Below are 72,089 nucleotides of genomic sequence, written 5' to 3'. Positions count from 1 at the left end.
AATGGAAAAAGGCTAAATTAGAGGTTTATGAGGCACCTATGATATTTTGGGAATGAAAATGGCCCAAAATAAATTATGGTGAAATTTCCCAAAAATAATTATTTTTTAGGGAAATAGTGAAATTTTAGGAAATATAATTATTTTAATTATGTAAGGGCCTCAATAATTCATGTAAAAATATGGATAAATTCTTTTGAAATATATGTGAATTTATAAAATTATTTCCAAGCATTATAAATGAAGGAAATAATTTATGGTGAATTTACTTCCGAAATTCTATCGGTAAGAGCTCAATTTTGAAAAAAAATGTAAAATAAATAGTTAGAGATCGTGAAAAATTCCCAAAATTTTCAGATCATGCTTTTGGATTAAATGGGGATTTATCATGGAATAAATGAATTTTAGGAGCCCCCAGATATTTTTCCTAATATAGGGCTAAAAAGGGGTAAATTGGCTGGAAGATTATAATTGGAATTGAACCAAAATAACTCCATTACTTCCCAACCTGATTTGTATATTTAGTTAGCCCATTTTGGTCAGGAGGGACGTGCTACCAAAGGCCCAAAGATCACATGTCAATTTATTGGCATATTTTTTACTATTGGATTAAAGTTACTTGGTGGGCAAGTAATAATCTTGTGACCCATATTTTTTCTGCTTTTTGGACAAAAATTAGAGGGCATTTTGGGCATAAAAATAGCTGACCAAGGCAGCTTTCAGTAGCTTATGGAGGTCTATAAGTACCCCCTCTATTCCTTCATATTTCGGTCAAGTTAGGGAAACCTTGGGGAAGTGCTGTCAAAATTCCTACCCACCTCAAATCACCTTCAAACCACTTCAAGCAAATGCCAAGCTATCAAGTTTCCACCAAGGATTAATCAAGGTATATATAAGCTTGATTATTATACAATTGGAAGGTTAAAATCATGTCTAATCCTAAGGGGAAACTATGTTGAAATTTCAGCCAACATAAGAGAATGTTAGGGAAGGATAGAAAGTTTAATTATGAACTTGGATTGGTATGTTTGGATGTTGTTTGGAATGATTTATGGAAGAAAATCAAGCTAGAATTCATGATACTCAATTCGGCCAAGTCTTGTTCTTAGGGTTAGGAATTGTTTCAATGTGTTTTGATGATTCCAATGAGTTCAAAAGATGTTTTTGTGTATGAATATACTAAAGGGAAGTGTTTGAAATCATTGGAATCAAAAATAAAATTTTTGAAAAATATAGACCCCTATTCGGCCAAGCTTAAATGAAAGGGAAGACATGTGATTTTGTAAAATCTAATTAGATATTTAGATTCTACATGAAAAATCATGCAGGAATGACCTAAGAGATTGATTGAAACAAAGGAGAAATGATTAGGTCAAAAATCCAAGAAAAAAGGGATTTAATGTTCAAGTATTATGTAATGTGTTTGAATGATTGATAAATGATTGGCATTGATGTTGGTTTGCTAGGTATTTTGCCAAATCATAAAGGAGATACCCTAAACTTGAAGGGGACAAGTCACTAAGTACACAAGAGGTAGCATTGAATTATGATTAAAGTGCGTTCTTGCTTACATTTATGTGTATATGTGTATGTGCTATGAATGCCATGATGTAACTAAGCTATGCTACTGAATTATGATTGCAATGTTTATGTTGAGGTTGCCTTGGCATTATGTTATGTGAATGCATATGAATCTGCTTACTTTCCATGGCATTTTACTATCCATGAACAATAAAGTTATGTGCACAAAAGCTTGTCACATTATGTTTGCATGATTGCATAATAATTATGATTCTTTACTACTAGGATTTTTTTGAAATCTCATTCCCCTTATGTGTAAAATAACCCTAGGAGGAGGATCAAGCAAGGGTAAGAGTAAGGAAGTGGTGATTGAAGGCGTGTAAATGCTTGGTGACATTGCTAATGGATATTATGTTATGTTATGTAATGTTTTGGATGTTTTGTATTTGTTGGATAATAGCTCCCTTATGGAGTTGAATATGTATGTACACGTATGAAAATGTCTAAGCATCATAGAATGTATATGCAAGCATGTTATGGGTCCCAAAAGGTTAAGAATGAGAAAAGATAAAAGAAAAGGCAAAGTTGGACCTAATTAAGGGATAAAATTTTCCTAAAAACAGCCAAACTTGGGACACATAAAATAATAAGCATTTCTTTGAGTCTAGGCCTAAGATTTGACAGACTTATATATATATATATATTATATTTTTAGCGCTAAATCAAGTGGTAGAATGTTAAAATTGGAGTTTTGTGCGAAGAGTTAAACCCTTCCAAAGTTGAGCTAAAATACTAGAAATTCAAAAATTGACCATATGAACAGTACACTTTGTCGAATTTTCTAGTACTGTTTTGAATGGAAATGGGTCCAATGAGTATTTTCCTCCTAAAGCACTCATGACAACCTTCGTGTAAAAATTAGAACCACCCCGTTTCAATTTTTTTAGAATTAGTTATGAATTTTTAAAGTTGGCCTAAAATTTCTATGAATAGTGTACGGACAGTACGAAAATGAATAGTTTTGATCTTGAGTTTTCTCACTCTACAGCTTCAAAAATACCATGTAATGGTTCCAACTAACGTACAATAAGATTTAAAAGGAAGGTGTGACAAATAACTGTCGAGTAAATGTTACTAGAGACCATTAATTTGCCCACAATACTTGACGGTTTTTTATTAAAACTATTAAGTATTGTCTCAAATATTTGACGGTTATTAATCATCAAATATTACCTACACAAATGTTTGACGCCTTCATATTTAACGGTTTATAATTGTCAAGTATGGCCAAAAATAACCATCAAGTATTTAAAATTTTGTCGTACTGATGTGTTATGATGTTGTTATTGCTAACTCAATTGCAAGCATTTCATCAAGACAGTATTTTTTCCAAATTTGCCAAGTATTGATGTTAGAAAAAATCAATTTGTTAATCTCAGTAGGAAAATTGTTCAAATACATTGCGATGTTATTATTTCTAGCTCAATTGTAGGCATTTCATTAAGATGATAATTTTTTCCCAATTTGTTAAGTCTGGATGTTAGGGGGGGAAAACTTGTTAAATTCAAAAGTTTTTAAAATACGTTGCGATGTTATTATTTCCAACTCAATTGTAGGCATTTCACGGAGATGGTAGCTTTTCCCAACTTGCTAGGTCTTGATGTGGGCAAAAAAAACAACTTGTTAATCTCAATTTGAAAGATGTTAAAATAAGTTGCAATATTGTTCTTTCTAGCTCAATTGGAGGCATTTCATGAAGACGGGGTTTTTCACAATTTACTAAGTCTTGATGTTAGAGAAAAGTAACTTGTTAATCTCAATTCAAAAGTTATTAAAATGTGTTGTAATGTTATTATTTTCACTCAATTATAGGAAATATGCATTTTCTGACATTTAGAGATTTTTGTCATTTTCCCACATTTTCATAATGGCAATTCGGGCTTTTTCTTCTTTTATATCATTTGTCGTTGTTAGGTGCCTCACTTGAAATTTAGTATCTTCAACGTACTTTTTGGTCATTTTCTCTTATTTTTAAACTAAATATGGTTATTTCACTCCAATCATGTTTAATTTCATTAACCTCAGTTGCCCTTAATCTTGGTTAAATCAACATTAATTACCATACCCCTGTTAATCTCCTTTTACCCTAGTTGATTTTTTTTATTACCATAATAAATTTTGGAGCCATATTTATTTTTCATATTTAATTATGATAATTTCTCTTCCTCTTTCTTCCTTGTGAACGGCATATGACAAGGATTTGCCGCGAATGCACCCAAAATCGTATTCTAGACTAAGCTTATAGCATAGGGACAACTTAGATCGTATTCCTCTGAGGGGATTAATGATTGATTATGCTTAATAGCCGATTTAGACAATAAGACTCAAGTTAAGCAAAGACTATTCATTTTATATTTCCCAAACCACTAAATATTTGTTTATGAGTTTTCTTCATAATGAGCATGAGTGAATAAAATTTAGTTAAAAAGTGATTATGACATTCCTTGGTAGATGAATTCACTAGCCTTCCTTGTCCCTATTAATTCGATTCTCCTCTTTAATAGGTGATTAAGTGCTTAGATGACCATCTAAGCATAAGCTATCATATCCCCAAACATTATCAAATACATGGGCTATGCTCCATTCATTAATAAAATTAAAGGATGCCTAATATGCATAAAATAAGTGTACCGTCCTACTGTACTCATTCAAGTCAGCCGTCCAATCTAGTTGCTAACAGAAGGAGATGAGCATAAACTCACACATCAACACACTGTAACTTGCATATCAAAATGCATATGAATCAAGCATAATTAGGAAAACTCACACACATCAGCACACAGTAACTGGCATATCAAAATGCATATGAATCAAGCGTAATTAGGACGTAGCAATCACAAATCTGAAGCAAATCACTATCTCTATGTAATCTAAAGTGAATACAATACAATCAAATGCATAGAATAGGCAAAACCCATCAGCAGCCAAAATCCATTACAGTCGAATGTAAGGAAGTGAATAAGAGAAATAGAACTCCCTTAAAGCCCATAGGACTAGGACTAATGTCTCCATCACCGAGGAACAATGAGCTCAACCAGGCATGGAGAAAATAGAGATCGATCCACGAATTCAATCATGTTCCTCATCCATAACGTCACAGAGAGGAAGAGACTAGGAAGGGAGGAGGTGGAAATGATTTCTGGGGTATGAGAGGCTGAATGAGAGAGATCAAGAAAGAGAGTGCCGCAAAGAGTGAAGAAATCTGGAGATGAAGTGATCAAAGAATGAACCCCAAGTCTGATTTGCAATTAAGGGCAAAATGGTCTTTGACTCACCTTTCCTCTCCAAAATGGAAACCGCTTTCCTTTAATGAAAGGAAAGGAAATATGATTCCATGAAAATTCAACTCCCTTGAAATGGATTTCCCAAAAGCCTAATTAAGTGAAACAAAATAGGATCAACTATTCCCAATTGGGAATTATTTAGAAGCTAAGATACAATGGTGATTGGCACATATAGTACGGCCAATTGCTAGCTCGTAGATTTTTCATAACACTATTGTGCTAAAATGGGATGTATTTGGAATAGGTGTTCGGGATATTGTATATATGATAAGTGAAATGAAAATTGATCAAGTAATCTCTTTCTCTTTCTTTATCCAAGAACAATAAATTCTAATCGCAAAATGAGAAACTCACAAATTAACACATAAAACTCTCAAAATACATTTATTACCAATCATGCGCATTTATCCCAAATTGTGCCCAATTAAACAATTAAAAGTGTCGAAAGTCTAAACTCAAACAAAAGATTTTGACCCAAAAAAAGAAACTCAAACAAAACAAATATAAAAACATATAGGGATTTGTCAGTATCATTTTGGGGCTTATTGGGCCTAGTATTATGCTCTCAATTTAATTGGGCTTTAAGTATTAACATTCTTGGTGAAACTATATGAATTTTCATGCTTGATTAAACTTCGACCCAATAAATTTTAAATATTTTTCTAACGGTACCTTTTACTTTAATGTCTGTTTTGGCCTTTAGGCTTAAATACTAGGGAAAAAGACAGAAAAATACCCTTAAATATGTGAAAACCCAGATAAGTGTATGTGAAAAACAAAATACCATATCAGACCTGGGGTACTGATCTGGCATTTGCAAATGTTGTCCAAAGACATAATTGGCCCCGATAATGCAAAAAAAGAAAGACAACACAGAACGAAGCTTGTGACCAGAGGAGCTTCTGGGAAGGCAAAGGAGGGAATGAAAATCAGTGGAAGCTGTTGAAGAAAGGCCAGGTAAGTTTAATTTTAAAGTCATTAATACTGTCTGAAGTTCAGCTTCTTCTTCCTCCTCTCCTGATGGTTGTTATTTCAGCGGGCTGTGTATATGGGTGAGTGGGTTTTAGGTAGGTTAAGAGGTGAAGGTGTTGGGTTATTATTTTTTGGTGTTGCAAAGAACTTCATTCACAGGTTTTGGTCTTTCATTTTGTGGGTCTGCATCGATAGAAAGTGTTAAGCAAATTACTTCGTTGGTGTCCGATATAGGGTTCGATTGTCTACTGTTTGAGTATGGCAAAAGGCATTAGCGTGGGTGGCAAGCATGAGCATGAATAGTGAGGAGACGATGAAGTATGTAGTTAACATATAAGGCAAAGTTGTGAAAATCTAATGTGTTGTTGGTAAGAGAGGAAGTGGGGTTCTGTTACAGACAGTGACGAAAGTGAATAATGTATATTGTTTATTGTGTTTTTGCAGATTTGAGCATGGCAGAAGGCATTAGCTTGGGTGGCCCAACCTCTTTAAAGGAACTTTTGTGTTATTTTCATGTTGGAGGGACATTTGTAGTTAACGAGGAAGGTAGAGTTCAATATAAAGGGGGTAATGTGAGGCTAAGGAGCATAAAAGAAGCTATTACAGTTGAAGATTTAAGAGGGAAGATATCATTATGGTTTGGAATTGATGGTAATAATTGTGAGATGAAATATAGAGTAAGTTTTGATGAGAAGACACTAATAGATTTAGTTGATGAAGGTGAGATTGGGAACTTTTTTCAGTATAATGAGAGGCATGGCCATCTATACGTAGCATGTAAAGAGAAAGAAAGTGGTGCTGATATAATAGAAGATCTGGAAATGTAAGTGATATTTAATAGGCTATAGAAGTTGTCATTTGTTATATTATTATTGTTAATTTTGTTACTGAAGTTGTCACTGTGCATGCAGAGTTGACAGATTGTTGGGCCTGTCACAAGAAAGGTCTGGCTCATTCAGCAGTATGGAAATTGAGTATGAACCAGTGGGGCATGAAGATATGGGTGGGGCCTTAATGTATGAAGTTAGAGGCGGTTCTAGCAATATAACATGTGGAGTACAGTATGCACTAACACCATATCCTGAGATGAATTGTTCAAAATGGAGGGAATTGATTTCAAGACAGCTGTAAAATTTTGCACATGCAGAAGAGTTTAAAAAGGCAATACACAAATATAGCATAGAACATAATTTTGAGTTCAAGTATGTGAAGAATAGTAAGGACAAGATGTCGGTGAGATGCAAGGTTGAAGGTTGCCCATGGAAGATATGTGCAAATGCAGTGGGGAAGAAGACTCCTTTCCTATGCGTGACAACATTTGTAAATGAACATGTGCATAGTGTGCAAGACAATCTCCAAGTCAGCCATGGTGGAAGAGCTAGTTTGACATCAGCAATTATAATTGATGAGGTAAGGAATCACATAGACAAACGGCCTACTGAAATAATGACAATATTGAAAAGAGACTGTGGGGTGAATCTAACATACAAGCAAGCATATAGAGCTAAGGAAAAAGTAATGGAGGAAATACAAGGCAGACCTGAGCAATCTTATATGCTAATACCTTGGATTTGTCAAAGACTAAAAGAAAGTGATGAAAAAACTGTTGCTGAATAGGTTGCTACTGGGAATAACATATTTGAGCGAGTTTTCATAGCTTATAGGTGTTGTATAGAGGGTTTCTTAACTGGTGGTAGGCACATACTGTATATAGATGGAACTCACCTAAGTGGACTGTATAAGGGAACATTGCTGTCAGCATCGGCTTATGATGCGAAAAATGAATTATTACCATTTGCAATTGCCATTGTGAAGGGGGAAATATATGAGGATTGGTCATGGTTTCTGCATATGATTAAAAATATCATTGGCTCTAACCAGTTAACAATAGTTTCAGACCGTCACAATTCAATCATAGCAGCTGTCCGAACAATATTTGGAAGTGAGAGGCATGCATATTGCTATAGGCATGTGAAGGAGAACTTCAGTGCAGAACTAGTTAAAGCAAACAGAGGCAAGAGGAAGACAAGTAAGTCCATGAAGGAAGATGGGTTGCAATTGCTTGATAATATCGCATATGCAAGGCTTGATGGTGAGTTCGATAAGGCAATGGACCACATGCATCGTTTCTCTCCACAGTTATTCTAGTGGCTTAATACTCATGGAGATGTGGAAAAATAGGCATTGAGTAAGTTTCCATATCGATGATGGGACAATATAACTACAAACCTTGCCAAATCATTTAACGCTTGGTTGGTAAAGGAGAGGAGGCACAACGTTGCACAGCTTATCCATGAGCACCGTGAAAAGGTAGCCAAAAAAATGCATGCAACTAGTATGACAATGGGTAGATGGAGAAATGGAATAGGACCAAATATTGATGAACAAGTAAAGAAAAATGTTGCCCTTGCTAAACCTATGTTGCCTAAACCATATGGTGGGGGCAGGGTTGTTGTCCACACATCCCATGGAGCCTTGCGTGTTGATCTCGGTGTATATACATGTAGTTGAGCAGCTTGGCAAATGTTGGGGATCCCGTGTCCACATGCTTGTATAGCCATAAAGTCCATGCACGAAAATGTCTATGACTTTGTTGAAAATTGCTACAAGATCACATCCCAAGAAAAGATTTACTCTCGCTGCATGATACCAGTGGTCACCACCGACAGGCCTGACCCAAATACCATTTTGACAGAAAATATTTTAGAGCAAATTTTTCAATTCCCACCTCAGACTAGTCGACCTGCTGGAAGGTCGAGAGCTAACAGATGCGAATCACAATTCCAGAATAAGAAGATATACCACTGTGCAAATTGTGGTGAAGCTGGTCATACGCAAAGGAACTGCAAAACCCAAACCTAGAATGAAAGTGGCTGTAAATGTTAGAACAGGAGACATTTTTAGCTATTTTGACCCCTTTGTAATTTTTTGGGCAAAGGGTTTAATGTAAATGATGCACAACATACAGAGGGTGTAAGTAATATGTACTGCATGCATGGGTTGCAAGCTTTTTTGGGTGACAAGCAAACATTAAGTGCAAGTATGACCTTAATGTTGACTTGTCATTTAATACAGAAAATATCGTTACTATCAGTGGAAATCTGGTTTGTTGTCAATGGTTAGAGTAGCGTTGTTAATAACTATCATTTTGTTGTCAATGTCAATATTAAATAGTGAATGATATTGTGTAACCAATCTTCTGAACTCCTTCACATTATTGCCCTGTAATGAATGAAGATGTTTTATTATCTTGACCTTTATGCCATTTTCACTGAACTTGGTTACGTCTAATATCAATGACTGGTTCTCTGGAACTCAACTATACAGCTTAGGTTTAGTCATCATATACAAATGTGTTGTGATTCTATATAATTGTGTTGTCAACATGCTTCCAATGTTGCTTGGTTCCCTGATCAGTGGCCGGTTCCCTTCATTCCCCTGAACGGAAGTTCCAGTGTTTGTGTCATCAATTCCTATGACGACATTGTCATTACGGTTTAAAGTATTGTGCACGTGCATGCCGCGAGAATAACATCCTCGTGTCCGGATCAGTTTCCCCTGTCTGCAACATCCAGTTTCCATGTTGTTAATTAATTTGATCATGTTGTCATTATATATAGAAGTGTTGTCATCTTGTATAACTATGGAAAACATCTGATTTGCCCGACTTCCCTATCTGTTGCCCCTGAATGCGACTTGCAACTTTACGTGTCATTAACTGCTATGATAGTGTTGTCACTATATTTAAAATTATTGTCACTTCAGCTACCTGGGTTTCTCCATTACTCTCCTGATTCAAACTTCACTTTCGGTGTTAACTCAAATGATGGTGTCATCACTTCATATGCAAGTGATGTTTAATTTTATGATGGTGTTGTCATTATATATGAAAATGTTGTCAACGTGCAAAATAAGGAGGACATCTGATTACCCCATTTTCCTACATAGGGTATTCCTAGAAGCAAACTTTCTACTTTCCGTGTTGTCATTATATATGAAAGTGTTGTCATTATCTTTGTAAGTGTTGTAAATGCCCAACTCCTATTTTTATGCAAGTCTTTAGCCCAGATTTCTGTTTTGATTGGCTGAAACACAAATTACTAGTTCACGTGTAGTCAAAATATATGAAGGAGTTGTTGTTCTTAATGAAAGTGATGTCAATGTCCCTATCAAGGGTCTACATTTCAAAGCAACTAGAACCTGTAATGAAGTTACCTAATAGCATGGTGTCAATAAATACGGAAATAGTGTTAAACCATTTATAATAGTTGTCAACGTAGTTCATACATTGTCAGAACTTGAATTTCTTACAACATAAGTGGTGTTTCCAAAGCACACACACACACCAGACATAAGATCACCACTTGGCAAACGGTTTGTTTCTGTATAAAACAAGTGGTTCATATGTAATATAAAGCCTAACACCAACCGCAACCAACCATGTATACTACTTGGATAAATGCTGCTGCTTTGTGGTCTTCTTTTCTTCTTGAAGCAGTTTCAAAGCTTCAATCCTCTTATCGTTTCTCTCATGGTTAACCAGCCACCACAATAGGTCACATCTAAATATAGTGACTTGTTCATCTGTGTAATCCAAAGCCACATCCGGGGACCATTTGCTTAACCATATCAAAACATGTACACCGCAGTCTCTCCTAGGCAGGAAAAGTCATTCATAAATTGTTAGTCAACTGAAAACAATTTATGTTCAATAATGATTGGTCAGAGTCAATAGCACTCACAAGTTGGTTTGTTGTGGAATGGGGGGCATTATTATATCTGCCTTTGGCTTCTTCCCATTGAGCTCTGGTTTGACCAATTCAATTATATCATAAAAGCGATCCCTCTAAACATAAACACATGACCATAGTTAATATAAGTAACAAGTTAATATAATAAGAACATCACTATTAAGGTTCTCTTATTCAGTTCTTACGCATGCATTGTTAGTGGCTCCTTTAGGATCCTCTAGAAATCCCTTTCCCTTGCCTTTCTTCTGCTTAGTAACATCGACCTTTATCAAATCAAGCACATAAAAATTCAATGTCTTCGGCTGGAGGACATAATAGAACCAGTGGTCAGCCACAAGAGCAGGCCCAAAAATCAGATCACAATCTCCTATGTTGTACCCAACATGCTCGGGTAATATTTGCTTTTTGTGCTCAGAAGCCCTTCAACTAACAGGACGTGACACCATTTTCAGCTGCAATTTAAGCTTGTGTTAGAAACAGACAAATAACACCAAGGCAATGAAATAAGTTATTCATCTAACCATGAAGTAGGCATCAAACAAGTGTCTTTTCACATTTCCTTCCTCTTTCATATCAGTCATCAAGGTCTTACATACAAGTGATATCAGCTGCGTGTTTATTTTCTAGATCCCACCTAGTGAAAGTAGTTCTTCCCGAGTGAGTACTTCATCATGCATATCAACTATTGGCCTGAAAAAGTAACAAAAAATAATTCAGTCTTGAATATGATTTTGTTGTCAACTCATATAGCTGACGAGTGAAAACATAATGAAAAGTTGTCATTTTATAATAACTTACTGGTCATCCTGATCCCATGGAGGCATCTTGGATATGATTTTAAAAAATTTATCTTATCCTCCAAAGTCCTCTTTCTCTTTTGCGTTTCCTTCATCTAGATCCATGGAGATCTAATTGCTGGTTTAATCACCCTCTTTGATCTTCAGAGTTGTTGTCCCTCCTCCACTCCTTCCCCACGCATATCACAGATTGCTTGTCCTTCATTGGTAGCCTCATCATCATCACCTTCTCCTTCTCCTTCTTCTTCACCGGTAGATTTATCCTTGTCACCTTCTCCTCTTCTTTCTTCTTCACTGGCAGATTTATCATCCTCAACTTCTTCTACTCCATCTTCTTCACTGCTACATTTATCATTGTCTCCCTCTTCTCCTCCTTCTTCTTCTTGTACAGATTTACTCTCTTCTCCTCCTTGTATGGGAGACTCATCATTATTCCCACTTGCATTGTCCTCAAAATTTTCATCAATGTGAAAACTGTCATCAACTCTTCCAACTCCTTCTTCTTCCACGTCAATTGGCTTCTTACTTCCCTCTTGGACGCCTTTTTTATGTGCCTCTTTTGTCAGCTGAACCTTCAGCAACTCTTCCGTAATTACAGTGAGTAGTCTTTTATTGCTCTCATCAATAATAGTCACCAATCACCCATAAAGATTGTTCAGCTCCTGCAACAAATACCATCAAATTCAACATAATCTACATACTAAACAACTAAAAACACTAGACAGAGTAACACATACCGGGTCTAGATAAGGAACTCCTACTCTATCCTCTTGCCCCACTTTCACATCTCTTTGTGTCCCTCCAAATAACAACCTTACATTGCTCTCCCTCTTTGTCTTAACAACTTCTTTAACTCTCTCTTCATTCCAGTACTCAATAGCATTTACAGCATCATGCACATCATTTTTTTCAGCCTGAAGTGCTCGCAAAAATATATATGCAACATGAAATAAATAAAATTATACAAATATTAATTAAATCAAACATTGACAAATTACATTACATTACATACCATACCAACAGCAAGTACACACAGCCGCTCACATTAGAGCTCCCACCACTTTTGAATGCTTTAACATAAGCCTTCAACTCTTTCACTAAGTCCTTCATAATATATGTAGCCCAATCATAATGCTCAAACCCATTCATAGTGCAAGCCATCAGCTTCAATAACCGGTCACTTACTTTATCCCTTGAATTTGGACATAGAAAGGTTCCAAGGATGTACAACATAAACAAAAACTCAAATTTATCATCATGCTCTCCATATTTAATGTCATTTAATATCTTGGTAAATGACACTTTATAGAACCCCCTCTTCAATTTTTGATATGTTGGACTATTTTCATCTACTTTGGCCTTCACTACTTCCCCAGTGTCAGGTACACCAAGCAATATTTTAACATCTTCTTGCTTGAATTCCTTTGAAATACCCCTAATTCTGAATTCATGTGTTGCTGGATCATATGAACGAAGAAAAGCCACTAGTAAGTCATGTGGGAGTCTCTCACATGCTATATGTAGCAACTTTGAGAACCCTATCTTCTCTACTCTCTCCCTCAAACTTGCATTATCATTTACAAAGTCCGCCAATGACCTGAATTGGGGCAGAGAGCACCGGGTTTGGAATGGAATTTTGTTCTTCCTTGTTTTCTTCCTCTTAGGCCTTGATTCCCTAGCCTTGTCATTGTACCTCTTTTTTTCCTCCTCACACAGCTCTTTCCATGCCTTTGACACTTGTTAGAATCAATCTCACCCAAGAGGGGGGTGAATTGGGTGAGTTATAAAAATTTTAAAATTAAAACGAGACAGTATTGAAAACAGAGAGTCAGAGTCAGGAGAGATTTCACCACAGAGGGAAGACACAAGATTTATACTGGTTCAGTCTTAACCACTTGACCTACGTCCAGTCCTCAGAACACCTCTGAGTATTTCACTATCTTCCAAGATCGACAGGGCTCTTGGTGCCTCGGTACAGTAATTGAATCGCTCAATCACTCCCCCTTACTCCTGTAAGGATACAAGCCCTCTCAAGAGTCCACACTCTTGAGTATCACTCAATAGTAATTAATGAAGAGTAGTTATCGACTCTCTTACAGAGTGAATTTAATGATGAACACTGACGCTCAGTAGTATTAAGGAAAACAGAGTATTGAATGCTAGGCTTAATAATCACAGGTGGTAGTTCCGCTATTCAATCCTTTCATTAATGCTTCTTCGCGCCTTTTATAGTTGAGATCGTTAAGTAGCCGTTAGACGGAAGAGCTTCTAGCCGTTGTGACTCCGTTTGCGTGTTTCGCCGGTTTCAACGGTTCCGCCATTAATGCGTCTGAGCTTCTGACACTGTAGGTTGTAGTTTACGTAATCCCATTGAAGAGCCGTTGCAGTCTTTCTTAGTGATCTGCATATTTTAAACTTTGAACAAGTAAGAGTCTTGCGGTGTATGCTTTAGTCATGAACTAAGAAGAAGAATGAATCGATTATACAAGGATTCTAGATGAGATGATTTATCTGTAAAAAGATCAGAAAGAGATCCTGGACATGCTTAATCAAAGTGGTGATCGATTACTTGTTGATCGATCAGGTTATCGATAAACAGAGTGAAAGCTTTTTGAATCAGTTCAACAATTTTATCGATCAAGTGTTGGATCATTGATTTTAAGAGTTATCATAGTAAACGGAAATCATTCCATGATCGAACAAGTGATCGAACACTTGTTGATCGAACAGATTATTGATAATTCAAATGTTATTGAAATGAAACTTTAGTCATTGATGATCGAACAACTTATCGATAAATGGATGATAGATAAGGTTATCGATAAACCATGAGTAAGAATATATTCAGTGAAAAACACAGACTATCTGGAATGATTGAACAGGTGATCGATCAATGAATATTCGAGCAAGTGATCAATAAAGTGAAGAAAGAAATTTAATCCTGTAAGGTAAAGAAACTGATTATCGATCACGTTTTGTGAAAACATGAGTTTCAGGAAATCGGATGATAGATCATATTATCGAAAAGTCAATGATCGATTAGGTGATCGAAAAAATGGTTCAACATAAGTTAATGCGAATATAGCAATCCTTAGACTCTTTATCGATCATGTTATGTGAAAAGATATTATGCAAACAAGTTAAATTATCGATAATGTTATCGATAATTTGGTTGCAGAAAAACTAAATATGAGCAGATAAAAACATTGATTATCGATCATGTGATCGATAATTTTCTGATCGATAAGGTTATCGATCCAGCAGTTAAGATGACTACCTGCATTCAGAGAGTTAGAGCATAATGTTCGATCATGTGATCGATAAACAAATGATCGAAAATATGATCGATAAATGATAACAGAATTAATGTGCAGAACGAGTAGAGTGTGTTACCTCTTATCGAAGTCGTTATTGATAACTGATTTATCGATCATGTGATCGATAAATGCACTTCAGATTTGGTTCTCTTTATCTGTTACTTGTTTGTTTATCTGATGTTATCGATCAAGTGATCGATAATTAACTGTAACCTTATGTAATTTCCATGTTAGCGATAATCGATCATTTTATCGATCAACAACTTATCGGATAGCTCTTCGATCAAAATACCTACTATAAAACTGATTTATACCTGAACAGTTATTTGAAAACTTAGCGATAAATGATTGATCGATCAGATGATCGATCAACATACTTAACCCAATTAATCTAACTTTGTTATCATCAAAACTATAATCCTAACATTCTCCCCCTTTTTGATGATGACAAAACATAAGTGATAAATCAACACAAACAGATTCACAGCCATATAATAAGTGAGAATGCAAATAAATATCAGAGAAAAAGAAAAAAAATGTTATCGATAAAACCATTATCCAGGTACACAAAAGTGACAGAAAAAAGAGACAATTAATATCATAAAGCCATAAAAAAAATATCATAAAAACCATAAAACAACTACGAAACATTATCAGTTTTCTTCTCCCCCTTTTTGTCAGCATCAGATGAGGGGGAAGAGGTATGAACCGAAGGAATGGTCAGGGGAATAGGAAGAGGAGGAAGGTGAGGAAGTGGAGAAAAAGATGGAAAATGAAAGGAGGGAACAGGTTGGGGTACTGTGATAAGAGCAAGAGTGGTACGGACTGGAACAGAGGTAGATGGGACAGAAGGAGAAGTGGTGGAAATAGGAGAAGTGGGTAAGGGAGAGGAAGGAGGTGCAGGCTCAGGGTGAGGTGGAGAGGGTGGATGAAAGAGGAGATCCTCATAGCTGAAGCTTGTGCTAGGGGCAGTGAACTGGTGGCAGAGAGAAGTAACCAATCCTTTGAGCTCTCGAAGTTCCTTGTCCACTGAATCAAATCTCTCTATAACTTCTTTTTCCAAAACCACCATAGCTTGTTGGTGAAGATCCAGAATCTTAGAAATGCCATCAAACTTTCAATCAGAGATTTCCCCATAGTCTCTGGCAGTGGAGTATATTCTGGTCTCAAATGCGTGAAGCTCAGCCTGAAACATTTCCCTGAGGGATCTCTCCATAAAAGATGGACCAGGGGCATGAGATGGAGCGATAGTGGATTCAGCTTCATCCTGGGTTCGAGATGTACTAGCAGCAAGTTGCTTTCCCTTATCCTTTTGAGATACCTTCTGTGATGGTGTAAAGGGAACAGAGATCCTCATCTTGTGAAGCTGAGTGAGGCCAAAACCAGGAACCTTGGTCTTGAGTTCCCCAGGCTCAAATGGAGCAATGTTATGTGCCTGAAGGAGGTAGGTGGCCAGCTGAGGATAGGGAATTAGGGTTGATTTGGACTTGTTAAGAACAAAGTCCTTCATCTCAGAATAGATAAGATCCCCAATATTGATCTTCTCGCCACTAATAATCCGGGCTAGAAGAAGATAATCATCCTGAGTGAGATGTGAGAAACTGCCGGATTTGTTTACCATGCTCCTAGAATAGATGTAATGGATGATCCTATAGAAATCACACATCTGCTTAGGAGGAAAATTCAGCTCACCGGGGTAATCACTACTCTGCATTAAAATTCTGTAAGCCTTTACTTCATTCATGTCGCCACCTCTCACAAAATCTTGAGTCCCTAGTAGCTCATTTATTTTGGCACTTGTGAGTTTAAAGGATCTGCCTCTCAGTGTAACCTTCAGGCAATTTTCTATAAGATTGTCTTTATCATCATACTCTTCTACTGATTCCATGTTATAGTAGAATCTTTTAACTACCTCAGGATAGTATTCACCTCCAATAGCTAACCAATTTGAATAATGCTGTAAGGGTTCACTTCAATCGAGATTAATGTGTGTATTTTTCTTCAGACCCTCTATGTCCACAGATACCACAGGACAAAATTTTCTATTGCCAAACTCAGCTTTATACTTGGTTAGATTAATATCACTGTCCAGATTACCAGTCAGTAGCTCTGAGAATTCAGTAGAAATACCTTCAGGAGGAATTTGCCGTGCAATTCCTTCACTGGCCCTTTGCTTTTTCTTCCTCGGTTGCTTGGGAATAGAAATATTCAGTGCGGTCTCCACAGCTTTCTTAACTGATACTTCATCATCTGACTCGGTTTCATTTTCTTCACTAACAATCGGTAATTTTGATTTGGACCGAGGGGATTTTCTCGGAGGGATCGCTGGCTCTTCAGCCTGACTCTCACAGATTTTCAGAACCCCCTTCTTTTTCGATGGTTCTTCCCGTACCTTCGGTCGATATCTTTTCCGAGTGCCAGAAGGAGTGGTGTCGCTTGCTTGAGATTGTTTCTCCGGCCCTTCTTCCCTTTCCACACTTGGCTATTTTACTCGAGCCATTTCAAAAGTACTGAGCGATTTCTGACTGATTAATCGGCTGAAAAGGCGATTTTGAGCTTGGTGAAGGTTAGAAATGTAGCAGAGATGGATTCGAGTGGAAGAGAGGTTGAAAGATTTAATGGAATAGTGATTCCTGACCGTTGCGTGAAACAGGGGACCGGTATTTTTCAAGTTAGGGTTCGAAAACTGACAATGGGGTTTCAAAACAGTACCGTTATAGTCTTCAGAATTATCGATCAAGTTATCGATCAACTCTTGATCGATCACGTGTTCGATAATTATGAAGAACACGCTTGAACATAGAACAGAATTATCGATTACATTATCGATCATGCATTTATCGGACATATTATCGATAAAGTCAGTAAAAGAGATGCGTACCTGGTCTAGTTTATCGATCATCTATTCGATAATTAAGCTTATCGGTTAGCTTATCGATTAATGCTTACCAATTTTGAAGGAGGGGTCTCGAAACCTTGAAGCTCCTGATCGATGTTCTGAACGATAAGGCGTTTATCGATCACATTATCGATAATTGTTGTGTTGGAGCGGTTCCCTTTCTTTACAAAGTGGATTTATCGATCAGGTGATCGATAAATTACCTTCTTCTTGCCTTCAGGATTATCGATCATTTGATCGATAATCTTATACTCTGTTTACCTCTGTTTTCCTTCATCAAAACAGAGCTTCCTGCAAAACAAATTTCTACATACTTCGATGCTTAAGTTAGTTATTTTATCATCAAAACAATAAATTTAAACAATTAATCTTGAGATAACGTGAGATTTCTTACAGTTCATTGGGATTTACCATTCCCAATTCTCTTCTGAAGAAGTTAAACTTCTGTTGATCTAGAGGTTTCGTGAAGATGTCGGCTATCTGATATTCAGTGGGGATGAACTCAACCTTTACATCTTTCTTTTGAACATGGTCCTGAATGAAGTGATGTCTGACATCGATGTGTTTCGTCCGGGCATGATGAACTGGATTCTTGGATAGACTTATCGTGCTCGTATTATCACATAAGATTGGAATCTCACGTAAGTTGATTCCCAAATCCTGTATTTGTTGCTTTAACCATAAGATCTGAGCACAACAGCAGGCAGTGGCTACATATTCTGATTCCGTTGAGGAGATTGCCACAGTGTTTTGCTTTTTACTTGACCATGAGACAAGACATCCTCCGAAGAATTGACATTGTCCACTGGTGCTTTTTCTGTCCATTTTATATCCACCGTGATCTGTGTCTGAGTATCCCATTAGATATTCGGTTCCTCTTTTTGGATACCAGATTCCTAAATTTTGAGTTCCTACAAGATATCTGAGTATCCTCTTGACAGCTTCTTCATGTGACTCTTTTGGAGCTGACTGATATCTTGCACACATTCCCACACTGAATTGAATATCTGGTCTACTTGCAGTGAGGTATAGTAAAGAGCCGATCATTCCTCTATATCTTGTTAGATTTATGTTTTTGCCGTCTTCGTCCACATCAAGCGAACAGGTTGAGCTCATAGGAGTCTTTACACTTTTGGCATTCTCCATTCCAAATTTCTTCAGTAACTCCTTCACGTATTTTGTCTGGGATATAAATATACCGTTTTTTTTGTTTGATTTGTAATCCCAGAAAGAAATTTAGTTCTCCCATCATGGACATCTCGAATTCTCCCTGCATAAGCTTAGCAAATTCTTGACAGAGATCTTCGTTAGTAGCACCGAAAATAATATCATCTACATATATTTGAACAATCAAAAGATCTTTCTTACTTCTTTTAATGAAAAGTGTGGCATCCACTTTACCTCTTTCAAAACCTTTTTCTATCAGGAAGTTGCTAAGTCATTCATACCAAGCTCTAGGAGCTTGCTTCAAACCGTACAAAGCCTTTTTAAGTTTGTAAACATGATTAGGAAAATTTGAATTTTCAAAACCGGGAGGTTGTTCGATAAACACTTCTTCTGATATGTAACCATTCAGAAATGCACTTTTAACATCCATTTGAAATAGTTTGAAATCTTTGATGCAAGCAAATGCCAAAAGAACTCGTATGGCTTCTAATCTGGCTACAAGAGCATACGTTTCTTCATAATCGATTCCCTCTTCTTGATTATAGCCTTTGGCTACCAATCTGGCTTTGTTCCTGACGATCTGTGCGGATTCATCGAGCTTGTTTTTGAATACCCATTTGGTGCCAATGACCGGATGGTCATCTGGTCTGGGTACCAATTCCCAAACTTGATTTCTCTCAAATTGGTTAAGCTCTTCCTGCATTGCAACTATCCAGAATTCATCTGATAGTGCTTCGTCAATACTGGAGGGTTCAATGTGAGATATGAATGCCGAAAAAAGAACTTCATTGACTACTTGTCTCCGGGTTTTGACCCCTTCATTGACTTTACCAATGACTTGTTCCAGTGGATGATCTCGGTTATATCTCCATGCCTTTGGCTGTTCTAGATTTTCTCGTAAAGAGGGATCGTTTAAATCATCCCTGTTTTCTGAAACGGTTTCTGAAAATAATTTGTTTGAATTTTTGTTCAAATCCATTTTTTGAAAATTTTGAATGATCTCAGCATCATCATCTACAGGTTTCGAAATTGCTTCAGTTTCAGCAAACACTACATGAATTGATTCTTCTATTATAAAAGTTCGTTTATTGAAAATTCTGTATGCTTTACTACGATTAGAGTAGCCAAGAAACAAACCCTCATCAGCTTTAGGATCGAATTTACCCAAGTTTTCTTTGTTGTTGTTGTGGATATAGCATCTGCTCCCAAAGATCCTTAGATGTGTCAGATTGGGTTTTCTCCCCTTGTACAATTCATATGGCATCTTTCCGAGCAGTGTTCTGATGTAGGCTCTATTAGATATATAGCAAGCTGTGCTCATTGCTTCTGCCCAGAATACTTGTGAGATCCCTTTCTCATTTAGCATTGCTCTAGCCATTTCCGTGAGTACTCTATTCTTTCGTTCAACTATTCCGTTCTGTTGAGGAGTCCTTGGTGCAGAGAAGTTGTGGTCAATTCCATGCTCCTCACAATAGTCTGCAAATTCGTTGTTTTCAAATTCTCCTCCGTGATCAGACCTGATTGACACAATAGATATACCTTTCTCATTTTGAACCTTTTTGGCAAAAACAATGAATGCATTAAATGTTTCATCTTTAGAGGAAAGAAACAGAGTCCAGGTAAATCTCGAATAGTCATCAACTATTACAAGAGTATACAGATTTCCACCAAAGCTTTTTACTCTTGATGGGCCGACCAAGTCCATGTGAATCATTTGGAGTGGTCTTTCAGTTGAAACTGTCTTCTTTGATTTAAACGAAGACTTTGTTTGTTTACCTTTTTGACATGCATCACAGATAACATTACGTTCATACTGAATTTTTGGTAAACCAACAACTAAATCCCTTTTTATTAATTTTGAAAGTTGATTCATGTTAACATGTGCAAGTCGTTTGTGCCAAATCCAACTTTCCTCCTTTTTACTAATAAAACAGTTTTCAGAGGTTTTAGAATCAATTTGAAGTGTATAACAGTTACCGTCCCTGGAGCTCTCAGCTTTGTATTCAATTCTTCTTTCTTCAAGGGTAGGTCATCTTTGCTTATGATTAAGCATTCTTCAGAGTCAAAGATCACCCAGTTGTTTTTGTCCGCACTTTGACTGACACTGAGGAGATTATGACATAGACCTTTGACATAGTACACGTCTTCGACCTTCATGCCTATGCTACTTCCGATTTCTCCAATTCCAGCAATTTTTCCCGATTGGTTTCCTCCGAAGCTTACTTTTCCTCCTTCTTTTGGTTTGAGTGATGTAAACTTCTCAGTGTCACCCGTCATGTGTCTGGAGCATCCGCTGTCTATATACCATTTATTTGTTCTGGATGCCTTGAGACATACCTGCAAAATCACAATCATGTTTTAGGTACCCATACCTTCTTGGGTCCTTTTTGGTTAGTATGAGTTATCTTTGGCACATAAGTACCTTTGGGCACCCATTTTAATGTTCCGTAGGCTCCTTTCTTCTTATAGTAACAAGAAGAAGTTGAATGGCCTTTACGGTTGCAGTGAGAGCAAAGTGCAAATGGATTTGAAGAATGCACAGAATTTCTAAAATATGTAAGATATGATCTACCACTACTCTTTTTCTTTCCTTTTGACTTATCCTGAGTTGGATCGTATCCTATACCAGTTTTGTCCATAGAACACCGTTGAGCTCCTAGGATCACTTTAAGCATTTCGCTACCTTTAGTGAATTTTTCTAAGGTTCTGGTAAGATCTTTAATCTTCCTTTCGTTCATTTCACAATCTTTGCAAGTTGAAATCGAATCTACATTGACTTCAACCTTCGATTGTTGTTCTTCTAAAAACTTTATCCTTTTCTTAGAACTTACTAACTCCTTTGCAATTCTTACCAATTCTAAATGTAATGCATTGTATTCGGACTGTAATTCATCATAAGATGGTTCAGAAATTATTACCTCGTCTGTCTCTGATTCCTCATTTTCTTGGGCCACTAGACAGATGTTAGCGGTTTCTTCATCATCACTTTCTTCTTCTTCATCCGAAGAACTGTCTCCCCAGATTGATGTGACGAAGGCTTTCTTCTTTCTAAATCTTTCTTTCTTCTTTTCTTTGTCCTTCGTTCTGGAAAGTTGGGGACATTCCGCCTTGATATGTCCTGGCTTCTTACATTCGAAGCAAATGATTGGATCCTTTGATTCGTTCGGATATGATGAAATTCTGCGTTTCGGCTGGAACTTCTTTCCAGTTCTGTTCTTGTAGAATTTCTTGAACCTTCTGACTATAAGGCCCATTTCATCATCCTCAAGATCATCTTCGCTCTCTTGAGTTTTAAGAGCGATGCTTTTCGGTTCTTCTCATTCATCTCCTTTTTGTATTTTTGCTTGCTCTCATATTCAGCAAGGCTCCCGAACAGCGCTGCAACAGAACCAATGGATTCTCCTTTGGTTTCTTCAATAGCTGTTACTTTCGGTTCCCATTCTTTTGTGAGACCGCTCAGTATTTTCCTCACTTGATCTTCTTGACTATATTTCTTCCCAAGTGCAGTGAGGTGGTTTATGAGATGTGAGAATCTGACTTCTATGTCTCGGATACTCTCTCCTTCCTTCATTCTGAATAATTCGAATTCGGTGGTGAGAGTGTTGATTCTGCTCTGTTTTACACCGGTGGTTCCTTCGTGAGCTATCTCCAGAGCCTCCCACATTTCCTTTGCAGTTTCCAGACTTGAGACTCTGAAATATTCCCTCTGGCTAAGTGCACACGTGAGTATGTTGATAGCTTTGTCATTTAGGGTCACCAGCTTCTTGTCTTCCTCATCGAACTCCCTGGGACTCTTGCGTACTTGCTGGCCATCTATTGTTTTCATTGGGACATAGTTGTCGTGTTCTATTACGTCCCACAAACCATACTCTGTGGCCTTGATGAAGATTTTCATCCTCATTTTCCAGAAGGTATAATTTTCTCCACTGAAGCCTGGCGGTTTAGATGTTGAACATCCTTCCAGTAGCACGCTATCTCCGAATCCTGCCATTAGATCTCTCTTCGGACTGTTAAATCCTTAGTGAAGAGACCTGCTCTGATACCAAATGTTAGAATCAATCTCACCCAAGAGGGGGGTGAATTGGGTGAGTTATAAAAATTTTAAAATTAAAACGAGACAGTATTGAAAACAGAGAGTCAGAGTCAGGAGAGATTTCACCACAGAGGGAAGACACAAGATTTATACTGGTTCGGTCTTAACCACTTGACCTACGTCCAGTCCTCAGAACACCTCTGAGTATTTCACTATCTTCCAAGATCGACAGGGCTCTTGGTGCCTCGGTACAGTAATTGAATCGCTCAATCACTCCCCCTTACTCCCGTAAGGATACAAGCCCTCTCAAGAGTCCACACTCTTGAGTATCACTCAATAGTAATTAATGAAGAGTAGTTATCGACTCTCTTACAGAGTGAATTTAATGATGAACACTGACGCTCAGTAGTATTGAGGAAAACAGAGTATTGAATGCTAGGCTTAATAATCACAGGTGGTAGTTCCGCTATTCAATCCTTTCATTAATGCTTCTTCGCGCCTTTTATAGTTGAGATCGTTAAGTAGCTGTTAGACGGAAGAGCTTCTAGCCGTTGTGACTCCGTTTGCGTGTTTGCCGGTTTCAACGGTTCCGCCATTAATGCGTCTGAGCTTCTGACACTGTAGGTTGCAGTTTACGTAATCCCGTTGAAGAGCCGTTGCAGTCTTTCTTAGTGATCTGCATATTTTAAACTTTGAACAAGTAAGAGTCTTGCGGTGTATGCTTTAGTCATGAACTAAGAAGAAGAATGAATCGATTATACAAGGATTCTAGATGAGATGATTTATCTGTAAAAAGATCAGAAAGAGATCCTGGACATGCTTAATCGAAGTGGTGATCGATTACTTGTTGATCGATCAGGTTATCGATAAACAGAGTGAAAGCTTTTTGAATCAGTTCAACAATTTATCGATCAAGTGTTGGATCATTGATTTTAAGAGTTATCATAGTAAACGGAAATCGTTCCATGATCGAACAAGTGATCGAACACTTGTTGATCGAACAGATTATTGATAATTCAAATGTTATTGAAATGAAACTTTAGTCATTGATGATCAAACAACTTATCGATAAATGGATGATGGATAAGGTTATCGATAAACCATGAGTAAGAATATATTCAGTGAAAAACACAGACTATCTGGAATGATCGAACAGGTGATCGATCAATGAATATTCGAGCAAGTGATCGATAAAGTGAAGAAAGAAATTTAATCCTGTAAGGTAAAGAAACTGATTATCGATCACGTTTTGTGAAAACATGAGTTTCAGGAAATCGGATGATCGATCATATTATCGAAAAGTCAATGATCGATTAGGTGATCGAAAAAATGGTTCAACATAAGTTAATGCGAATATAGCAATCCTTAGACTCTTTATCGATCATGTTATGTGAAAAGATATTATGCAAACAAGTTAAATTATCGATAATGTTATCGATAATTTGGTTGCAGAAAAACTAAATATGAGCAGATAAAAACATTGATTATCGATCATGTGATCGATAATTTTCTGATCGATAAGGTTATCGATCCAGCAGTTAAGATGACTACCTGCATTCAGAGAGTTAGAGCATAATGTTCGATCATGTGATCGATAAACAAATGATCGAAAATATGATCGATAAATGATAACAGAATTAATGTGCAGAACGAGTAGAGTGTGTTACCTCTTATCGAAGTCGTTATTGATAACTGATTTATCGATCATGTGATCGATAAATGCACTTCAGATTTGGTTCTCTTTATCTGTTACTTGTTTGTTTATCTGATGTTATCGATCAAGTGATCGATAATTAACTGTAACCTTATGTAATTTCCATGTTAGCGATAATCGATCATTTTATCGATCAACAACTTATCGGATAGCTCTTCGATCAAAATACCTACTATAAAACTGATTTATACCTGAACAGTTATCTGAAAACTTAGCAATAAATGATTGATCGATCAGATGATCGATCAACATACTTAACCCAATTAATCTAACTTTGTTATCATCAAAACTATAATCCTAACAACACTTCCTTATTCTATTCCTTAAAACGCTTTGACCTCTTTCCCCCTAATTTTTCATAAAACTCCTTCCTAAACAACATGAATCCATTCTATACTGATTTCGATGAATCTCCTTCCAAGACCATCTTCACTCTTTTACATATAAACAGTCACTGATGCTCAACCGTTGTCATTCACTATACAGTCGTTGTCAATCACAATAGAAACATTCAAAATATCATCTTCAATAGTCACTAGTACTCAAATATTGTCACTCACTATGCAATAGTTGTCAATTGCTACAACTATGTAGTAACTTCCACTTACAGATGCTGTCACCCTCACACACAAATTAGCCAAAAATGATCATGCAAAAAGTAATCACCAAAATATAATGTTTCCTCACCTCATTCAGTACAGTGAGGCTTAATCTTTAATTAACAATAAAATCATTCAAAAATTCATTTAAAACAGTCACTTCTACTCATATGTTGTCATTCACTACGCATTCGTTGTCACTCGCAATAAACCATTCAAAAATTCATCTTAAGCTGTCACTACTAGTCAAATGTTGTCACTCACTATGCATTCGTTGTCACTCGCAATAAATACATTCAAAAATTCATCATCAGGAGACACTACTACTCAAATGTTATCATTCACTATGAATTTGTTGTCAATCACAGTAACAACATTCAAAAAATCATCTTCAGCGGTCACTCGTACTCAAATGTTGTCATTCACTACGCATTCATTGTCACTCGCAATAAAAACATTCATAAATTCATCTTTACCACTCAGTAGTACTCAAATTTTGTCATTCACTATGAAATCGTTGTCAATTCCTACACCTATGTAACAAATTCCACTAACAGGTGTTGTCACCATCAAACACCAATTACCCAAAAATGATCATGCAAAAACTATTGACAAAATAAATCGGTGCCTAGCCTCATTCGGTACACTGAGGCTTAATCTTTAATTAACAATAACATCATTCAAAAAATCATCTTAAGCAGTCACTCACGCTAAAATGTTGTCATTCACTATTTATTCGTTGTCAATCGCTATACCTATGTAATAAATTCTACTAACAAATGTTCTCACCATCAAACACCAATTACCCAAAATGATCATGCAAAAATTATTAGCAAAATAAATCGTTCCCTCTCCTCATTCAGTATTGTCAGGCTTAATCTTTCTTTCATTAACAAACAAATCATTCAAAAATCATTTGAAATCAACTTACCTTTGCATGATTGACCCATTACTTCAACCTAATAACCTTATTACTCTCCAAAATCTCTAATCTCTAATGTAATTGATTCCCCAACGACAACCACCGTGCAAATAAAATAAATAATCAACTTACCAGACCCCAGTAATGGTGACGATCTTCCCCTCACACCGACAGTGCTCCTCCGATAGCGACTGCTCCACTCACAACTACGATGTTCCCCTGAAGGCGATGCCGCTTCCTCTCACCCTCACAACGGCCGACGGCAGTTCCTCACAGGCACGATGTTTTTTCCCCTCACGACAACTGGCGATTGTGGCTCAAAGATAGGGGTACGGGAAGTTTCACAACGGCACAGTGCAAATAACCTCTCCCGCGTTCCGTCTTTTTTTTTCAAATTTTCCTCAGGGGCAATTATGTCTTTAGACAACATTTGCAAATGCCATATCAGTACCCCAGGTCTGATATGGTATTTTGCTTTTCACATGTACTTATCTGGGGTTTCACATATTTAAGGGTATTTTTCTGTATTTTTCCCTAAATACTACTTAGGAATCTCTTTCTATTTTTCTTGAATTTTTGGATAAATATCTCGTAGTTATTCTTAATGACTCAAAAGTTTCATAAATTACACTTTTGGCACTAACATATCTTGCGATTCGTGCAGTCCTCTTCAATAGTCTTAAAATATTTTATAATCCATTTCAAACTTAAAATACTCTCTAGCTTATTTTTTATTTTTGGGTACTCTTCTACTATTTCTTTGTATTTATTTAAACTTGGTACTCTTAACCTTCAATAATTACAACGTGAATCTTTCTCCGGTAATTTCCTTGTATTTATTTTTTCCCCTTATATTTAAATCCCAATTCTCTTTCATCTCACAACATCTCTAAAAATATTTATACCTTAGCCCTCTAAAGATTTTTAATTTGTGAAGTTAGAAATCTTCTATCTTTTCATGGTGTTCTTGGAATTTCTACTAAACTGAATTGACCAGTCCGACCTTTTTTTTTTTAACTATGTATAAGTATCTTTTTATTAGAGAAAATTCTATTCGAAGCACTATCGAGTACTAAATGTGGGTACTTCTCTCAACAGAAATTTGAACTTTAATTCACTATCTTGTGAGGTATTAGCTATTTTCACTAGATCTAAACCTGTTAGTTTCGATTTAGTTTTGCATACGTTGTTGATATATCAAACTTGTATTAGTGTTATGGTTTAATGTTTGGGCCTTGTGTTTCTATTTGGTTGTTTGGTTTTTCTTTTGGGTCAATATTCTGTTTTCTTTTTTCTTAATTATGCTTTGCTGCTCTTTGGGCTTTTTGGGTTCTATGGCGTAGGTTCTAAGTTGATGAAGCTCCTCACTTATTTCCTTTTTTTTCCTCAAATCTTTTACTGAACAAAATTGGCTTTTTGTAGAATAACCAGCATTGACTTTCCCGTGAGATGCGCGGATAGGGTTTACTTTATTATGAAATCTTTATCGCTCCACAATGTAAGCATAGCAATATTACAATTCATAAACAAATAATAACATTGTGATGATTTACTTAAGTGAAATCAATAGTTTCTTTTTAGTATAGCAATTATAACAAATCAATTCAATACTATTTATATGGATGTGCAACCTACTTTTGGAACGAACCATTTAATGTTACATATCAATATGAAATAAAATGACATGAAATATTTGATTGAAAACTTAGCAAACCCAAGTTGAATATCAATATCAGTTTTTTTTTCTTTCCAGCGCAGTTTTATCTATAGTTGGAAAAAAGTTGTCTTATTTGCAAACACAACTAAAACCTTATTAACTGCTAAAACTATAAAATCCTATCATTCACTTTAGTTTTATAGCAAAATGTAAACCATAGGACATCCCCCAATCCAAAATACAAAAGCAAATTAGTAAAGAGAAGAAAATGAAATTGTTACCATTTCTATGCTTTGGTACAGTTGGAAGAAAAAAAGTGCCCGCAATTATCTGATCAACATCATGGTTAATGCACTAAAAACAATTCAAGCATCCGAAGAAAGCAAGCGTCTACAACTGAAACCATTAAACCTTTTGCTTGTTATGCTTTGTAACTTCTTCGCCATTTTTAGCATTCCACATAATCTACTCACTACATTGTGCCTTCATCTAAGTGATGATGGCAATACAAAGCATGCCAATTGTTAGTAGGATATTATTGATGCATGTAGCTTTGATCTTTCTATGTATTTGTTGGACAAAAGAAAAACATGGGGTAAGTCACAATGTTCATCTTTTTCTGTACCACGTGTCATTTGTGTGAAATATTTAATGAATTCGACTCTATAGCTTGTTTTTTAATGTATATCAATTTCAACGTTTATAAAATTTATCATGTCTATAATAAATTTTATCAAATTTTGATGGAAATTTTTTTATCAAAAATTAAATTATAAGGCACGAATACTCCATATTTCTGCAAATCATTCTGTATTTATTATCTGTGGTAAAAGTGGAACAATTTATATCCACTTCTCACAGAAACTTACAATATTGCTAACTATTAATGAAAGAAATCATTCAAAGTAAATTGCAACGATGAGGAACATTATTAACAAAATTATAATGCAATTGTTGATTACAATTTCCCTGAAGGTTGATGATGGGGTTTAGGATTCTGTTTTGTTGTATTGTCTTTCTTTATTGAATACAGTTCTATTCAAAAAAATAATAATAATCCAAATCCTGTAGCACAAAATAAAATACGCATTATAAGCAAGGAATACAATGTATAAAGCAGGATGGCCAATAGAAGGAAAAATAATCTTACAACAATATATGGAGTAGATACTTATTCTAAGTTCACCCTAAAAAATTCTAGTGGGTATCAAGTGAAAGATTATTAAGTGGGTCTCTTTCAAGTGCTAATGCATTGTTACATTGGGAGGCACAACACAATTTTGAGCACCAAATTCACAGATATGATACATAATTGATAAGTCAAAGAAATCCCAACAACCCTGTTTCTATTTGTCAAAACCAAATAACCGCATATTCCTTTGTCTGAAGATACAGAACCTGCAATATAGCCAAAGAAAAAAGGTGACAAACAAATAGCTCATAAAATGTGGGAGGGGGGGTTGACCAATAACCTTGCAACGTGAAGATGAATGCATCTCAAAGCAAAACACTTAACACATGAGGGAGGGGCAAGACAGTCAGGGATAAAGGAAAAAGAATCAAATATAATATATGAAATAAAAGAGCGTCGGCTTAAAATGTATCAACACGTTCTATCAAACTGTAATATTAAATGGGACCAAAAGGTAAGGAATGGACTTCTCATATATGCAGCAAGAAAAAGTGGCAGATAGAAAGCAATGCCTTCTTTGGGTGCATGACTTTATCAAGTTGACTTTCTCCGTTGAAGTCATTAAATCATCAACCGCAAATATTAGATTCAGAGATGACCATAAGCACTATTCAATAAGAAAGTCTTGGGGACAAAAAAAGACCAAATACTGATCCTCTAATGAGCCACATGGAACCGAGTCCATTTTCAAAACGTAAGGCCCAATCTTTCAGTCATATGTGGATCTGCAATTACTACCAAGGGAATAGGAAGATAATTTGTCATTTACCTGAGATATATTTATATGTCAAATGCATTAATGCGGCATTGATACTGTAAGGCACTTGACAGATGATGATAGGCAGTGATGAATAACTTGAAAATCTATCTCTTCCTGCAACCCTCCTCTCAAAAGAGAAAGAGGAAAGGAAGAAAAATAAAGTCAACATATACAATCTTCCAACATAATGCAGCTGACTTTTAAGCCAACAGTTCAGTTTTTTCCCTACTTAAAAAAGAAACGCAAAAGGAGATAATGTCACTAAGAGAATTAACATGTTTGCAGTAGAAAGGGATCAGAATGAAGTGGCATATCTATTCTGGATTACCAAAGTCATCAGCCAAGCTACCATCTGGGTTAGATATCTTATTCTCATAATATATGGGAAAGAAAAAATTTCGTGTTTTCCTGAAGTGAGGACAAGTAGTTGGTTACCAGAACGGTAAGGCAAGAAAACCAGGAAAGATAAGTACAAAGAAGTTGATACCAAGATAAGAGAAAAGATAATGACCCGACATATCCTACATCAATTGTGTCTTCAATTCTCCATCTCTTTTTGGCCTTACTTCGGCACAGGGGACTTGGAAATGGTAGTTATTTTGAACCAATTTCTTCTAATGTTAATTGATTAGGTGCCCTGCATTCCTGTGATCGAATTCTGCAAGCTCTTTACTGTATTTTAATGCTTGGGGAAAAAAACAAAAGAAAAACCCTCAATTTACAATCATAGAAAAATATATAAAATATCAGGAACAAAATTTTAAAATGAGTATGCCATCATTCTTCAGTTGATGCAATGACGTTCAAGTTAGAAAGCGGCAATGGTCCGTAAAGAAGCAAGCTACCCATTGATGATGTGCTGCAGGGAAGCCGGCATTAGCCCAGGGCAGAATTCCAGAAACATAGTAATACTTGAGCGGAATGCCACAAGAGGATATTGAATTTCAAAACAATGTAAAACTAAAGAAAGTGACACTGCCCATACGACAAGAAAACATTATAGACAAACACCAGTATTTTAAATTTTCCTATGTTAAAATCCTTTAGTTATTTCATAAGATATCGTGGTTAAACAAACACCCATACGAAAAGAAAAAACAGCACTATCCACACACAAATTTTTCATAAGCATTTTAACAAACATCTACCTGGTAGACTTAGGAGGCAGCCTCTGAGGAGAGGAGGAAAGGAAATAAGAAAAATCATGAGAGGGAGAGATTGTGAAAATGAATATAGGGGGGAAATGAGAATGGAAACCCAAGTCAGATTTTTGAAAAATTTAAGACCATTAAAATAGGGATTTACATTAGGTGCTCATCAATTTTGATGAGCACCCAATCCTCATCAGATCTAGACCGTCCAGATCTGATTTGGACGGCCCAGATTTATTTTTATTTTTTAAAAATAATTATTTTAATAGATATAGGATAAAAAATAAAGATAATCTCTCAACTATTATTCTTTAAAAATATAATTTTTTATATTTTAAAATAATTATTTAATAGTATTAAATCTGGATCGTCCAGATTAGACCTGGACGGTCCAGATTGCTCATCAGGTGATGAGCATCGGGTGCTCATCAGGGGACCCAAGGAGAAGAAATCAAAGGGAGGAAAATGCACACATATGCCGCTAAAAAGAAGAACAAAACCCACAGTACAAAAGTGATGTACAGAATTGAGGAAGAAGATCTCAACGATTATGGCACAGAAGAGTTAATCCCAATACCCACTAATGCTACATCGAAGAACAAAGAGGGTGGGAGGAGTTATGATGGACTCCTCCAAAATCCACACGACGTTGATCCAAATAGGGAGAGAGGAGCGAATCCAACAACCATAGCAACAGACGGAGCTTGCATGCACACCGACGACGACAAGGGGAAGAGCAATGACTTGGCTGAGGAGGAAATGAAGCTGCCAGAAAATTTAGGGAGCGGCTTTCCTCCTTTGCTTTTACCATCCACTCACCGTCCGCTGCCTAGAACAACGTTGTTTGGTGAAAAAGGGGGATCTGAATCAAATTAATTGGACGATAGCGTTTAATATGAAATCATGTTTCCTTCTTCTATTCAGCAGCACGTCCTGTTCTAGTTTCCCCCATTCCATTCTTCTTGTTCCACTAGCACGAGAAAGTTGAAGGTACTAGAGTGAAGAAGTTTCTTAGAAGACTTGAAGAATTTCAATAAGAGAGATATATGGGTTCTGAATATTAAAGACTGGTAAGGAAATAAGTTTCTTCTTTTTTCTCATCTGTTTAAATTTTTCCATAAAATAAATCAATTTTTTGAGTCAATCCAAAAAAGAATCAGTTTTGAGAATGTAGGAGAAGCAAAATATGGCAATGGAAACCACCATTTTCATCTCTTTCTTACTTGTTCTTTTCACGTGTGTGTGAGTATTTGAATTAAAAAGTCAAAAAAAAAAAAACCACCTGAATTAGCGACATACTGTGCAAACGTGGGTGTATATATTTTAATGAAAGATAGATTAAAATAATTGAATTCAATGGAGTTTTAGGATTGTATATGCTCTGTTTTAGTTAATAGATTTGTTTTTGTGGGTATATATATGTATATATTTTGCCTCATTTAATATATTTATTTGTTTGCGTATACAATTTGTAACTATTTTATTAATTAACATTATATACTTTTTAATTTTGCAAGAGGCTTAAACCATGGCAATAAATTTGATTCCTACACTTAATCTTGAACTTGATGATATAGAAGCATCCTGGAAATTTTGGAGAGCATATGGTAAAAAAAATTGGTTTTGGTGTTTGAAAGCAGAGGTTTAACTAGAGTAAAAAAAGATAAGTCAACATATTTATCTTATTTATATGTTTGTAACAAAGAAAGGGTGAAAACACCAGCTAAATGAGAAGTGCAAATTAGGAAGCCTAGAGATGAGACAAGAACAAGTTGTGAAGCTAGAATGGAAGTTAAGCTAGTAAATGAAAAATATAGAATAAGTGAAATTTTTCTATATCATAATCATCTTCTTCAACCTCTTGAGGCTATTCACCTACTTGCATCGTATCGAGGATTAACACCAGCTCAATTTTATGAATTAGAAAATACTGAAAAAGTTGGGATTAATCAAAAATCAACATTCAATTTGCAAAGTCAAATTGCAGGAGGTTGAGACAATTTGGTATATACAAGAGGTGATGTGAAAAATTATCTTAACTCAAGAAGGCATCTTGCCATGTAATATAGTGATACTAGATATATATTTTGTTATTTTGAATAACAATTAGCAGAAAATCTATCTTTTTTTCATGCTCACCAAATAGATTTAGAGGAGAAAGTGACAAATGTATTTTGGGCTGATGCATGCATGTTGGTTGACTATGCTTGCTTTGGAGAAGTCATTTCACTTGATACAACTTATTGCACAAATAATAACCATAGACCTCTTGCAATTTTCTCTAGATTCAATCATTACAAAAGAGGGGTGATTTTTGGAGTGGCATTGTTATATGATGAGACTATTGAGACTTTCAAATGGCTCTTTGAGACTTTTTTTTCTTGCAAACAAGAATGTAAGGCACCGTTTTTATTGACCAAGATGTTGTTATAGCACGAGCACTACAAGAAGTTATACCAGATGTAAAACATGCCTTGTGTACATGGCATATTTTAAAGAATGCAATGAAGCACCTTCCAAAATTCAATAGTCAAGGTTTTCAACCATTGCATGTATCAGTGTTGGGATGAAACAAAGTTTAAAGAAGTTTGGCAGGCATTACTATCAAAACAAGATATGGCAAAAAATTCATGGTTGATGTCCATGTATGAAATAAAAGAAAAATGGGTAGCATGTTTCTTGAAGAACTCAAAGACATTTGGTATGAGAAGCACACAAATTAGTGAAAGTGTTTATGCATCTGTCAAGAAGTGCACCAATGTTACCTTGGATATCAATCAATTCCTACAACTATTTGAACAATTTTTGGAGGATAAATGCTATAATGAATTGAAAGTGATTGTGATGCATGTGACAAGTTGGCAAGATTGATATTGCAAAGTTCCTATATGCTTCCTCAACTTTCTAATGTCTATACTTGACCTATTTTTGATTTGTTTCAATATGAGTGCGATCTACATGATGCTACATGCATAAAAGAGAGGAAAGAAATGAAGATGAGGAGGATAGTGCCATTGTATTTGATTATGTTATCACCATAGATAATAAGAAAGGGGAGTATAATTTGACATTTGATCCTTTAATGGAGACAGTCACTTGTGGTTGCAAAAAGTTTGAAAGAGTGGGCATATTATGTTTTCATGCATTAAGAATATTAAATGAATGTGATTTCAAATTACTCCCCCAAAAATATACTGAAAAGAGGTGGATAAAAGAAGTATGATGTGATGTAGTGTATGATATTAAGGGGAAGCAGATTGAAGTTGATCCCAAAGTAGAAAGATCAAACCAATATAGACTATTATGCCCCTTGCTTGTTAAATTAGCAAGTGATGCATCAAAAAGTCAAGAAGCATTATCTCTCGTCTATGAAGTTGTGTCAGAACTTAGTAAGAAAGTAACCAAGCTTCATATAAAATACTTGTCAGATGAGGATGGTGTGGGAAATCATGATAGTGGTACTGGTGGTAGCAAAGTTGTTGGGCTTAAAAAGAGATATGATAGAAAAATAAGTGGACGAACAAAGAGCAATATTGAAATTGGTCCAAAAAGACAAAAAACTAGAAGCTCTACAAGCCTCACTGTCACTTAAAACTTCAAAGGTATATTTATGATTTATTTAATTTTTGATCAATTTAATTTTTTATTGATTATGTTATTAGATGCTTATTTCTTTCCAAATCTATTAATGGGGCAACAAAATGAATTTGAAAATTCCACTTCATCAATTCAAGTACAACATGATCCTTCACAATCAATGAGAATGCTAAGCCAAGCTTCACAAATGTTAGACCACTCATAACTGAGTCAAATGACTTTTACTAATTTATTGATGGTATGTCATTTAATATTTAACAACACAATCCACTGGTCTATTTATAAACAACTATACATAGTGAGGCATTCTTCTTATTTGTTGATTGTAGGCACCGCTTGAATGCAACATCTTATCTCTTGAAGCATTGAATTTTAGCCAAATATATAACACAGGTAACCATAAAAGATCATGATGATAGAAGAAAACAATTTAGTCACTTTTATTGAAATTTGAATGTTTTTACATAGCATTGTCTTATTTCAAGACAATTTGCAAATACAAAATTACACTTTATTGCTAATACAGGTTCAATGATTGATGATGATCCTCCTATATGAAATATCCATTTCAGCTTATTTTGTTCAGTTCTTTTGTACAGTTTACAACATCTTACAGGCTGCTTTCTTTTTTGGTCAAGCTAACTCATCATTTTGTTCTTATGTAGTGCCCTCTATTTTGATCAATCAAGTTTATCATTTTATTTATTTGAGCTAGCTCTGTTTTTTGGTGAAGTTTGCCCATTATTCTTATAACCTGTTATGCAGCATCAAATTTTGTTGTGCTAAAACATTTCCTTCCTTGTTGCAATTCAAACATCTTGATGTACATCCATGCAGCAAATTAGGTATTGGTTTTGAGTGAATGATGTGAACACAACCTGAAATAATGGAATGCGAAACATATTATTTTATCAGTACATGAGCTTGCTTAAGATTTATCAACATGACCAAATTTCTTCCTTTATGATAATTGTGTATTGTAAGCATTACAATATTAAGCATGCCATGACCTTGATTTTGCATTATTTAAATGCAACTATAGTTGCCCTATCCAATGATAATTTTTTAGGTAAAAAATAATTGTTTATTGTTCTCATTATCATAATAGAACAAGGGGATGTAAAAAGATTCAATACATATTAAACATTGAACTGAGACATTATAATAAAGCTAATTAATTGAGCTCTTTCTACTTTAAGTCCATTAAAATTGTAAAGTGTTCAATTTATATTGTGCTAAATAGTGGTCTATTATACCCTCCCACAATTAGATGCAAGCAGGCAACAGAACAGGCCATATGGATAAAGAGAAGCAAAACAAATATAAGCCTTTAATCATTTACAAACAGTAATCACTAAATTCCTCACATGTCTACCTTTGCTTCCTTTGATATAGTTTCTTTTCATGTGAGCACTACACAAATTATAGTCAATCTCATATTCCAACTTATTCAACTACGGAGAAAAAAATCCCCATGAGATTACTATCCAACATGAACACTCCTCTTTGGTTGTTGAATTGTTCCCATTACATTTATCATCCTTGCATAAAACTTGAACCTATTATCGTCCTCACAATAATATAGCTTGAAAAATAACGAGATGCAACACCCAATTTTGTATGAGAGATGAGTTGCTCATTTAAAATCAATATATATAACATTAGAAATCAGCAGGCTTAGTCTAAAAATTGCATAATTTTATATGCAAATTTTCCAAAAGATACTAGGCTTATTATTTTACGTTCAAGCACTACCAATTAACTCTACATACATTCTCCACAATCATCAAGAAGAATTTCAAACATCCCCCTGCAAAAGACTACAAAATATATGTACTTAGTTATATATATTTAATATATGAAACAAAGTAATGAAATCTAATTGAAGCTCTTGAATGGGCAAGAGAGCAAGATACCTAATTTAGAGTTTCTCCACTTTTGCTTATTAGTGAGATCTAGTCGAAGGATCGATGACTTAAAAATGGGTTGAGCTATTAAGGAACTTTGGGGATTCTTAAATTGAATCAAAAAACCTAATTCAAGCTCTTGAATTGGTGAGAGGGGAAGATGTGCAGTTAAGTCGTTCGCTTTGCTCTCATCCACATGCCAATTTAGGTTGTAGGGGTTGTGTTGTTGAAGAAGGGGCGGTGTTGTTGAAGAACGAACAAGTTTCATGGGCGTGTTGCTGAATAGAAGAAGGAAACATGATTTCATATTAAATGTTGTCATCCAATTAATTTGATTTAGATCTTGCTTTCTCACCAAACGACGTCGTTCCAGGTAATGGACAGTAAGTGGATGGTAAAAGCAAAGGAGGAAAGCTATTCCTGAAAATTTACTCTTCCCCTCTGTTTTTGTGTTTAGCAGAGAGAAGAAAATGTTAGAGAAAGAGTATATAGAATTTGAATTTTGAATTTGAATAGAAAAAAGATTAAAATTAATAGGTTCACTTTTAGGTTATGGAAGTGGATTTGCCCTCTCTCCTATTTTTGTGAGAGGATTTTAACACGGAACCCAACATGCTAATCTCAAATCATAAATTAAAATATTACTGTTCACATAAATAGTAACATAGCATACACATATTTAAGTTATATAGATAGTAGTGTTACCAACAAGAGTTGGTCTAATTGGTAAAGAGTCGACTCATAACCCACACGGTTATGAGTTCGAATCCTTGTTGCTATTATAAGAACCTTATTAATGGGAGATTTATAAATACTTCTGTAAGTGCTCTTTGAGTCTAAAGGCATGCCCTAATAATGATGGGTAAGATGAAGTGAAAATCTACATTATTGGTGTGCTTGATGGAAAACTTTACAGGTCAACATCAATATCAAGGAGGATCCCAAGTACCAAACAAACTCGCATTTGTTTAACATTTGAACCACACAAAAATTAATTCAATTTTGAATATTCTTTCAAACAATATAACTCAGTCTTGATGACGTATGTATGACTCGTTTCTAATGCTCTTGTTAACTCCCACTCTCCAGCCTAGTTTATTATACCATTTCAATTGAGAAATTGTCACAAATATTTCATAAATTTATGAATAACAAAATGTTTTTTAAAAAAATTAGATGGCACTACAAAAAAGTGGAATTTTTTTGTATAAAAGTCATCGCTGAAAGTTTTCAATGGCAACTTGTCGCCGCTGAAAAGTCATTGCCGTAGCGACTGTGGTTGAAAACTTTCAACGGTGATAACAAAGATTGCCACTGAAAGACACTTTCAGCAGCGACCTTATTGTCGCTGCCAAAAGTGACTTTTAGCAGTGGCTTTTTTGTTGCTGCTGAAAGTAATGCTTAAGAAAAATTGGCTTTAATGATGCCATATCATCACTGCCAATGACTGGCCACCTCCACCTCATCGCTACCGGTTGCCACGTCATCACCTACCGAATGCCACGTCATTGTCAGGCACCTCCATGTCGTTGCCATATCACCACTCTCATGCCATGTCAGCCCTCCTTGCCATGTTATCGCCCAAATATTTTCCCCTTAAATGTGTCTTATTCAAGATTCGAACTCATGACCACCTCCTTTCGTGTCCAATCTTCTTGCCGCTGAGCTGGATTGTTTTTTTTTATTATTATAAAACAAAATATATATTATTAGATTATATTTTCAGTAGTGACGTTATAAAGTCGCCGCTGAAAGTTGGACATTCAGCGGGGACACTAAAAAGTTTCCGCTGAATACTTTCAGCGGCAACAAAAAAAGTCGCCATAGAAAGTGGACTTTCAGCGGCAACCTTTTAGTGTTGCTGCTGAAAGTCTTTTTTCGTCACCACTGAAAGTCTTACTTTTAGCGATGACTTTTTATTGTCGCCATTAAAAGTCATCACTTAAAGTCTTTTTTTTTTTTTTTTGATAGTATGGGTTAAGTTTCGGGGGCTCACCTAAGCCAAAACATAACTCCAAACTGAGAGAGCAATTATAAAAATATTTGCAAATCACCTATTATTAAGGTTTTCACATCAACTGCAGAATTCAAAATTACGATCTCATAGGTTAGACAACAAATTTATTGTTTAGTTATTTGCTTTTTACGTTAAATCTCAATTTGATATTTTCATTTTATTAAGTTTCTTTTCTATTCATTATATGCTTTTATAATATTTCTTCTCTTTTTTAGATACTAGTATTAACTTGTTTAACTCAAAACACTTTGTATTAAAATTAACTTTTTATGATAACCTAATAACCTTATTATTCCTACCAAACAAATAAATAATAATATTGTTATGTTTTTAACTCCCAAAATCGTTAGTTATTTCTGTTGTTATTATTGTCATTTGATCTAGTATTGTCCAAAAACACTCTTTCAACTTATCCAATAGTATGCAATACTACAAATATGAGTTTTTCAAAATATAAAAAAATAAGTTAAAAGAAACAAGAAATATTATAAATTTTGACAAAATTTTTATGAATAAAATAAGGAAAAAATTTTAGGCCAGATTGCTTAATTTATATATATATAAAAAATTTATGTGAACATTTTATTAATTAAATATTATTTGTTTAACTTGTTTATATATACATGTGTGTGTTTGTTATCTCAGTATCCTTCATTAAGCCAATAAATATTTTTCAACTAAGACATATTTGTTATATTATATCTTTCTCTAAGAGATATACCAATAAAATTAAAATCGAAATAAACTGTGGATTCTTAAAATTAAAACATATGATTCTGCACTTCTACAACATTATTCATAAAAAAAAGGGCAATAATATTATATAAATTCTCAGGGGCCATGTTGATTATTAAACGAAAATGTTGGTTGAAAACACTAATTCTTTATACTCCTTGCGACTACTGTGCCAATATTTTTAAAGACCATGGTTTGCTGTTGTACTTGTCCCCATTAAAAAAAAAAAACAGAGCCCAGGAAGCATCCTATTTGAGGATTTTTAGCGAGAACGTGGACCAGGACTTTTGTCTGACTCAACACGCTCTCACTAACTTTTTAGAACATGTGGAACCCTTCAAATGGAATTAGTCTATGGTCGTCACTACTATTCTAACAAACCGCGTTTTCTTTCCTTGGCTTTTTCATATGAATCTCTTGGCATTTGCTCTTCACCCAAATACCAGTTTCTTCTTCTTCTTCATCATGGTGAAAGTGTTATCAGGTGGTCATTTCAATGGCTTCGATTCTTAACCCCAGTTTCTGCCGCCGCCTGTTATTAATTCTCTTGTACTTCGTTTCTTCTTTTCTCGCCATCAATTCACTTTCAAGTAGTGTTTCCATTTCTGGAAATTCCAGCCACACATTAATCTGTGCCTTGCAGAGTACCAATCGGCTCCAAGGACAAAAATCATTCCTCAACTGTACCAGTTTTCCCACTGGCATTAAAATTCAAGTGAACCCCAACATTTCCTTCTCTGAGATTGCAGGAGGGAATGGGTTTGTCTGTGCATTGAGGCCTCAGATGGGTTCTTCTTCTTCTTCTTCTTCTGTCATGTTTTGCTGGAGATTCTCTACCAATGAGACAAATGTTGCCCCCAAGCGCATTTACCATGGACCTATGATTCAAAATTTGGAAGCAGGAAACTCCCAAATCTGTGGCCTTTCAAGCTCCAACAATGGCCTTAACTGCTGGCAATGGCCTGGGTTCAACACACGTAATGTGAAAGGCTTCTCGAGTATATCTGTGGGAGAGAATTTCGTCTGTGGGTTATCGGAAACATCTGGGAATATTAATTGCCGGGGAAATAAGAGCATAATTGGAGATGAACCCAAAGGGAATTACTCTGTGATTGCTGCAGGGACGAGATATGCCTGTGCTATCTCGTCCAATAATGGAAGTTTGCACTGTTGGGGTGACGTACCAAAAGCCGCAATGACGCCTCAAGGGAGATTCATCTCTTTGGCTTTGGGAGATAATCGGAGTTGCGCTTTGAGGGCTGTGAACAGAACAGTTGATTGTTGGGGGACGGATGGTTTCAGCACGCCAGAGAGCTTCAGAAACACATCTTTTGAAGCAATCACAGCTAAAGGAAGTGTTTTCTGTGGTGTTATGTCTAATGATTATTCTTTGCATTGTTGGGGAAATGATAATTTGGGCATGAACGGGACTGCTCATAAGGTGTTTGATGAAGTCCTACCTGGTCCTTGTAGAACTGACTGTTCATGTGGACCATTGCCAGGTTCTGCACAGTTTTGTGATCTTGGTCGATCTATTTGCAGTTTTTGTGACAACCAACTACTGGAATCCCAGCCGCCGCTGCCGCCGAGTGCTTCTTCACAGTCAAGACAAAGTAATTGGAGCAGCAAAATGGTGGCATTTCTAGTGGTTGGCTGTGTTGGCTCCGTTTCTTTGATGCTAGTGTTGGCATTCTTTGTCTACAGGTATTGCAAAGGCCGAGGATGCAGGCGTGTGCACGACTCTGGCCGGTTGGATGAGCCAGAAGATCAACCAGCAATCCAACCAACTTTAGAGAAGAGATTGAGCCACATGATTAGCATGGGAAATGGAGGCCATTTGGAGGAATTTTCCTGGCAAATACTATTAGAAGCAACCAACAATTTCTCAGAAGATCAAAAAATAGGAACGGGCAGTTTTGGTTCAGTCTACCATGCCACACTCAAAGATGGTAAAGAAGTGGCCATCAAAAGAGCTGAGATCTCACCCACCTCCCCGTCAGACAAAATCATAGGAGGCTCCAGGCGTCAAGAAGACAAAGACGATGCTTTTGTCAACGAACTCGAATCTTTATCAAGACTTAACCATAAGAACCTGGTGAGATTACTAGGTTTCTTCGAGGACAACAATGAGAGAATCCTAGTCTACGATTTTATGACTAATGGCAGCCTAACCGACCATCTTCACAAACTCCACACTTCAACTTCAAATCCAAATTCTCCTCTCATGTCATGGTCAGGACGCATCAAAGTAGCTCTAGACGCAGCCAGAGGAATAGAATACCTACACAAATATGCAATTCCACCAATCATTCATCGTGATATCAAATCAGCAAACATACTATTAGACTCCAAATGGACAGCCAAAGTATCAGATTTTGGACTCTCCCTAATGGGCCCAGAAGACGAAGAGTCACACCTTTCTCTTCTAGCCGCAGGCACAGTAGGGTACATGGATCCAGAGTACTACAGGCTGCAACACTTAACCACAAAGAGCGATGTGTACAGTTTTGGTGTGGTTTTGCTAGAATTGCTTTGTGGGTATAAAGCTATACACAGGAACGAGAATGGCACGCCTAGGAATGTGGTGGATTTTGTGGTGCCGTATATTGAGCAGGATGAGATTCATAGGGTTTTGGATCGGAGGTTGCCTCCACCAACACCGTATGAGATCGAGGCAGTGGCGTTTGTGGGATATTTGGCTGCGGATTGTGTGAGATTTGAAGGACGGGAAAGGCCCACAATGACAGACGTTGTAAATAAGTTGGAAATAGCGTTGGATGCCTGTTTAGCTCAACCAAAACCAACAATTTCTCGCTTTAACTCTGGTTCTGATTCAGATTAGTTGAATTGAATTTTTTTCCCCCTCTTTCACCATTTTGTCTTTTCCTTCCCATTCATTTTTTCTTTTTTCTTTTTTTATGTACAGAAGGCAAATTATTAACAGTAACACGGAGTCACCGACACAACTTTTTTTAATTTTGCTTCATTTTGTACTGAATATGAAGATTTTGCTTTGCCTTTTGCGTTTGATTTAAATAAGAAGGGAAAGAGGATTAAGGAGCTAGTTTGTATAGTCCAAAATATATGAAAAAATATATTTTTTTTATTAATTGGAAAACAAGTTTACAGATTTTTATTAAATTTACAAACATATTTTTTAATAAGAAAAATGGATACTGTCACCGGATAAAAAGTCAAGTGGTTCACATTCCGCACAAGGTACGCAAAAAAAAAAAAAAAAAAGGGGACAAAAACAACAACAAAAAAAGCGAAAAGGTCAGAGGAAATATTTTAGGGAAAATTGCAATTAGGTCCCACTCAAGGGAATTAAATGCAAAAAGGTCCCTTGAAATCATGAAATTATTCTGAAGTCTCAAGGGACCCTTTTGCAATAAATTTTATTTGTTTAATTACCAAATTACCCTTCTTTTTTTTTTAAACTTTGTATTGACAACTGAAAGAGCAGTGGTTGACAACTCAGGGTGCAAGGATTGACAGCTATCGCGGCTGGTTTGACAACTTATGGTGTGATATGCTGAGAAAGTGTGTTGTCAAACCAGCCGCGATAGCTGTCAATCCTTGCACCCTGAGTTGTCAACCACTGTTCTTTCAGTTGTCAATACAAAGTTTTTTTAAAAAAAAAAGAAGGGTAATTTGGTAATTAAACAAATAAAATTCATTGTAAAAAGGTCCCTTGGGACTTTAAAATAATTTTATGATTTCAATGGACCTTTTTGCATTTAATTCCCTTGAGTGGGACCTAATTGCCATTTTCCCAATATTTTAGCGTTGTAACTATTGATCTAAGTTCTCTAAGATAATAAAGTACTGTGAGATATTTTAGTATTATTATAAATTATTTAGGTATTTAATTAGGAATTAATAAAATATCCTGAGTGTGGTCTGTGGTCAGAAAAAGGGCCCAAGCCTAGTAGGGTTTTTATTTTTAGTCAGGATTATATTTCTCTGATGGTGAGAATTTAATTATTAGGTTTTGATGGCTGAAAGAAAAAAACAGAGCGATACATTCAGAAACAGTTAACCCTATCTTCTCCTTGAGGTTCCTTGACTGGTGACGGCTGAACCCGGTTACCATCACTGTGCCTATCTGTTAGTCAAAAGAGACCTGAATCAATTTCCTTCTGACTCTTATCTATCTTGCAGCTCTCAGATTAATTAAGCAATAACTATGGTGAGAGGTAACTATAATCTTAAAGTCCTCCGCTGTATGTTTTATAAGAGGATTCATTTTGTATTATTTGGATTGAATATATTTTATATATGTTATTTTGAATCTGTCTTACATATGGTATCAAAGCCAGGTTAGGTTCTACTATGCCTACTTTGTTCAATTTAATGTGGTTTGTTTTTATCTGGGATGATCTGACTCCATATGGAATAAAAGAATTTATCATATTTTTTATCGATTCCATATGGGATGATTAGAGATACTTATCTGCACCATCATTTATCTTCATACTGTATTGGTTCTTGCTTTTGATACATGCATATTTTGGATTAGAATAATGAGAGGAGAATTTTATTTAAGCTCTCCGATGACTATCTCTTCCCGTTTGTTGTTTTCAAAAACACATCTTTTGAAACTTGAACAGGCCAAACCGAACACTGATTTTCTTGCCTGAAAGCATAAATTTTGATTCAATTTTGGTTCTTTTACCTATTGTTACTATTTGAATGTATGTTTGGTGTTGTTTTTAAGCATTACGTGGTCGAAAACGTCGATTTTTGCTTCAAAATTCGAATTTTTATTTGCATTTAGGATCCCTGTTTCATCTGAAATATGTTTGAATGGTTGCCATATTATTTTCTGGGCATTATTGTGTGAAAATCGTGCCCAAAAAGTCAGAAAATAGCCCCTTTGCTGTTGGAAATAGACCAGAGCAGCCGAAAAAAATGGTAGTTTCTGGCAGTTGTGAAGGACCGTCGAACCAAGTCGTGGCGTGAGGCGGGTCGGGTAGGTCAACCCGCCTCGCTAGGAAGAAGGCTGAAACGGTGCGTTTTGGCTTGTGCCAAAACGACGTCGTTTCATCCACACAGGATGAGTCTCTGTTGCTGGTTCGAAACGGCGTCGTTTCGGCCTAGACTGAAATGCACCGTTTCACTTATTCAGGTAATGGGCCGAACGACTTTGGTCCAAGATTTGGGCTTTTTTTTTTAAAAAAGATGGTTTTGTTTGATTCTGTGTTTTGGGCTAAAAAGTTCTGGGCTTTTGGTTCATTTTTTTCCTGCTCTTTCCTCAGTCTGGGCCTCTTCTGTAACATCCTGAGTTTTATCGGGTTTTAATAGCCTCTTTTTGATTGATTTTGAGGATAGATTAGTGAATTAATGTTGATCTTAGTGTTTGGATTGGATTTGAGGCATGTTGGAGGAATAGGTGAACAAACCCCTCTCAGGGTATGTTCGCCGCGGCGAAGTTTTATTTCGCCCCGGCCAACCGGGAGTTCCGAGGGTGTTTGTCTTTTAGGAAGGTTTGGCCACGGCGAAGTCATGGGGACGCTGCAGCGAAGCTGTTCAGGTGAGCGAGGTTTCCCTCTCGGGAAGGCCTCGCCGCGGCGAATGTTTTCTGGGTGAGCGAGAGTTTCCTCTCGGGAAGCTTTTGCCGTGGTGAAGATTGGAGTTCATCGTGGCGAAGTCAAGTTTTCAAGCGAGTAATCCCTCTCGGGATTAGTTCGCCACGTCGAAGTTCTGGGTTCGCCGCGGCGAAAGGTGTCGAATCTATATAGTCGCTGGAGGGGTCAGATGTGCGAAAATTAGAAAATCTGAAGGAGGAGAGAGAAGCTCTGCTAGGGTTTCGGTTTTGTGGCTTGGGAAAGACATTTCTAATGATCCATTACCTCAAGTAAGTGATTTTAACTTCTAATCTACTTTCTTTCTTGGAATTTCTGAGGATTCATGGTGAAACCCTAGAGTTTTCTAGGTTGATATGAAATTGAGGTTTTTGACTGATTGTTTTGAGTTTAATTGATTGCTTTGGGTTAGTCTAAGTATTTAATCGGTGTAGTTCTCTTGGATTTGAAGAACTTTGAGTTTTTGAAATTAGGGTTATGGAAATAGGAGGTTTGTGATTGAGGATGATAATGTGGAGGTTGATTTTGAGTTTTGTGAATTGGGTTATGTTAAGGAGGGTTAAATTGGATGTTTAATCGGTTTAGAATGTTGTTAGGACTTCAATTGTTCAAATGGGATGTTTGGGTGTTGAATTCCTATAGTGGGTCCTTGAGGTTTGAATCCTAAATTGATACTCGGAGAGGAATTAAGGTTTTAATGGATTTTTTATAACTTTGGAGTGTGCTTTGATGGTTATACCCTCGTTAGTTGGGTAGAGTTTTAGTTGGAGTTAGGAATTTTGTGTCCCCAAGTGTTGTTTTGGCCACATTATTAGTTGAAAGCTAATACATGGTGGTTGTGTGTTTGTGTGCTTGTGTAGACCGGTTGTGAGCCTTGTTGGTGCATGGGGCCGTCTTATTGGTTTGTTATTCCTTGCTCAGGTGAGAGGTAACCACTTTCCAATCCTTTGTACATGCTTTTGTTGTATTGTGGGTGAATTTATGTTTTGTGCTCCGGATAACAAATGTGTTCAAAGTGTATGTCGTATATTGAAAAAGAAAACCGTCTTGTGGGCTTTAAATTGATATTGATTGAATTTGTAACTTGTGAAAGATAGGCCACTGAAAGAAGTTAATTGTGAAAGGATTATTTACTCTTTGATTATGGTTTGAACATGATGTATGAATTGGGAATTGGTGAGAGTTTTGATTGTTACTACCACGTGGTAAGGCCTCCATTAATGCATGATGGTTGGCTCTTTACGTCCCCCAAAGTGAGGGATAGGCCTTTTGGCTCCCTACGTTCCCCCGGAATGAGGGACAGGCCTTTTATAGCTCCTTACGTCCCCCATAGCGAGAGATAGGCCGGCTTCGGCTCTTGAAAATCTCCCAAAGTAAGGAATATAGTTGATGGGATTGCATCATTGCGCTTGCATTACTTGTTGTGGCTATCATTTATAATATTACTTGTGAACTGCCCCACTTGACACCTCACGAGCACCTATTTAGTAGTACCTTGAATTGGAAAGGTTGGTTACTGGGACTTTGTCTCACCCCATGGTTTACAATGTTTTCAGGTGAGGGTTCTAGGCGTGTGCCTTCGGGAAGAGACGCAAAGGCTTGAGCTTGGTTAGCTTTAGGCTTCTAGCTTTTGTTTATGTATGGCTAGTAGTATATTGCCACGTTTGGAGCCCGTTTGAAATATTTCAATTGTTGGTCTTATTGTAACTTGGAGGAATTGTTATCTCCTTATTTTGGTTGGCCGGAGGCCATTCCTAGTGTCTTATAAAACTTTGATTTATTTCATTGGAAACGTCTTAAATGAGCTGATGTAGATGTCTTTTGTTACCCGGGCCGGAGACTCCGAGGCCTAGTGGATGTGAATGAATGATTTTAGTTGCATGCAACGGAGTTTGGGTTTGACCTGAGTTTGAATGTTAATTTCTAAAGTTATGAAATTTCTTTCTACTATGGTAGTTCATTTTAACAGCTTTCCTTTTCTACCATAGTAGTAATTTTATGACGAGTTTATAATGTTTTGAGGTTAAGAGTTTTACAAATTGGTACTCAGAGCCAGTTCGTTTCTTTGAAATTGTTTCTTTTCCTAGTGGCAATATACATACTTCATACATACCTTCCCTGTTTGTTTTGTGTTTCCTTTCTTTTCTTTACTAATGAGGGTTTCCATCCTTAGTTGGGGAGAGGAAGGATGGTACAGACACGTCAGACAGATCCAGTTGGTAATGGACCGCCTCAAGAGAATGAGGCCTTTCTGAGACAAATGAGGGAGATGATGACGGCGGTGGTAGGTGAAAGGTTGAGAAAGTTTGAAGAAGACTTCACGAGGAAGCATCAAGAGTCGGTCAATCAAGAGGACCGAGAGAACGAGATGACTATGGAGGCACAAGGAGAAGGAGAAAGGGGGTTTAGAGGTGGTGTTCAAGCTAGAGACTTACCTCAGAGGGAGGAGTATCGAGCAGTTAGCTAGGGAGGAGATACTTCAGAGGGAGTGATTTACCCTCCGCTACTGAATGACATCACTAAGGTGTGGAGAGAGGTGCATCGTCATGATCCTCCACAGTTCAAGGGAAGCTTGGAACCGTCAGATGCAGAGAAGTGGATTGAGCGGATAGAGACAATCTTTACTGCCATTCCTTGTCTTTCCCCGCTCAAGGTACAAGTGACGGTCACTTATCTTGTGGAGCAAGCAAGGCATTGGTGAGATAGTGCAAGACCTTCTGATATATCTCAGCTGGATTGGGATACCTTCAAGCGAATGTTCTATGATCATTTCTTTTCGAAGGAGTTGTGAATGGAAAAGCAATTCCTGTTCTACTCCTTGAAGCAGGGAGAGATGCATGAGGATCAGTTTATCACGAGGTTTATTGATCTGGCAAAGTATGTGCCCAGACAGACAGAAGATCATTCGTTCTGGCTAGCTCAATAGTTGATGAACCGTGCAAGGCCAGAGTTGAAACAGCAATTGGCCCTGTTAGAGGTCAATACCTTTGAGGAGATGTGTGTGAAGCTGCGGGTCACGGCTAGAAGGACAAGAGAGGTGGTGGAGGCAAGGAGGGCTGAGAACCAAGCTAGAGCAACCCGTTATCCTGGTCCTATAAGAGGAATGGGGAAAAGAAATCAATACAGCTCTGGGAGCTCGAGTAGCTCAAGGAGAAACAGGAATCAAGGGCATAATCAGAGGTCGAATGCTCAGAGGGGCTTTATGCAAAGGCACCAGAATCCAAACAATCAAACTGGCGAGGGACAGGGCTCCCGTCGAGATTCGTCAGTGACCACCCTGAGTGTTACTGGACCGTGCCCCAGATGCGGGGGAGGCATGCGGGGCAATGCTGGGAGTGCTTTCGATGCCACCGGTGGGGACATATTGCCAGAAACTGTCCAGAGAGTCAGCCGACACCTCAAGCTGGTCGTTCTACTGTTCCGGGATGTGTCTATGCGATGACAAATGAGGAGGCTTCTGCATCTCCAAACTTGATTCGAGGTAACATTCTACTTGAGGGGCATGTTATTTCTGCTTTATTTGACTCGGGTGCTATGCACTCCTTTATTTCTGTGGACTGTGCTCAGAAGTTGAGCTTGCCTGTGGTTGAGCTACCTTATGATTTAAGAGTGTCTACTCCTTCTGGAGTCACTGTCGTAACTGGAAGAGCGTGTCTAGAGCTTGCACTTCAGTTTGAGAATTGAGATTCTACAATAGATTTGTTTTGTCTACCTCTGAAAGGTATCGACGTGATTATTGGCATGAATTGGTTGATGGCCAGTGGAGCAATTCTTGATTGTAAAAGGAGGTTGGTGACGATTCTGGTAGGTGCCTTATGTGCTAAAATGTTAGGTGGTCCAGTTTTGTTGTCAGCTGCTCAAGTAGAGAAGGCGGTGAGAAAGGGGTGCCAAGCCTTCATTGTCTTCTTCTCAATTAGTGAGGATGAGGCAAGCAGAATTGAACAGATAGCTGTGGTGAGGGACTATCCAGAAGTGTTGGCAGACGAGGTTACAGGACTACCTCCAGAGCGGGAAGTGGATTTCTCCATAGAATTAGTTTCGGGAACCACCCCAATCTCAAAGGCTCCCTATAGAATGTCTCCTTCAGAATTGGTCGAGTTGAAAAAGCAGCTAGAAGAATTGTTAGAAAAGGGACTTATCCGACCAAGTGTGTCACCGTGGGGATTGCCGGTTTTGTTTGTGAGGAAGAAAGATGGTAGCTTGAGGATGTGTATCGACTATCAACAATTAAACAAGGTCACAATCAAGAACAAGTACCCGTTGCCTAGAATTGATGACTTATTGGACCAATTAGTCGGAGCATCAGTTTTCTCTAAGATTGATCTGAGGTCAAGATACTATCAGTTGAGGGTACACTACTACAAATTGGAGAATACTTGACGCTAAATATTTGACGGTTATCATAAAAACCGTCAAATATAATCCCCCCGAAAGAAAACTTGACGGTTTCTTTAGAAACCATCAATTTTAGTAGAAAAATATTTGACAGTTTCTTTACTTGACGGTTATAAAATAACCGTCAAGTATATTAAAGGTAAACTTGACGGTTTTAAATCAAAACCGTCAAGTTTAGTAATACTTGACGGTTTTGATTTAAAACCGTCAAATATTATTTGAAAATACTTGACGGTTATTAATAGAAACCGTCAAGTATTATGCTTAAAAACCCATCCCTTTCCCCTGTTCAGTCTCTTCAGTTCAAAATTTCTAGCGCCCCCTCCGCTTCGGACTCTCCAAGCCGCCGTACCCACCTCTGTTTCGGTCATTCCCTTTTGGTTTTTTTGCCCGTCCTTGCTCGTCCTCCATCATCGTCCCTCTCGGTGTCCTCCATTATCGGTGCGGCATCCTCCTGCTTTGTCATTGTGCGTGCATTGTCCCGATTGCGCCCCCTTCCACTTCGGACTCTCCAAGCTGCCATACCCACCTCTGTTTCGGCCGTTCCCTTTTGCTCTTTTTGCCCGTCCTTGCTCGTCTCCATCATCGTCCCTCTCGGTGTCCTCCATTATCGTTGCGGCATCCTCCTGCTTTGTCGTTGTCGTGCATTCTCCAGATTGTCATTTCGGCTCCAGGTTGGTAATGCTTCACTCGCGCCCCTTATTTCCTTTAGTTCTTCCTTTGAGAAATGATTGTAGTGGAAAGGGAATGATAGGATAATGCTAGGACCGTTCACCATGCACACACGGAAAATGGGTTTGCTATTTGGCCGAATGGGTTTTCTTTTCTGTTCTTGATTCTAAATGGGTGTTTCGCATTTTGATCAGTTTGGGTTTAGGGTGTTTTAGTTTTTTGTTTTCGCGATAAAGTCTGGGGAATGCAATGCTAATGTTTCAATTTTTGTTTTTGTAATTGAAATTGACTATGTGCTGGTTTGGTTTTCTGCCGTAAAGCCTGGGGAATTCTAAGTTATAAGCCGTTATGCTGTCGATTTTTTTTCAAATGGAATAGCACATTAGTAGTAGTAGAATATTTTTCAAACTGAAATGAAAGTAAATTTTTGTTGAATTACTAGTTGTTAACAACTACTAGTTGTTAGCAAGTAGAATTAAAGAGGGATAAATGTGATCAATAGTGACTCATGTGTTGACTTTCTATTTTTGTTTAATTCTCATAATATCTTTGAGTCACTGATCACATTTTCCTCTAAATGATTCATCTTAGTCGGGGACCATGGGCAAAGAATGGATGTCCGCCAATCGTCTATCAAAAGAATATTGGGATGGGGTGGAAGATTTTATTAAGTTTGCGATTGAGCACGCCGATGATCGCAACAGGATTATTTGCCCCTGTCTTAAATGTTGCCTTTTGAAGTGGGTTTCGCTATCCGATTGTGAGAGCCACTTAATTATCAATGGAATTGATCAAAGTTACAAGTGTTGGACAAAGCACGGAGAGACAAGAGATGTGAGTAATAGTAGTCGAGGGCATAGTGAAAGCTGTGGATCATCTAATCTTGACATGAGTACATGTGAAGCTGATCGTCTTGAGGAGATGACAGATGCGATTGAACGGGAACTTGACGATTGTCCTGAAATGTTTGATAGATTGAAGTGTGATGCTGAGACACCTCTATATGAAGGTTGTACTGATTTCACAAAATTGTCTGCAGTGTTGAAACTGTATAATTTGAAAGCAAGAAATGGGTGGAGCGACACAGGCTTCACAGAACTGCTGTTGCTTGTTAAACAAATGCTATCGAAAGAAAATGAGCTTCCAAGTAAAACGTATGATGCAAAGCAAGTGTTGCGCTCTGTCGGCCTCAGCTATGAGAAGATACATGCTTGCCCCAATGATTGCATTTTGTTTAGGAAGGAGTATAAGTCACTAACTGAGTGTCCTAAGTGTAATGCATCACGCTACCAAGAGAATGGGAAGAGCCCGAAGAAGGCATTATGGTATTTTCCCATAGTGCCAAGATTCAGATGCTTGTATAGTAATGTAGAAGATGCGAAAAATTTAAGGTGGCATGCAGATGAAAGGGTTAAAGATGGCATGCTTCGCCATCCTGCTGATTCTCCAGAATGGAAGAAGTTTGATATTGAGTATCCTGAATTCGGGGAAGAAGATAGAAATCTACGCCTTGCATTAGCCACCGACGGGATGAACCCTTATGGGATGCAAAGCAGCACCCATAGCACATGGCCAGTGATTTTGTTTATATATAACCTTCCTCCATGGCTATGCATGAAACGCAAGTATTCAATGATGTCTATGATAATATCTGGGCCAAAGCAACCGGGAAATGACATAGATATATATCTAGCTCCATTAATTGAAGACTTGAAAGTATTGTGGGAGAATAGAGTTGATGTATATGATGCATATAAGGAAGAAAAATTCAAGTTGAGAGCTATGTTATTTGGCACAATTAACGACTTTCCTGCGTATGGTAATCTCTCAGGGTATAGCATTAAAGGACAACTTGGTTGTCCCATTTGTGAAGAGAGCACAGATTCCATAAGGTTGAAGCATGGAATGAAAAATTCATACATGGGACATCGTAGATGGTTGCATCGTGATCATCCTTACCGGCGATTCAAAAAATATTTTAATGGGAATTCAGAAGAAGGTAAGGCACCAACAACGTTGATTGGGGAGGATGTATTTCAAAAGGTGAAAGATATAGATTGTGAATTTGGAAAACCTTTGCGAAGCATGTTGGACAAGTGGGTGGAAGAAGAGGTCTATTTTCTTTATACTGCCGTATTGGATAACCCTGAATGTGAGACATTTTCTTGATGCTATGCATATTGAGAAAAACGTATGTGAAAGTCTGTTTGGCACATTACTCCATATTCCCGGGAAGACTAAAGATGGCATAAATGCCAGGCTAGACATGGTTGAAATGGGGATAAGGGAGGAATTGGCACCAGAGGATAAGGGAACTCGTACATTTCTTCGTCCGGCAGCTCACACCCTTTCTAGAAAAGAGAAAAGTAGTTTTTGTGAGTTTCTTGCTTCAGTAAAAGTGCCGGAAGGTTACTCTTCTAACATTAGTAACCTTGTGTCAATGAAGGATATGAAGTTAAAAGGTTTAAAATCTCATGACTGTCATGTCTTAATGGAAAACTTTATTCCAGTGGCAATACGGGCTATTTTACCTGATAAGGTACGAGTTACGATCACAAAGTTATGTTTCTTCTTTAAGTCTCTTTGCAGCAAAGTGATTAATCCTAGTAAATTGCCAAGATTGCAAACCCGAATCATAGTTACGTTATGTGAACTTGAAATGTATTTTCCTCTGGATTTTTTTGACATCATGGTCCATGTAACCATCCACTTAGTTAGAGAGGTCCAATTGTGTGGCCCAGTGTATTTAAGATAGATGTACCCAGTTGAGCGTTACATGAAAATATTGAAAGGGTATGTGAAAAATCGAAGTCGGCCAGAAGGTTGTATTGTAGAACGATATATTTGTGAAGAGGCTACTGAATTTTGTACCCATTACTTAAAAAATGCAAGTGATATTGGGGTTCCAATGTCTCGTCATGAGGGAAGGACAGATGGAGAAGGGATTATGGGAAAGAAAGTCGTAACTATTTCAAACCAACAGTGGGAGCAGGCACATCTATATGTATTGCACAACTCCGAAGAGATTGAGGACTATGTGCATGAGCATATTGATGAGCTAAAGAGGGATAATCCCAATAAACTTGAAAGTTGGTACACCAAAACACACAATAAACAATTTACAGCATGGTTGAGAGAGCATGTGCATGGCAAGTATAATAATGATCCTAATTCTGTTTCGAAGAAATTAAAGTTGTTGGCAGATGGACCGAGCAAACATGTGATTTCTTTCACAAGCTACCTTATGAATGGGTTCACTTTCTATACTAAACAACAAGATGATCGGAGTAAACAGCAAAATAGTGGCGTAACTCTTGTAGCTAGTACCATGCATATATTGAGTGCCAAAGATAAAAATCCTATCTATGCACGTATGTCATACTTTGGAGTGATTGAGGATATTTGGGAGTTGGATTACATTGAATTCAGAGTTCCGGTATTTGGTTGCAAATGGGTGGATAATAATAATGCATTGAGGATTGATGACTTAGGGTTTATACAATTGAATTTGAATAAAGAAGGATACAAGGAAGAGCCATTCATTTTGGCTTCTCAGGCTACGCAAGTGTTTTATGTCCCTGACCCGGCTGCCAAAGGATGGTCTATTGTTTTGTTGACTAATAAAATGGATATTGAAGAGACAGGGTATGAAGACAATGCAATTGAAGATGATCCATTTCAAGGGGCCTCACTTGATTCTCATTTAAATGAAGATCAATCCATGTATGTCAGGCATGATCACAACGACGGAATATGGATTTCAAAGAGGGGGAAAGTGTTTCGTAAGAAGATCAAAACAATTCAAACCAAGAAGAACATGCAAAAACATAAGAGTAGAAAAAGAAAAAGATCTTCTTAAACATGCATGTAAATTCTCTCATTATTTTCTTTGATTCTTTTATTTGTTTTAATTTTGTTCAAATAAATTTCGTCATTAATGACTTTATTTTCATTTAATGGATTCTGATTCATTTTGTTTACTTCAATTTCATTGCAGATGGCAGACGATAGCGGATCTAGCACTGATAACCCATCTCAGCCGAGAGATGCCTCTGAGCAGGAGAGATAGTTGCAAGAGGAGGCAGCACGCATACAGAGGGGCCTTTGTGTCATGCAAGAGGTCGTGAAAGCTCAAACAGAAGGAAAGAAATTTGCCGTACAGTGGAATAAGAAAGGACAAGCTGTACGGTCAAATAAATTTATCAGCTATATTGGGGCAGTGGCACGAAGCACCGTGCCCATTACAGCGCAGCATTGGAGGAGGGTTGATCGTTCAGTGCGAGACACTATTTGGACAGATGTATCGGTAATATATTATAACTCAAATTTCGTTTTCTTACAAGCTGCGTGACACTAATGTGTTGTTTTATATGTTTTGCAGTCTGCATTTGATATAGATGAGAGCAGGAAGAGGTTTGTGGAGGGGAAGGCTGGGAGGGCACTACGCTCTTTCCGATATTTTGTCACACACAAGTACTTGAAGGATCCTTCCACAGCCGACGAGTCCCAGGTTCCTAGCTTGATACGGGACTTGGTCAAACCAGAGGATTGGGCTGCTTTTGTGACGTCACGTCGTGATAGGCAATTTCAAGTAATAATCCTCGCTCTTTTTGATATTAAATAGTCCATTTTGTTTAATCTATATATTGTTTGATTGTGAATCTACTTTGTTTTTACAGGAATTAAGTTCCCAAAATAAGGAAAGAGTAAAGAAGAATGAGTATTCCTACCAAAAGGGCCGCTTGGGTTATGCGGGCCTTGAGCAAGAGGTGACTCAGCAGGAGGGATCAGATGTCACTGTATCACGTCAGATGCTGTGGGCACTGGCCAGGCAAAATAAAGATGGCCAAATTGATAATCCTCGCGTTAAGGAGGTCGTGGATAGGATGGTGAGTATTATTCTAAATTAAATAATCTTCACGTTATTGTCAAATATCTTTAAGTATGAATAACTATATCAATGTTTGTTGCACAGGAGAGTTTGTCCCAGGAAGTTTCGCAGGGGGCATATTCTGCAAATGACCAGGATATATTGAGGAGGGCATTGGGGACTCCTGACCATCCTGGTCTTCTTAGGGGTGTCGGTTATGGAGTCACCAAGAGAGATTACTTTGGGTACCGACAAAAGCCCTCTTCATCGTGCACGCCTTCCTCTGCTGAGTTCATGGAGCTGAAGGAAGAAACACGCTGGTTAAAGGAGCAGGTTAAAGTGCAAGCGCTCCTAATCGAGCAGTTGATCAAGAATCAAGCACCACAGCCGGCTCCGAATCTCAGCCCAAGTGGCAAAGACAGCTGCACATTCCCCTTGCTACCTGAGGTATAATACTTGTGTTTATATAATTACATTCAATAATTTATATATCTAGCTAACTTGTCTCTATGTTAAACAAATCAGGGTGAAGCGGACGTTCAGTGTATGGCGGATAGCCCTAAACATCACACTGTTGCAACGGGCCGCATGTTCAATTTACCGGGGGAGAGTATAATTCATAATGTTCCTCTCCCTGCTGATCATGTGAGGGTGCAGTTGAACACTGCTATTGATGCGAATTATGCCCTCCCGATTCCCACCCCAGATGCAGAGACAGTGGCTCAAGCAGTGGGTAGCTTTGTCGCTTGGCCTGGCCGTCTTCTTACATTAGGACATCCTTCAAAGGTATATATGTATAGGTCTACAAATTCAGCTGATTTAAAATAAACTCTATTTTAATTACTAACAGTCTGTTTGTCAGTCTAAGGGGAAGAAGAGCCTATTGGGTGATCACTCATTATCATCACCACAGAAGCAGCCCTCTGAGCCCGTTCAAGTGGTATCATCAAGATTCCGAATATGTCTTGAGGAATATGCAATTGGGGCCAGATTAGAACATGGCGAGGATTTCATGATTCCCCTAGAGTTTGAGCCAGAGGTATACGGTCGACCCTCGTCAGATTATGTCACAAATGAAGTATTGAAAGAGATTCTGACGCATGGAATGGCCAGCACAAATGCCTGTAACTTTTATATCAGGTATTTGTTAAAACCTTAACTAAATACTTAAGTACTTGAACATTTATTCTATTGATATCTTCGTTTGTTGATTTAGATATCTTTTCAAGAACTTCATAGCCCCTGGTGGCCTTGATGACAAGTTCAAGATTATCAGCCCCCACACTTTTGCTGGCCACGGACCTAATATGAAGAAAGACTTATCCAGAGACTTGTTAGATATCTTCATTTCTAGGGCAACACCGGGGGCTCAGACTTTGTTTTTGGCGCCTTATTGTCAAGGGTAAACTTTCCTAAATTCTTTCATTTTCAAAATAATTTGTAATAGTTCTAATTGTCTTTCTTATACTTAGGGGACACTGGATGCTGATTGTGGTCAATCCCACAAAGCCGGGGATTTGGTATCTTGATTCTCTTCATGGGGATCCAACCAATCGACCATTTATGGTTTCATTGTTCAACAAGTAATATTTATCTCTATTATTTAAATTTAATTTAATTTCTTACTTCAATCAAATTTTTGACAATCATTAATATTCAATTTTATTGTCTTCTCAGGGCTTTGTGGCTATACCGCACAAATCAGGCCTTACCCTGCCCCCCGGTAAAAAACGGCCAATTTGACGATACCTTCCCGTGGAAGAAAGTGAAGGTATTCACTACCATGATTTACTATTCTACTAAATATGGTTTATTTATATGATTGACTAATATTATTTCCTTTTCCATTCTTTACAGTGCCCACGTCAGCCCAACAAGAGCTCCCATTGTGGATATTGCGTGATGAAATTTATGAAGGAGATAATTCTGCACAATGCTGACTCAATTCCCACGCAGGTAATATGCATTTGTTAAGGTTCAATTTATATATTTAAGAATTATTGTACTTACTGTAGCTTTACATTTCTATCTAACTTAAGTCATAATTTGTGGTTGCATACAGTACTTTGCTGACACATATTGCACAGTGTATTCATCTGCTTAGATGGAAGAAATCATTGAGGAGTTGGCGATGGCCTTATTCTGTCAGTGGGCACAACATAGATAGGGAAGTGTACATTAAGATAGTGTATGTACGTACAGCTAGCTTTGGTTTCAATATAATTTTGGTTTTGGTTTATTTTTGGCTGTTGGTTAGTTTTAGGCATTGCACAACTTTGGCAATTGGCTAATTTTGGAATTGGTTCACCTTTTTGTACTTGCCAGAATTTTAATAAATCACAGTTGGTTTTCATTGGTTCATGTATATATATGATAATGTAAATTATTTTCGGTTCATTAACATATATGTATATGGCTGAATTAGTTTGAATGCTGGCCTGCATGATTCTGTTGAATGAGCGTTTGTTATCGGTTTCAAAATTGCAGGGGGTTGCTGGCAAAGGAGAACAAATTTTAAAAATAAAAACAAATAATACTTGACGGTTATTAGTTAAAACCGTCAAGTATTATAACATACTTGACGGTTACTTTTAAAACCGTCAAGTATTAAATAATACTTGACGGTTTTTCAAAAATAACCGTCAAGTATGTTTATAATACTTGACGGTCACTCTATGGAACCGTCAAGTATTACAGAATACTTGACGGTTTTTGGAACCGTCAAGTATAATCAAAATAATTGGCGGTTTTTCTCTAGTAACCGTCAAGTATGATTTAAATATTTGACGGTTAATAACCGTCAAATATTTGCTGTGGAAATATATGACGCCAGTATAGTTGACGGTTTTTAACCGTCAAATATGATCCAAAATAACCGTCGAGTATTTTTCATTTTGTAGTAGTGGTACGAGTAGAGGACATTTCAAAAACGGCCTTTCGAACTCGTTATGGACACTATGAGTTTTTGGTGATGCCTTTTGGACTAACAAATGCTCCAACGGTCTTTATGAACTATATGAATCGGATCTTCCAACCTTATTTGGACAGATTTGTGGTAGTGTTCATCGATGACATTCTAATTTATTCTAGAAGTGAGGAAGAACATCGAGAGCATCTTCACATCGCACTAAGGATTTTGAGGGATCACCAGTTGTATGCTAAGCTGTCAAAGTGTGAGTTTTGGCTAAAAGAAGTGAAGTTCTTGGGTCATGTGGTGTCAGCTCAGGGAGTAGCAGTGGATCCCAACAAGGTGGACGTAGTACTTAAGTGGGAAGTCCCTAGATCGGTAACTGAGGTGCGGAGTTTTGTGGGATTAGCTGGCTACTATCGGAGATTCATCCAAGGCTTTTCTCAGATTGCAATGCCATTGATTAAGTTAACCAAGAAGGATCAACTGTTTGTTTGGACGGAGAAATGTGAATCAGCGTTCTAAGAGCTGAAGACTAAGTTGACTACAGCTCCAGTGCTTACACTTCCGATCCCTGGAGTACCGTATGTTCTTTACACCGATGCGTCACTAAAGGATTTGGGTTGTGTGCTGTCACTTTGCAGTTTAGTCCCTGAAACTGCTTTGCCTTCCTTTCTCATCTTTGGGACTTCTGCATAAAAAGAGTCTAGTAACCTATCCAATTCAGGCTATTTTTGGTACTTTTAGGCCCAAAAGTTTGGATGTTACACCTTAAACCTATCTATCTCACTATTGGAATTGTATTTTACCTTATAGACCCATTTGCACCCAATGGGTCTCTTTCCTCTGGGTAGATCCACAATTTCCCATGTACCGTTGTCTTCCAAGGCCTTTATTTCAGCTTTCATTGCATCAATCCACCTAGGATCCTTGGCGGCTTGCTCATAGCTATATGGTTCTGTAACACTGTCAAGACTAGATAAAACATACTTATATTCTTTTCATATATTTGAATGAGATAAGTATGATTGCATTGGATACTTTACTGGTTTTACCTTTGTCATCAACATATGGTCTGTATCCATAACACAAGCATAGCCCACCACTGATTTAAAAGTTGTGTCTACATGACACACATAGTCTCTCATCCAACTAGGTTTCCTTTTCTCACAGGTTGGTCTATTTAGTGATGGATGGGCTTCTATAACTATTGGGTCTGTAGTATCATTGAATGATTCTGGATGGTCATTAGGATTACTAGACCTAACTAATAGTGGAGATATTGGTTCAGCATCAAAACTGTGATGTGTGTTACTAAAGGGATCAATCACTTGAGTGTCATTGTCTCCCCCTTGATTGAGACCCATTGCATCTCGAAAAGGAAACCTAGATTCTTCAAAGAGAAAATCTCTACTAACCTGGACAGTTTTGGACTAAAGGTTATATAATAAGCAACCCTTTTGACTAGGTGGGTAGCCAATAAAGACACAAGGTTCAGAACGATGCTGAAATTTATCATGATTATTCAAAATTCTGGCAAATGCAAGACAATCGAAGACTCTTAAGGCAAATAAATCAGGTTGATGGTGGTACAGAATTTCATAGGGTGTTTTGTTGGCTAAAACTGAGGAAGGAGTCTTATTAATCAAGAAAGTGGCCGTCCGTATAGCTTCCCCCCAGAATTTTAGTGGAACATGAGACTGAAAAATAAGACTCCTAGCAACCTCTAAGAGATGACGATGTTTTCTTTCAACTACCCCATTTTGTTGTGGTGTATAAGGACATGAAGTCTCATGTACTATCCCTTTGCTAGTGAGATGAGATTTCAATTCAGCATTAACAAACTCCAAACCATTGTCAGTTCTAACCTTCTTAACAACAGAGGAAAATTGAGTAGCAAAATAAATCAAGAAATTCTTCAAATGGTAAACTACTTCATTTTTATTTATCATAAGGAAAGTCCAAGTACAACGAGAGAAGTCATCAACAACAGTGAGAAAATATCTATGGCCTCTATAACTGGGAACCTTATAAGGTCCCCAAACATCTACATGAATTAATTCAAAACTGCTGTGGGTCTTAGAAGTACTAGAAGGGAAAGGTAACTTGGTTTGTTTAGCACGAGAGCAAACAATACATTTCTCATCAGTGACAATAGGAATATCTGTTTTGAATTGCATCTAGATATCTAAGTTTATTGATAGGAACATGACCTAATCTATTATGCCAAATGACTTGTTTAGTAGAGACATACATCACACTATTTATCTTGTTAACTTTCTCAATGATATAGAGACAACCATAAAGGCTACCAATCCTCCTTGTTTTCCCAGTTGATATGTCCTGTAGTGTACAATAATCAGAGTAAAAGGAAGCTATAAACTCCTTATTGGCTATCAATTTAGAAATAGAAATGAGGTTATAACAGCAGCCAACAACATAATAAACATCCTTTAGGACTACAGAATCAAGTATTTTGACAGTGCCTACATGAGTGATCAACATCCTATCACCATTAGGGATCTTAATTACTCTAACAGGACCTGAATACCTATCAACCGTATGAAACATGCTCAGAATATTCACAACATGACACGTCACCCCAGAGTCAAGGATCCAATTAGATTCACAGAATGACCTGGGGACAGCAAGAACAATACCTGAAACCGTCTCCTCAAAATAGTCAGTTGCTCTGACAGCTATGTCATCTGGCTCATTTCACAAAAGCTTCAATATCTGATCATATTGGTCTTGAGTGATGGGCATCTGACTTGACGGAGGAGAAGGTAGAGATGAGGTGGTGGTAAGATGATTAGCAGTAGGATTCTGAGGCCGTCTAGTGTGAAGGTTTGTGGGAAAACCGATCAATTCATAGCAATTTTCCTGTTTGTGGCCTTTTCGATGACAGTAGGAGCACTCTTCAGAGGACCTGCCTCTTCCTCATCCTTTGCCCCTGCCTTGTCTTCTACCACGAGCTGCCATTGTGTCGTTGTCAAGGGAGGAGTTACTGGTATGGGTGGAAATATATTGTTGGGACTCATCCTGACATATCAAGGAATAGGCTTGGTTAACTGTGGGAAGTGGTGATCGAAGAAGGAGCTGAGTTTGAGCCTGATGGAAGTTATCATTCAGTCCAGTCAGAAATTGAAACAATCATTGTTGCTGGACTGTCTTGGAGTAGTCTTGGGTGGTATTGCAGTTACATGTAGGCAGAGGCATAATGGCATCATACTCATCCCAAAGATCCTTAAGTTGGGTATAATATTCAGACACACTTGCAGCACCTTAGACCATGGAATTGATCTTCTTGTGTAAGGCAAAAATACGCATACTGTCGGCCTTATGGAAGCGTTCCTTCAAGTCCAACTACACCAATTGTGCACTGTTGGAGAAGACTATACTGGTGGCTATCTGCTTGTCCACTGAATTGATGAGCCAAGATAACATAATAGCATTGCATGGGTCCCAGAGATCCCTTAGATTTGTATTTTGATTATCTCGGGTGCACGTTCCGTCGATGAAACCCATCTTATTCTTGGCAAGGAGAGTAAGTGTAATCAAATAGCTCCAAACTTCATAATTATCGGCTCCCCGTAACACTTGAGATACTAAGGTCACCGATTGAGTGTCCGAAGGGTGAAGATATAGGGGATGAGTAAAGTCAACAAGCATCTGTGTGTTTTCCGTTGTATCATCTTCTTTAAACCCATAATGATTTACCAAAAATAATGGCCGACAGCGGGTGGTTGTTCGAGATGAAGAAAGATGAAAAAGAAGAAATCAGGAGCACAAGAAGGATTCTTTTATCGATCAAAAACTCTGTGGCGGTACAGGTGTTGATGAAGACAACAATCTTGAGGCAGAAATTGCGAGAATGATGGCTGACGATCACTTAACACGACGATGACTACTCTAACAAGTCGCGACTAGGGCTACGACTGATGCAGCGAATGAGTTGAGAGACTGAAATCATACGATGACGTCGTCGTGAACACTGGTGTTGTGTGGACCAACCAGAATGTCTCCAGGAACTGGGCTTCTCACTTCTAAGCCCATACGAACCTGCTCTGGTACCATGTAAAGGACCAGATAACCTGAATACTGCACAATATTATTGATCAAAGGGGCCACTCGGCCATTGATTACAAAAGACTACTTGTAACGGACTCTATCACTCCTATTTATAGACCACAGGGCCCAACGGAGCTAACTTAGGCCTACAACACTTACGCAACCCACACACCTCTTAACAAATTTAAAATTTAATCTCTTAAAAACCAAAGCAAATAAAGTTAAAATCTTGTGAAAGCACATGAATTTAAAATTTAATCTCTTAAATCTTGCAAAATGGTTAATACTCAAAAAGCAAATAAAGTTAAAATCTGGCGAAATAGTTAGGTACTCAAAAAATGGAAAAATAGATATAATTCTTCTATCTATATATTAAGTCAAAAATTGTTTCACGGTTGATGAAGCTGTTAGCTCCCCTCTATTTTCACTGTTCTATGAACAGTGCTGACTGCTTGTTGGGCTGCGTGCGCATAAAATATTGTGATCCATGCTTGATTTAGATGTGGACTGTCACATCCAGTATTATGTTAATTAAAGATAAGAAATATTCTCAAATTATTGAGGATTAAAAATGATAAGGAAAAGTCAAAAGATTTTGGTGGAAAATAATTACAGTAATTTTCCAAGCCAATTATAGAAAATTGACTAATTAAGGACAATTGGTCAAATGTAAATAAGGAAAAATATTTCGAGCCTTGGAAAATTAAGGGAAAATGAGGATAATATCTTTTGAGAGTTATATGAAATTATAAAGTTGGTTTTATGACCAAATTACCCTTAGAGAAATTATGAGAGAATTTAAGGGTGATTTAGGCTAATTAAGGGATTTTATTTGGAAAATTCCAAATAAATATTTTTAGGGGAAATAAAATTCCAAGAAAATTCCTATGGGATCCCAAGGAATTATAAGAAATTATAGAATTAAATGAAGACCCTCAAGTGCCCAAGATTTTTCCAAATAAATGTGAAAAGTGGAAAAATCCCTAAAGGGAAGGAAATTAATTTTCCTTTATATTTAATTATTAGGAACTTAATTTTGAGACAAAGAAGGCAATTTAGAAAGATAAAAATGAGGAGATTAAATTAAGGATCTGACAAAAAATAATTACAGAGGCTAAGCTACTGTAATTATAGAAAAGAAGTTGAACTCAGAGCCTAAAGTATACCGATAAAGCAAGATTGGTGTCTTGCAAATCCAAGGGATCCTATTGAGCCATGTGTCAAGCTCTTGAAGAAGAAGATTTGAATTAGCCAAGTGTCATTCCATAAATGGAGAGGATTTTGAATTTAATAATTAATTTCATTTGGAATTATGTTAATTAGGAAAGAAGAATCAAGACTTAGTAGGGTAATGACGCTTGGATTATCATTAAAGAGGGTGGTTGAGATATTTTGAGCCATTAATCAGCTCTTCTCTCCCCATTTTTAGACCCACATTTCGTCCAAGGGAGAAAAATAGAGAAAAAGAGAGAGTTTGAGAGGAAACAAGAAGAAAGCAAGCACTTTTGATCATCCAAGCAAGGTTTCAAGGTTAGATCTTGGTTCTAGAGGTGTTCTTACTTTGTTTTCTTTCATTTTTATGGTTTAAAATCTGTCTCTTCCCTCTCTTAATGTGGACTAAACTGGTTGTTAAAAAAGGGGAAAGGATTTTTGGTTTTTACACTTGCTAAGACACAACTATACAAGCTAGATTCTAGTGTGTGCAAGTGAGTTTAAGTGGTTTTAAAGCATTTTTTCATGGTTGTTGTTGTGAGAGTTCTTTTCAGCCAAGAGGTGAACTGGACCCTAGGATGAGCTTTTCATTATTTTAAGGTTTCCATGATGCTTAAAATGAGAAATGGTGTAGGGTAGACTAAAAGAAACAAGTGTCGAAAGCTTAAAAGCAAAGCTGAAAATTCTGGGTCAAAACCTCTAGTGGTTCGGTCAGTTTGTTGCTAGAAGAAGCAGTTTTATTTTCATAAATCTAAGCCTATTTTTGGAATCTACATGAAAAACCATGTAGGGTTAGGTCAAGGTGTGATTTTTAGGGTTAAAGAGAACCAAGTCTAAAAGTAATGAACAAAGGAGGGAGCTTTATGGTTCAAAAATTATTTTGATGTATGTTCTTGCTTTTTTTCATGGTTGGATAATGATTATGGCTGCCTTTATTGATGGATTATATGGTTAGAGTTTGATATTTGTCAAGGGAAAGAGGAGAAGGAAGAAAAGCTAAGACTTTTGGAGCAAGGTAGTAAGTTAAACCTAGCTACTACCACTAACTAGCATTATTGATTATTGTATGGTTAATTACTATTATTGTGGTTGAACTTTCTTGATTGTTATGTGGCTGCTCTTTATAGTATCTTGCTTTGGCCTTTGCATGTTTGAGTTTGCCAAATGATAAGCATGTTAGTTCACCAATAGTAGCTAATATGATCATGTATAATAATGATGCTTGCTTGGTGTTATAGTTGGTTAATTTGCTATTGGGATTTTCAAAAATCTCATCCCCTAAAAATAATGTAACATTTTAAGGCCTGAATCCTCCAAGGGAAAGCTGTAGATTGAAGGCTAATTTGTGGGGTTTAGCCACAAAAATTCGTGAGCTCATTTTGGTTATGTAAATATTAAACTAACAGTGCTAGAAGCACACTGACCCTGACTGGTTCATATGACTTTTTGGCTATGCTCCCGAACACGTTTAATTATGAAATTTTGTATGATGAAAGATAACGTCATGAGCTTCAATTTGATAGCTAATACGTTAAAAATGACCTAGTATACGATTTATAATGATTTTTCAAAGTTAATGGTCAGAATCTGGGAATCAGGGTTTTTGGCAAATGGACAGTGTTGCTTTTCTCAAAAACCTGATGCTTTCTCATAAGGAATTGGACAATGAGATTACTTTTGCTTGAAAGAGGACTTAAAGAGCTTTAAGTAGAATTTTGAATCACCCCAATTGGATTTTTGTAGAATAAGTTATGAATTTTTGAAGTTGGGCCAGAAAAACTGGATTTTTACCTGATGAACAGTAAAAATCCGAAAATTAGCGTTTTTATAGAAAAAAGTGAGCCCAAAACCATCCAATGTGGTCTAAAATGATTTTGAAAGGAATCTAAGTTAATATAATAGTAAGGTGTGACTTGGACAGTGATGCAATGATGTGTTTTAAGAAAAATGTATGGCGTATGTGTGTGGCGTAGGTTTTCCGAATAGATTTGAATTTCAAATTTGAAATTCCCCGTCCCTACCCTATCTCTCTCTTTCATTTCAGTCTCAAAATTTTCCCTACAAAGCGGCCTGCCTGTCAGGCTGTTGAGAATTTACAAGAAAGAATTACAATTGCATCCCACTTAAAGAAATTAAATACAAAAAATCTCTTAAAATCATAAAATTATTCTGAAGTCTCAATAATCTTTTTGTAATAAATTTTATTTGTTTAATTATCAAGTTTGTATTGGCAACTGAAAGAGTAGTGAAAGAGAACTTAGGATGCAAGGGTTGACAACTATCACGACTTGTCTGACAACACATTTTTTCAGCATATCACACTCTAAGTTGTCAAACCAACCGCGATAATTGTCAACCTTTGCATCCTAAGTTGTCAACCACTGCTTTTGTCAATGCAAACTTATAAAAAGAGTAATTTGGTAATTAAATAAATAAAATTTATTGTAAAAAAGTGTCTTGAGACTTTAAAATAATTTTATAATTTTAAGAGACTTTTTTGTATTTAATTTTTTAAATGAGATCTAATTATAATTTTTTCAATTTATAATTCTCAGCCTCAGCCTGTTTATGATGCTGAGCCTCTTAAGAATTTTTCTTTAGGCCTATTTTGCTTTTAAGGCCTGGGTAGGCTTTTTAAAATAAAAGCCTGTAACTTTATGATGCTCAACCTGTTTATGATCTGAGTAAAGCGTAGGTATCGAACCCAACACTTGCAGGTAAGAACCTGCATTACTAAACCCAAAACAATGAATACTTTTGGTTTTTTCCCATCTCTTTTAATTCCGTGGTTTAATTACCAACGGGACCTGTGTCCAAGTATCCAAGTTGTAAGCCGTACTGTTTAAAGTTTCGAATTAGACGTAATGGGGAGCGGGTAACTAAAAAAAAATTCCTTGGTTTAATTGGGCTAGCCGCTGAAGCTCTCCAGTCCCCTTTCTGTTCTAGAAGACGCCAACTCTCCATCTTGCTCTGCTCTCACCCTCCTACCTCCATTCCCACTTCTTAGTCCGTGCTCCCTGGTGCCGTTCACTGTCCCACTCCGAGCTGGCATGGTTGGACCTCACGAGCCATAGCATCGCTGTCGTTCGCTCTCTAGCTCCGAGCTCGCACCGTCGCGCACCATCCCAGTCTCCCAGATCTAATCCCAGTCTCCCAGATCAAATCTCTCCTCCTCCTTAGTAGTCCTCATCTGGCTCCTGCGTCGTCAATAGGTAAGCTTTTTGCTCCTGTCGTTCACTCTCTAGCTCCGAGCTCGCACGGTCGCGCACCATCTCAGTCTCCCAGATCTAATCTCTCCTCCTCCTTAGTAGTCCTCATCTAGCTCCTGCGTCGTCAATAGGTAAGCTTTGTGTTCCTTTCCTCTATTGGGGAAATGGCAAATGGAATGCTTCGACTCCAATCTTCAATTTATCCATATAATATGGACCTTTTGCTTTGTTTGCGTGGTATTTGCTGAGGTCAGTGATTGAAAATGAGTACTGAGTGGGATATGTTGCATATCGCCATGGAGCCTGGGCCTGGGGAATCGCTAATCCAACCTTTTTGGCTTGGTTACTGGAAAAATTATGAATCATTAGCACTTTGAGTTTATCAATCATTACTTGTTGATACGATATTTGGGAAGGTCAGGAGGGCGATTGAAACCAGAATGGAATGAAATGGGATGACCTAAAATCTCATGTGGTATGTTTTTGGATAGAAATGGGATACTTTTAATCTAAAAAAGTGATTGACTGTGTTAACCTTGAAATAAATTTGTATAGATCTTATTAATCTGAACATAAAAATTTTAAAAGGCAGAAAGCTCAAAAGTTGTTTTTCGTTGGTAGTCATACTCATGCAGCAGTATATCGGTTTGTGGCTTTCATTTTGTATGTATGTGTATGTAATATCATTTCAAGATGCATAACGTTCACTCACTTGAAAAGGAGCTGACAGGCCAATGGAATGGACCCGAGATAAAATTCTGTTTTGTGTCTTTCATTTTGCTTTTCATTTGGTGGCTTTCATTTTGTAGGAAAATAACAGTATATCAGGCTTTCATTTTGTTGTTTATTTTGAATGTATGTATGACGGCTACAATATTGAATGTGCTATGGAAAGGAGCTGAAATGAAGACTTTTGGAGGTTTTGCTGCATTGTTAATGTATTTAATCGAATGATGTTTTAAATTTCAGGTCTGATTATGTCATTGATCGTTGTTTTCTCTGTTCCAGTTTTTAATCCTCTATCAAATCTTAGTTCGATGTCATACCTAAAGATGTCTCGCAGTTGTCCTCTTCTTCCTGTTGACCAAGAAGAACACGAACGCTCCAACATTGCTTGCGAGGTCACTTTTAAGTTCCTATTTGATTTTTTTTTTTTTTAATGATTCATGACATTGTTTTGACCTTTAATTTCCATTTTTTCCCAGATAAGTTCTAGGTCATCCCACCAGAGTGGCGGAGTGATTCCCAAGTACAAGGTCACGGATTCAATGGGTTCTCTTGGGATTGCATTCAAAAAACTGATCAAACTCAAGCTGCCTTCCAAGTTGGAAAGTGATGCAGCAAGATTCATAATCTACAATAAAGATTTTCGTAAGTTTTTCATATTGATTAGACGCAAACAAAACGTCCTTAAATTCCTCAAGAATTACAGCAGAAAACAATTCCTCAAATTCCTCAAATATCTCAAGAGGAGAAAGAGAAATAGCAGAAGAAAAGGCCGGGCTTGGGTTCTCTCAGAAAGCTTTCTCAACGTCCCTCAGAAGCCCTAAATCATGTCCGTCCAATCAATCCAAGAGGTTAGAAAGAAACACCTCATGCACCTTTTAAAGTTGCATGGCCACCCTTTGTATTGTTATAATCATCGGGTTATCTCTGCCTTTTTTAAAGCTTCCGAACATTGTTGCAATCCCTGCACCAAAAGAAGTAGGTGTTATCTTTGAAAAATGCTAAATGCTCTGTTTGGAAAATGCTAAATCTTTAAAGAAAAATTACACACAGGTCCAGAAGACAATATCTTGAAAAGGTGGTCCCTGGAAATCCCAAGTGGTTCCTAAGTCGCCAGAACCTGAGCATCCAAGTATCGAAAACATGCATAGAACAACTTACAACTTACAGCCATCATAGCTAATCACAATCTATATTCTATATTTGAGCCATTTTCAATACAAAAGCTTTTTCTTAGGTTTTAATAAAGCACAATATATCCTAAATTTTATTTTAGAATTTATGCAAAAAAAAAATAAAAAATACAAAAAATACAAAAAAAATAAAATAATAAATATTATATTATTATAAAATAATAATATTTTTTTATTATTAAGAAAAAGTTAACTGCGGTGGAAGAAAATTTATTAGGGGGAACTCCCCCTAATAATTGTGCGAGGGTAATATAGCCGTCTTTTCCTCAGGCGTAGAAAGAGAGAGAGGGAGAGAGCAACGAGCACATCCGAAATTTAACTACATAAAATTATTTTTTTTCACATCAAAAGTTCTATATATTTTAAAATTCCTCATACTAATACTATAGTAATTAAAGAAAATTGTTAATTTATACTCTAATACTATAGTATATTTGATAATAGATGACATAAAAATCTAGTGGTTAATTTTAAACTGTTTGGATTTATCTTAGTATTTAAATTAATTTATTTAATTGAAAAATATGTTACATATAATATTTATCATATTTATATCAATTAAAATTATGTTAAATAATTTCTTTGGTCGTATTCTTGAGATTTTAATTGACTTACTTTTATTTTTATTTATTGGGTGACGGAGGTTTTAAAATAATTAGCTAAAAGTTTTATTATTTGAGGGAAAAAATCATATCCTTATACTATTAAAATTTTAATTAGATTGTTTATTTATATAGTAATTAATTTGGAAGATGTAAATAAATATTTTGGTTTGTTAGAAAATTATTAGTTGGTTCTAAAATAATTAATTTTGGGTTATGAGAGTTGCGAAAATTTAAAATAAAAATTAAATTAAATTAGAAATTTAACTAATATATATAAGTTTAATTAATTAATTAGTTTATATTAATACATGGTTATATTAATTGTGTAGATTAATTATTGGTTGAGTAAAAGATTGACCTTATGGTAATCTTTTTTATTGATTTTATGGTAAATCACTTTTCACTTGTTATATATGTTAATATATTGTTTTGATTTTTTGATATTTTAAAATAATGATATGCTATTTGGAATTTGAGAATTGTCTTGGGACTTTTAGAATTGTAACTAAGTCATTTGGAAAAATATATAATTTATATTTTATAGATTATATTAAGAAAAATTGAGATATTTCTTGTTATATTGTGAATGATTAGTTGTTATTTGGATTTTGAGTTAAGTCTTATTCTATCATTGGTTAGCTTCTTTCTTCCCCATAGTGAGGGATAAGCCTTTGTAGCTTTTTATTCATCTTTCAAAGTAAAAAATAGGCCTATATGTCTGATTAATTCCCCACAGTACGGATAGAATTATGTGGCTTTTGTGTTGCCCACATAGCGAGAGTTTGAATGATTGAGATTATATTACTATATGTGTTTTATACTTCTATTGATATATTTATATTTCTTGAAAATTAATAATTGTCTGACACGAGTACATGTTAGTATGTATGATGAGTTGGAAAGCTAGTTATTGAGATTTTTGTTTTATCCTGTAGTTTTTACTATCTTTTAGGTGGTGGTCTATAGATTGTATAGCCTCTCTAGGGCTCATCTATTTGGATGTGTAAACTAATACTTTTTGATTGTTGCTATTTGACGGGAAGGCTTTAATAATATTACCAGTTTATTCTTTTTAACTATTAGTGATTTTATAATTTTAAGGTTTCTCTATTAAATAAATTATTTGATTTAATTTAAATGGTTTTTAAAAGAACAATTGTCACATTCATAATTGCTTAGCCCCTTGGGATATACCTTTTAACTCCCAAAGTGAATAGTCTCTGGTATTTATTTTTTATAATCTCCAATTATGCAATTATGTTGCTTAATTTCCTTTGTACTTGTAACTTTAGGCTAGTCTTTATTTAATATTGGGATCCTATATAAGAGATATAGCAGACGATGAACACATATTTGAGATAATAAAGTGAACGAGACTCCAATTTCTCTAGTTTCTCCATCTCCCTCACGTACCTTTCTCATTTTTCATAAAACTACTAATAATCTGGAATGCGCACGTTCAACAAAGACTACTACCGGAGACCATATATTTTTTGGTCCTATCAGGTATCGAGAGATTGCGTTGATATATTAAATAAGACTAAAGGAGTGTTAACGAATTACTCCTCCGGTCCTTAATGTAAGACCCATTTAACTAATTTGATTAGATTAAGAAAATTAGGTAAGTTAGTTAATTATAAGAAAATTGACACATTTTTCCTAAAACATCATAATCATCTTTCTTAATACCCCATCGCCCTCATTTACTTGATTATGGTTGAGGGAGTATTCATAAGGGTAATTTAGAGAAAATTGATAAATATGAGAAATGGGTCTTATATTTAGAATCAAAATCAACTTAAGAATTGGGTCCTATATTAAGGACCATATATAAGTTCAAACAACACCGAGCCGGCCATGATCCCTCTTCCATCTTTTTTTTTTCCTTGAATATCGTCTAAGTCTCTTCTGTCTCAAATGTTTCAAATAATAATTTCAAGTTCTGGAATAGGAAGCATCCATAATCTCCCACACCCCACAACAACCCACACCCCCCGAAAAAAGAATGTGAAATGAAATAGGAAGAATTACCGATGGAATGGAATATAGTCATCTAGATCAAAGAGTTACTGTAACTTGGATGACAGAGGGATAAGATGGAGATAAGAGCGGGCGGGAAAAGTGTATTACTCTGTTTCTTCTTTTTCTTTGATTTTGGCTTGATCTTCTTAACTCCCTGCTCCTAATTTGGCGTCTCACAAATGCTAACCAAGTGAAGAGTAGCAGATATTGCGGCGAAGTGTGGTTTGTTGCGGTGGTCATCGGTGTCGGAGAGGGTGGGTCTGGGTCAGAAGCCTCGAGACACAGCCAACAGATTCAAAGGCAGACAACACGTGGCACCGAAGGGGGGAGCAATGGGATGTGGGTGAAGTGAATGGGAGGAAGGGACTGGGTTGGAGGGTAATGAGTTTTTCATGATCGCCGCGGCGCCGGCGCGACGACATCGTCCTTTGAAGACAAGGGTTTTTTTTTTTTTTTTTTTTAATACGTGTCATTTTGGAAAACTGGTGTCATTCTTTGAACTAAAAAAGGATCCAGCTGTCAATGCCTCCTCCTTCTTCTTTTTTATTTTTTAAAAGTGAATTGTATTGATACTCATTTATATTTCCTGCAAAGCATAAAAAATGCTCCCTCACGTCCATACTATATTAAATCACTTCTAAAAGAATTTTCCAGTCCACAACCCCACTCCACTTTTTTTTCTTATTATAAGTCACTTTCCTTTTATTTATAACGGAGAGTAGTAATGAGTAATGAGAGAAAATAGGGAAGAGAATGAATTATGGCAGGTTGTCAACTTTTTAATTTATGTAAAAATATACAATTTGATTAAGGGAAATTTCAGACATTTTATCAAGATTTTATATTTGTAATATAGGATCGAGTTTTTATTTGTCATTTTTCAAATTGAAAGTCTCAAATTGTAATTTCATATACTGAGGAGTCTTTATTTGTCATTCTCTCTAAAAAAAATGCAATAAATTAATAAAATTAAAAATGATCATCAATTATGATTTATATTTATGATTAAAATTTTTTTCTAAAAGTGCAACACAGTCGTATAAGCCACTTGGAAAGCAATTGCATGCGTCAATTTTGTTCCAGTATTTAATGTTTAAATATGCCTTCGTATATTTTCTCCTTCCTTTAAAGCCTCATTTAACATGGTTAAGCTGAACAAATTTTTCAACTTAAAGACAAATTTAATGAGCTAAGTGTCTATGAATTAGTTGAAGAAGAAAATTACAAAAATGACAAAAATCAAAGTCAGACTGTCAGATTGGATGCTATTTTAGTCATTATCAATTATGACTTGTAAATAATACACGAGAGGAGTGAGGTAGTATTTTGTAATATATGGGAATAATAACACTTTATTGAGTTGGTTAATTAGTATTTGTGTGAATCGCATCCATGGAAGAATAGCTTATACGAATGTGAGGGGGTTTTGCTGTCCTTATAAGTGCTTATAAGTGATACAGGGCCATTAACGTTTACCTTCTTCGCGCAACACGAAACAATGCCGTTATTTAATCACATGCAACAATAAATAATCTCATCTATATATAAGCTTTAATCCATGTCCCCCTA

At 36.7% G+C, this 72,089-nt stretch overlaps 5 protein-coding genes and 1 long non-coding RNA gene across 7 annotated transcripts; all 6 read left to right on the top strand.

The window, feature by feature from the left end:
- The first annotated feature begins 7,061 nt into the window (after positions 1-7,061).
- LOC114754150 (uncharacterized) lies at positions 7,062-7,982 on the top strand. Its single transcript, XM_028942909.1, has 2 exons — positions 7,062-7,349; positions 7,452-7,982. The coding sequence occupies exons 1-2, from the start codon at positions 7,062-7,064 to the stop codon at positions 7,980-7,982; spliced, it is 819 nt and encodes a 272-aa protein (XP_028798742.1).
- A 31,167-nt stretch (positions 7,983-39,149) lies between these two features.
- On the top strand, positions 39,150-42,004 carry LOC114754159 (serine/threonine-protein kinase-like protein CCR4). Its single transcript, XM_028942926.1, has one exon. It carries the CDS (start codon positions 39,546-39,548, stop codon positions 41,889-41,891), a length of 2,346 nt encoding a protein of 781 aa, XP_028798759.1. The 5' UTR covers positions 39,150-39,545; the 3' UTR covers positions 41,892-42,004.
- An 11,850-nt stretch (positions 42,005-53,854) lies between these two features.
- LOC114754160 (uncharacterized) lies at positions 53,855-54,427 on the top strand. The gene is made up of 3 exons (XR_003741120.1): positions 53,855-54,010; positions 54,086-54,295; positions 54,384-54,427. It is a non-coding gene; the product is annotated as an uncharacterized LOC114754160 (long non-coding RNA).
- A 237-nt stretch (positions 54,428-54,664) lies between these two features.
- LOC114754149 (uncharacterized) lies at positions 54,665-55,980 on the top strand. Its single transcript, XM_028942908.1, has 4 exons — positions 54,665-55,021; positions 55,100-55,360; positions 55,437-55,714; positions 55,791-55,980. Exons 1-4 carry the CDS (start codon positions 54,665-54,667, stop codon positions 55,978-55,980), a joined length of 1,086 nt encoding a protein of 361 aa, XP_028798741.1.
- A 1,610-nt stretch (positions 55,981-57,590) lies between these two features.
- LOC114754147 (uncharacterized mitochondrial protein AtMg00860-like) lies at positions 57,591-58,007 on the top strand. The gene has a single exon (XM_028942907.1). It carries the CDS (start codon positions 57,591-57,593, stop codon positions 58,005-58,007), a length of 417 nt encoding a protein of 138 aa, XP_028798740.1.
- Positions 58,008-65,668: 7,661 nt separating this feature from the next.
- On the top strand, positions 65,669-67,777 carry LOC114754158 (uncharacterized). Of its 2 annotated transcripts, none has more exons than XR_003741119.1 (3): positions 65,669-66,105; positions 66,983-67,095; positions 67,180-67,777. XR_003741119.1 is itself a non-coding variant. In XM_028942925.1 (3 exons), the coding sequence occupies exons 2-3, from the start codon at positions 66,952-66,954 to the stop codon at positions 67,522-67,524; spliced, it is 489 nt and encodes a 162-aa protein (XP_028798758.1). In that variant the 5' UTR covers positions 65,669-66,105; positions 66,944-66,951; the 3' UTR covers positions 67,525-67,564. The 2 variants fall into 2 exon arrangements, 1 of the variants encoding a protein (XP_028798758.1); XM_028942925.1 differs by having other exon boundaries at positions 66,944-67,095; positions 67,180-67,564.
- The last annotated feature ends 4,312 nt before the right edge of the window (positions 67,778-72,089 follow it).

The sequence above is a fragment of the Neltuma alba genome, unplaced genomic scaffold (genome assembly GCF_004799145.2).
Source record: "Neltuma alba isolate B1F8T4 unplaced genomic scaffold, ASM479914v2 tig00010087_pilon, whole genome shotgun sequence".
NCBI classification, from domain to species: domain Eukaryota; kingdom Viridiplantae; phylum Streptophyta; class Magnoliopsida; order Fabales; family Fabaceae; genus Neltuma; species Neltuma alba.
Note: the sequence above shows the minus strand (reverse complement) of the source record. Positions and strands in the feature narration are given on the sequence as shown.

Bases quoted from the DNA above. Each gene is read 5' to 3' on its own strand.
- LOC114754159 (XM_028942926.1), top strand. From the start codon at position 39,546: ATGGCTTCGATTCTTAACCCCAGTTTCTGCCGCCGCCTGTTATTAATT.
- LOC114754150 (XM_028942909.1), top strand. From the start codon at position 7,062: ATGTCGGTGAGATGCAAGGTTGAAGGTTGCCCATGGAAGATATGTGCA. The intron at 7,350-7,451 runs GTAATGGAGGAA...GTTGCTGAATAG, and splicing joins CATATAGAGCTAAGGAAAAA to GTTGCTACTGGGAATAACAT.
- LOC114754149 (XM_028942908.1), top strand. From the start codon at position 54,665: ATGTTTGTTGCACAGGAGAGTTTGTCCCAGGAAGTTTCGCAGGGGGCA. The intron at 55,022-55,099 runs GTATAATACTTG...TAAACAAATCAG, and splicing joins CATTCCCCTTGCTACCTGAG to GGTGAAGCGGACGTTCAGTG. The intron at 55,715-55,790 runs GTATTTGTTAAA...TTGTTGATTTAG, and splicing joins GCCTGTAACTTTTATATCAG to ATATCTTTTCAAGAACTTCA.
- LOC114754158 (XM_028942925.1), top strand. From the start codon at position 66,952: ATGTCATTGATCGTTGTTTTCTCTGTTCCAGTTTTTAATCCTCTATCA. The intron at 67,096-67,179 runs GTCACTTTTAAG...ATTTTTTCCCAG, and splicing joins GCTCCAACATTGCTTGCGAG to ATAAGTTCTAGGTCATCCCA.
- LOC114754147 (XM_028942907.1), top strand. From the start codon at position 57,591: ATGAATCGGATCTTCCAACCTTATTTGGACAGATTTGTGGTAGTGTTC.